Source organism: Salvia splendens, chromosome 6 (genome assembly GCF_004379255.2).
Source record: "Salvia splendens isolate huo1 chromosome 6, SspV2, whole genome shotgun sequence".
NCBI lineage: Eukaryota > Viridiplantae > Streptophyta > Magnoliopsida > Lamiales > Lamiaceae > Salvia > Salvia splendens.
In genome coordinates this window covers 35,373,386-35,433,438 of record NC_056037.1, presented here as the reverse complement: position 1 = coordinate 35,433,438, position 60,053 = coordinate 35,373,386, and the positions used below count along the sequence as shown (strand labels likewise).

At 37.1% G+C, this 60,053-nt stretch overlaps 7 protein-coding genes, 1 non-coding gene and 1 pseudogene across 10 annotated transcripts; 5 read left to right on the top strand and 4 right to left on the bottom strand.

Annotated features, from left to right (window-relative positions):
• The first annotated feature begins 1,002 nt into the window (after nucleotides 1-1,002).
• LOC121809193 (putative glycosyltransferase 7) lies at nucleotides 1,003-2,220 on the top strand. Its single transcript, XM_042209732.1, has one exon. The coding sequence runs from the start codon at nucleotides 1,003-1,005 to the stop codon at nucleotides 2,218-2,220; it is 1,218 nt and encodes a 405-aa protein (XP_042065666.1).
• A 4,673-nt stretch (nucleotides 2,221-6,893) lies between these two features.
• Nucleotides 6,894-6,967, top strand: TRNAT-AGU. Its single transcript has one exon. It is a non-coding gene; the product is annotated as a tRNA-Thr (tRNA).
• A 4,668-nt stretch (nucleotides 6,968-11,635) lies between these two features.
• On the bottom strand, nucleotides 11,636-12,923 carry LOC121809192 (annotated as a pseudogene).
• Nucleotides 12,924-14,558: 1,635 nt separating this feature from the next.
• LOC121809621 (heptahelical transmembrane protein 4-like) lies at nucleotides 14,559-18,385 on the bottom strand. Its single transcript, XM_042210343.1, has 4 exons — nucleotides 18,105-18,385; nucleotides 17,762-18,027; nucleotides 16,053-16,365; nucleotides 14,559-15,476 (listed from the first exon to the last, which is right to left on the bottom strand). Exons 2-4 carry the CDS (start codon nucleotides 18,022-18,024, stop codon nucleotides 14,823-14,825), a joined length of 1,230 nt encoding a protein of 409 aa, XP_042066277.1. The 5' UTR covers nucleotides 18,025-18,027; nucleotides 18,105-18,385; the 3' UTR covers nucleotides 14,559-14,822.
• A 4,643-nt stretch (nucleotides 18,386-23,028) lies between these two features.
• On the top strand, nucleotides 23,029-23,588 carry LOC121809387 (thionin-like protein 2). The gene is made up of 2 exons (XM_042209971.1): nucleotides 23,029-23,345; nucleotides 23,420-23,588. The coding sequence occupies exons 1-2, from the start codon at nucleotides 23,054-23,056 to the stop codon at nucleotides 23,488-23,490; spliced, it is 363 nt and encodes a 120-aa protein (XP_042065905.1). The 5' UTR covers nucleotides 23,029-23,053; the 3' UTR covers nucleotides 23,491-23,588.
• A 234-nt stretch (nucleotides 23,589-23,822) lies between these two features.
• On the bottom strand, nucleotides 23,823-27,421 carry LOC121809385 (nuclear pore complex protein NUP50A-like). Of its 3 annotated transcripts, XM_042209970.1 has the most exons (3): nucleotides 27,198-27,221; nucleotides 25,285-25,511; nucleotides 23,823-25,179 (listed from the first exon to the last, which is right to left on the bottom strand). In XM_042209970.1, exons 2-3 carry the CDS (start codon nucleotides 25,441-25,443, stop codon nucleotides 24,031-24,033), a joined length of 1,308 nt encoding a protein of 435 aa, XP_042065904.1. In that variant the 5' UTR covers nucleotides 25,444-25,511; nucleotides 27,198-27,221; the 3' UTR covers nucleotides 23,823-24,030. The 3 variants fall into 3 exon arrangements, with proteins under 3 accessions (XP_042065904.1, XP_042065903.1, XP_042065902.1); XM_042209969.1 differs by lacking the exon at nucleotides 27,198-27,221 and adding an exon at nucleotides 27,300-27,421 and having other exon boundaries at nucleotides 23,823-25,511; XM_042209968.1 differs by having other exon boundaries at nucleotides 23,823-25,511; nucleotides 27,198-27,220.
• Nucleotides 27,422-27,808: 387 nt separating this feature from the next.
• Nucleotides 27,809-36,234, bottom strand: LOC121809191 (coatomer subunit beta'-2-like). The gene is made up of 20 exons (XM_042209731.1): nucleotides 36,030-36,234; nucleotides 35,758-35,778; nucleotides 35,617-35,678; nucleotides 35,459-35,513; nucleotides 34,199-34,235; nucleotides 33,767-34,092; nucleotides 33,554-33,685; nucleotides 33,326-33,474; nucleotides 32,815-32,883; nucleotides 32,570-32,720; nucleotides 32,426-32,491; nucleotides 31,945-32,006; nucleotides 31,439-31,532; nucleotides 31,181-31,354; nucleotides 29,699-29,770; nucleotides 29,236-29,432; nucleotides 29,062-29,155; nucleotides 28,810-28,916; nucleotides 28,532-28,658; nucleotides 27,809-28,247 (listed from the first exon to the last, which is right to left on the bottom strand). Exons 1-20 carry the CDS (start codon nucleotides 36,030-36,032, stop codon nucleotides 28,062-28,064), a joined length of 2,184 nt encoding a protein of 727 aa, XP_042065665.1. The 5' UTR covers nucleotides 36,033-36,234; the 3' UTR covers nucleotides 27,809-28,061.
• A 16,132-nt stretch (nucleotides 36,235-52,366) lies between these two features.
• Nucleotides 52,367-55,424, top strand: LOC121809744 (probable sulfate transporter 3.4). Its single transcript, XM_042210518.1, has 11 exons — nucleotides 52,367-52,797; nucleotides 53,058-53,229; nucleotides 53,346-53,411; nucleotides 53,499-53,612; nucleotides 53,694-53,810; nucleotides 53,898-54,024; nucleotides 54,105-54,391; nucleotides 54,463-54,653; nucleotides 54,728-54,813; nucleotides 54,895-54,971; nucleotides 55,058-55,424. Exons 1-11 carry the CDS (start codon nucleotides 52,457-52,459, stop codon nucleotides 55,199-55,201), a joined length of 1,722 nt encoding a protein of 573 aa, XP_042066452.1. The 5' UTR covers nucleotides 52,367-52,456; the 3' UTR covers nucleotides 55,202-55,424.
• Nucleotides 55,425-55,956: 532 nt separating this feature from the next.
• LOC121810066 (protein SYS1 homolog) lies at nucleotides 55,957-59,009 on the top strand. The gene is made up of 3 exons (XM_042210964.1): nucleotides 55,957-56,547; nucleotides 57,161-57,387; nucleotides 58,623-59,009. The coding sequence occupies exons 1-3, from the start codon at nucleotides 56,324-56,326 to the stop codon at nucleotides 58,628-58,630; spliced, it is 459 nt and encodes a 152-aa protein (XP_042066898.1). The 5' UTR covers nucleotides 55,957-56,323; the 3' UTR covers nucleotides 58,631-59,009.
• The last annotated feature ends 1,044 nt before the right edge of the window (nucleotides 59,010-60,053 follow it).

The following is a 60,053-nucleotide window of genomic DNA, read 5'->3' as shown; positions in this document are numbered from 1 at the left end:
TGTTTTTTTGGGCTGGGCTGGGCTGGGGGATGGAGAACGGCCAATTTTGGGCCGTCCATTATGTATGTTTCTAATTTTGACATCTCTTGGTGTAGAGTAGGTATGTGATTTAATTAGAATGTTATTTGATTTTTTTTCTTAAGAATTTTATTATCAAATTACATAATTAAATTAGATTATAGTACATGAAATGTTAGACATAAAAATTAAATAGTATTCCGTCTGTCCCATAAAATATGTGCACTTTTCATTTTCTTTCACCCTACAAAAATATGTGTATCATTTTTGGGAAGTTATCCCAATTTATTACCCCTATACAATAACGTATTTACATCTTATACCACCATTAAACACCACTAATAGTATGGGTCTCACTATCAACTAACACTACTTTAACTGTCATTCTCCTCCTCTTTCTTATTTTACCAATTTTGTTTTAATTTCTGTGCCATGTCAATTGCCTGTATTTTTATGGGACGGAGGGATACTAATAGATGAGATCAACTCATAAGTCATGAGTAAAATTGCGGGTGTTAATTCTTACTAGTACAAAATAGAAGAGGTAAAAAGTGATAGTCTGAGTTATGACCTGACTAAGCGATTGTCTTGAATTAATTTGCATTTGGATAGAAGTGTATAATATCGTATTTACAGAATCCAAAATATAATGTATTGGTCAATTAAAGATAAGAATTGATTGAATGATTTTAGAATTGGAAATGTTCAAGAATCCGGAATGAATTATACATAAACATGCCATTCAATTGTATATGCCGTAACCAGATATGGTAGAATTACAATTACCAACATATCCCTTCTCGAAATTATCTATTGATTACTCGAATCCAATTCATAACTCTAAAATAGAAATATGCCTTGCCAATTAATTTGCGTAATTGACCGACCTTTGGTTTCTCTTTCTCATCACCACCATAAAACCACACCACCACTACTCTCGGTTACACTAATTCATCTCCAATTAAAATGGTATACCACACCGCAATGCCGAAGCGGAGCATAGCAGCGTCGCTCGGCTCCGCCCTGTTCCGCCTCGGCAGCGGCGCTCTTGTGGTGTTCACGTTTGTGTACACCTTCTGGTCAGCCTTCACCACACCCCCCACCCCCACTCTCGCCGCCTCCCTCCGCAACTTCTACGACGACCCGAACCTCAGCTACGCGCTCGGGTCGTCGCCTCCGATGAAGGGGTGGAACGAAAAGAGGCAAGAGTGGCTTAAGCAGCACCCCTCCTTCGCACCCGGAGCTCCGACCCGGATCGTGATGGTGACCGGGTCGCAGCCGGGGCCGTGCAAGAACCCAATCGGAGACCACCTCCCCCTGAAGCTGTTCAAGAACAAGGTGGACTACTGCCGGCGCCACGGCATCGACATCTTCTACAACAACGCCCTCCTCCACCCTCAAATGTTCTCCTTCTGGGCCAAGACGGCCGCCGTCCGCGCCGCCATGCTGGCCCACCCGGAGGCCGAGTGGATCTGGTGGGTCGACTCCGACGCCGCCTTTACCGACATGGACTTCCTCCCTCCCCTCCCCCGCTACCACCGCCACAACATGGTCGTCCACGGCTGGGCCCACCTCCTCAAAGAGAAACACACGTGGACAGGGATCAACGCAGGAGTATTCCTCCTGCGCAACTCCCAGTGGGCCCTGGACTTCCTCAAAGTGTGGGCCAGCATGGGCCCACAGTCTCCGGACTACGCGAAATGGGGCCAAACCCTAAGCTCGGTCTTCAAGGACAAGATCTTCCCGGAGTCTGATGATCAATCCGGCCTCATCTACTTGTACCTAAAGGAGAAGTGGGGTGAAAAAATCTACGTGGAGGATGAGTACTATTTCGAAGGGTATTGGCTTGATATTGTCCCGACTATCGAGAATGTAACGGCGAGGTACACAGAGATCGAGAGGAATGTGGCGGCGCTGAGGAGGAGGCATGCGGAGAAGGTGAGCGAGGGGTACGGTAGGGTGTGGGAGGAGCAGCTTAAGGGGAGGGGGGGCTTGCGGAGGCCGTTCGTCACGCACTTCACCGGATGCCAGCCCTGCAGTGGGGACCATAACCGGATGTATTCGGGCGAGAGCTGCTCTGATGCCATGACGAAGGCGCTGACATTTGCGGATAATCAAGTGCTTAGGAATTATGGGTTCATGCACACGGATCTAAAGGATCCCTCCACTGCTAATCCACTTCCATTTGATTTTCCTGCCTGATTATATAACTTTTTTCATTCATTTTTCTTTTTTAAACTTTTTCATCAATCGTTGTTAGATAATAGTATGTATTCTTTGCCTATCTTTTTTACTATCAAACTATGTCAATTTTGTCACATTGTTAGAGCTTTTATTTATAAATGTCCAAATGTTTAGATAATTCGTCAATTTATTCATGGATATAAAATGTCCCACAAAAAAATTTGACAATCAAAATATCGATGTGGCAGCTGAGAAAATATGTAATTTTAAACCAAATAAAATGTGTATTCTCTGCTAGCAAAGTAATATTCCCAATCACATAATTTTTTTAGGAAATTTTATTTTAAAATATAAAATGGCAAGGAGTATGGTGTTACAGACGTGCTCCGCAACGAACCGGTTATCAATCTTCTCGTGATGTAACAATGATCAATTCCTCGACAAGTTCGAAGTTTTGATCACGAATTTGCTGATCTGCGGACGTTTTCCTCTTGGCAGCAAAAGAGACGAAAAGAAGTTTGTTGCACAAGTTAGGTTTAGGGAAAATATTTCATTCATAATCCTCATTGGTCAATGAAATACCCTACTTAAGACTAAGGACCCTAGGGCAGTTCGACCTAACTTAGGCATTCGGGAAAGAACCGCAAAGAAAACCCGAACGGAGCTTATAATTAAGGCCCTACTCAACAATAATTTAAATAGAGTTCAACATAAACTAAAATATTCAAAAAAGGAGAAAAACCGACATAACTAAACCAAATAAAACTTTCGCTCCTCTACTTCTGGAATTTGCTCGGCGGCTTCAACTTGTCTCGCGGTTTCAATGTTCTCATCGGCGCTGATTCCCTCTTCTCACGGATGCTCGTCGCTGGAGTTGCCTCGGACTCTGTCTCCTGCTCCTGACTTGCGGTAGCCTCCAGCACCGGAGGTGTTATCGGGGGACCCGTATCATATGGCACCGCCAGAAAGATAGTTATTGCTCAATGCGTTTTGTTTCTGAGAAGTAATTTTACGCAAATGAGTGTAATAATCATGTTCATATGATTGATCCTGTGTAACATGTACAAATATCTGTATGCAAAGCAGGTTAGTTAGAGTTCATTATTCACCTATTTTTCTATTTCTTGGAGTACTATTTTGTAACACTTTCAATTTAAGTGATTTACGAACAAACAAAAATTACAGTCAATTGATCCTGTGATGTACGGGAAATCATGTGGTAAATCACTTGTGCAGTGCTAGTTATTATTTCTCGAGATCTGAATTACTATATGAAAATGTTTGAAATTGCATTATCTGTATGAAGTCAAAAGAAGTTAATTATGATCATATGAATTAATTGGTAACTACGTAGGTGGTATCATTAAATTAAAATGATTAGAAGTTAAAAACGCATTTGTTTGAAACCATATGAAAATATCGTTTGATAATGATTATAAATATCAAGGATTTTGATTTGGAAAAATATCAGTCAAGATTATTGAAATATGCACGTTATGAAATTTATGGTGAAAATGATACTTATGAGGAGTTATGAATTAGTAGTAGTTGCCTTATATAATATATTATGCAGAATTATTTACGATATTATAAAGTATGCTGTGATTTTTTTCATTCAAAATTTGTACATGATTCAAAAAAAGAGAACGCCAAATTAAAATTAGGTGGACAAGAGTTCTAAACTACACACTAAACACCTTATCAGTAACTTATGTAAGTATATAAATTAAATAAAAGAATTCAATTACCCGATTCCAATTATGCTTCCAATTCCAACAAAAGAATATTTGAATATGGTATATGTTAGGAACACCATATTTCATCCCAATGAAGCCTCCAATTTCAATTTCATAGCTCCAATTCTATGTTCCCAAACACACTCTAATAAAATTCAGTAAAATACTACGATGGATAAAAGGCTTGAGAAAAAAATGCCTAGTCAAGGAATACCAAGGTGACAATCCTATTTGATATGTCACATCCTTAAATTTTTGACAAATGGAAATATATATATAAACTCAATTCCATCTAGATATATAAAATATGAAAACACTCTAAATATAAATGTACACCATATATTATGGGGAAAATTTATGCATATTCTATATATAATAGACACACTATATATTAATACTAATATATATACCCATATAATATATAGTAGTAATTGAAATGACGAGCAATTTTTTTTGAATAATAGTTTTAGATTATAAAATTTTTATTTAATTGCTTTAGATTGCAACAATCATTTGTCTTATTTTTTAATGAATTTTTTTAATAATATATTGAAAATGATTAATGTAATTAAATTAGTTTTTATATCATCTTATAACTATTATTAATAATAAAATTACTTTTTCAGATTATCTTATTATTACTAACTATTTTTATAATTTAACATAATGTATAATATTCATACAGTTAATATATACACTATATAATTACCCATATAATTATTTAAATTATACACTACATAATCATTTGTATTTATTAATTTAATTTATATAGTATTTCATGCCATCAAATTTGAAGTTATAATTAAACTTTTTATCTCTCTATATTTTTTTATTTATAAAGAAGAAGAAAAGTAATCTCCTAAAAATCTTAAAATGAGTGATGTGATCATTTTTTTATATTAATTTACGTCTAAGATGTCTGAGTTATTAAATCATTTAATAATTTAAATTCATGAAATGATGAACCTATACGTATATATAAAATATAGTATGTGTGTATATATAGTGTAGTACTATTTATTATACATAGAATGTGCAATCTTTCCATATAATAAATGGTTTATATTTAGAGTGTTTCCATATTTTATATATCTAGTTGGAATTGAGGTTATATATATTTTCATTTGTAAAAAATTTAAGGATGTGACATATCAAATAGGATTGCCACCTTAGTATTTCTTGACTAGGGAATTTTTTCTCCTGAAACTTGGTGAAGGTTGGTGGTAATACCTATTAGAGTATGCAACTCCATGCACGTCGAAGATCAGCTCGCAAGTCGAAGATCAACTCGCAACAGCTCGAAGCTTCCAGATCCTAGCTCAACCATTGATGCAGCTCCAATGCAACTCCATGCACGTCACCTACATGCTAGCTCAGCCGATGGAACAAGAGAAGAAGACGGTTATTGTAGTTAGTTAATGCCAGCTGTACTAGCCGTTGAGTTAGTTAGTTAGGATTCTAGTTAGTTGATAGTTAGTTTAGTTGCTATATATAGGCTCTTCATGCTTCATTGTAAACAATCTTGGCACAATGTAGTCCATAAATGAAGTTTGGTGTTCTCTGATTCTCTCCATCAATACAGCAACGCAGCTTCTTCTTCTTCCTTTTCTCTCTTGTTCTTCATATGTTTTCATCTCTGATTTTCACCATGATCAAACTTTGACATGGTATCAGAGCAAATTCTTCCGCATATCACTCTGATTCTCGATCTATATCTTTTTTTCTTCAATTTGAATCGGTTCGATTCTCCGCCGCATCGACGGAGTTCTTCAGTTTTTTTTGTTTCTCTGACTTCATCGATTCTGTTCTCTCAATCTCAATCTGAATTCTGATTTCATCGGTTTTCTCTCTCAATCTCTCTGAAATATCAATTCTGTTCTCTCTGTTCTCTCTCAATTCTCTGATTTCATCTCAAAATTTCTTCTCTGATTTGTTTTTTTTTTCTATTCTCAAGGATTGAAATAGGATGCGATGAATCTGAAATATCAATTGAAATAGGATTCTATGAATCTGAAATATCAATTGAAATAGGATTCTACAAATCTGAAATATCAATTCTGTTTCTGTTTTTTATTCACCGAGTTTCGGTTGAATTCATCTCTGTTGATTGTGAATCTCTGTGTTCACTGATCAGTTTCTGTGTTCTCCTCCTTTTCTTCATACCTTCAAATCTTCAAACCTTCATATCTTCAAATCTTCATATTTGCTTGATCAGTTGGATCGAAGATCAGCTCGAAGATGGAGCTGTTACTCGCTTGATCGAAATCAAGGATTACTCAAGGAAGGTTCTGCTACATGAGGAAGGTTCTGCTACATGAAGCTTCTGCTCGTTTGATCACTTACAAGCTGCTACTTGCTTGATTAATTGCTGGACGGTGGAATTTGGTTTGATGTTTGTTGTCAAGATGGTAGCAATTGCTTCCATCTTGAGGGGGGCTATTAGAGTATGCAACTCCATGCACGTCGAAGATCAGCTCGCAAGTCGAAGATCAACTCGCAACAGCTCGAAGCTTCCAGATCCTAGCTCAACCATTGATGCAGCTCCAATGCAACTCCATGCACGTCACCTACATGCTAGCTCAGCCGATGGAACAAGAGAAGAAGACGGTTATTGTAGTTAGTTAATGCCAGCTGTACTAGCCGTTGAGTTAGTTAGTTAGGATTCTAGTTAGTTGATAGTTAGTTTAGTTGCTATATATAGGCTCTTCATGCTTCATTGTAAACAATCTTGGCACAATGTAGTCCATAAATGAAGTTTGGTGTTCTCTGATTCTCTCCATCAATACAGCAACGCAGCTTCTTCTTCTTCCTTTTCTCTCTTGTTCTTCATATGTTTTCATCTCTGATTTTCACCATGATCAAACTTTGACAATACCCGAAATGAGAATTGGATGTTTATGAATAGTGATTTATTGAATATTATAAATAGAAAACGCGAAATGTAAACTTCAAGAAGCTCTCGTAGCTCAGTTTGTTAGAGCACCCGTTTAGTAAGCGGGAGGTCTTGAGTTCGACTCTCAACGAGAGCACAACGTGCATATTTATATCTTTTTAAAATCTTGAATTACTATTTATTAACTCAACTCTCAACGAGAGCACAACGTGCATATTTATATCTTTTTAAAATCTTGAATTACTATTTATTAACTCAACTCTCAACGAGAGCACAACGCGCATATTTATATCTTTTTAAAATCTTGAATTACTATTTATTTAGGTTTTTCTGATTTCTTGTGTTGCATTTTTCTTCCCTTATAACCTTCATGACTTTTGTGATGTATTACAACAATCTAAATCATAATAATATGATTCCTCTTTGATTCACTCTCATTAAATTCAGTACAATCAAATACTCAGGCCCAAACTCTCAATGGGCTTAGGAACTCATTTAGGCCCAAGGAGAACTCGTTTGCTTTTTCTCAGACTTGAATGACAAAATATGCAATCTGTGTACTTCATTCTATTAAAAAATTAACTATATTCCAATTTCTATTGCAACGCCAAATTAGTAGTAGGATAGATTTTTCGTTAGAATAGGGTCTAATTTTCGAGCTTGGACGGGCCTTGAGATGTTTTAACAACTGTATTTTTTTTTTCTAGTTGATCTTTGTTATTACCTTGGTTTAATAACAAAAAGATCAACTAGGAAAAAAATATTGTATAGTTATGCATACGTTTATGCTCGTTTTTCTATTGATTTTAACAATTCACATTCACATTCACATTAATAAGTATATATCTACATCAATCCATAAAGTACTAGAATCCATATAAAATATTCAAAATTTAATTTAGTTCGGTTTTCTATCAAGCATTAATTACGCGTGATACCTCTATTTAGAAAATGTTCAAAATTTCAAATTGAAAATTGTCTTGAATATATGGGCAGAATGTTGCATTCAAAACGGAAAAATGGAAAAGTTAAATTTGACCGAGCACAAAATAAATGGAATGGACTATTTGGCTTTTCTGTTCTATTCCCTTGATTGATGGAATACTTTTGCTTTAATTTCCTTTTTATCGGATGCTAATCAATGCAAATAGTCACTAGGGGTGTGCATTCGGGTTTCGGTTCGTTTTTTTTTGCCAAAATCAAACCAAAACCGAAAAATCGAATTTAGTTCAAAATCCAAACCGAACTGAACCCTAAAAACCGAAACCGAAAAAACCGAAAACAGAACTTAAAAAACTGAAAAACCCAAACAAAACTGAAAAAAACCGAAAAAAATATAATATTAATATATATATGTAATTTATTTTATTTTATATATACTAATAGAATATTTATATATAATATAAAATTAATAGAATATATATATATATATATATATATATATTTCGGTTTTTTCGGTTTTTTGGTTTTTTTCTTCACCCGAACTGAACCGAACCGAAAAACCCGAACCGAATTTCAAAATTTCGGTTTGATTCAGTTCGGATATTCGGTTTCCGGTTTTTTTGCTCACCCCTAATAGTCACTCCTCCAAACTCGGATAACTGTCCACATATTTTCATTTACACACTACTCACCCCAAATAAGAGAATATATTAGTGGTAGTGATCTCACTTGTGTGATAATCTATCCATCATCATCATGTGGTCATAGAAAAGATGACAATTTTTATAAATGAAATTACAGCTATTTACAAATAATTATAAATAAGAGTGATAGTTATTATAAACATGTATAATAAGGGATATACTAATATGCTAACTAATCTTAAAGTGCTAACATACATTCAATCACGTGCTGCTATGTGGCACGAAAAATGCAATATACATTTGTAGAAGTGATAGATGAATTTTGGCAGATTGCATTTTAATTATAGGCAGATTGCATTTTAGTTATATGCAGATTGCATTTTTTATTGTTGAGTTTTGCATTTTAGATATTGACTGTTTAATTTGCATTTTATATATAGACGGATTGCATTTATATATAGTTTATTTTGCATGTAGACAATTTATGTTAAAATGTAATTTACAATATGCGGAAATCACAAATGTGTATTGCATTTTAATTTGTGTTTACTATATTGTATTTTTCATGCCACATGACAGCACGTGATTGGATGTACGTTAACACTCTAATTAAGTAGCATGCATAAATGGATCTAATTAATATAGTACTATGCTTTTGTATTCAGTTTAGCTCTTTTTTGTTTTTGGTTTTAAGCCTGTAAAGAACTGATTGGCTCTCCTTTAACAATAATATCTCTCCACTTTGAGCTTCAAAAAGGATTTTTATGAATTCTAATTTGTTCGTTTAATTACGCTTTTTTCTTAGAGGCCCACTTATGCAAAACCTGTTGTTGCTGTTTTTTTCCTTAACCATGCAAAACTTGTTGCTGTGTCTGCAGAAAAGAAATTAATAAAAAAATCGATTAATATTCACCAAATACAAATCAATAGTTATCAAGCTTTTTATTGATTTGATTTTGATATTGACATACTAAATTTTGGGTAGACATTAGATTTTTAGATGGACGAGTCACCGCCAATTTAGGTAACAGATTTTGATACGATTTTAGGTTTGTTTTATTGTTAGATTGATTTCATTATTTTAAAAATATTATTTTGTTTATGATTGAATTTGTAAATAGTTTTTGTATTGATAGCTTTTTTTTTATTTGAATGTTTTATATTGGAGAATCCGAATCAATTAAAAGCTAAATCAATATTTTATGATAGACAAAAATATAATTTAGCCAGAGAATAATAAACACGGACAGTTTTATGAAAAAAATTCTCAATTTATATAAAAGGTAGATAGAGGCATTTAATTTGTGCATTTTATTAAATAAGGTAAAGTGGCAGTCATAGTGGAAAATAAGGTGGAACCTAATTGATGTAATAAAATAATTATAGAGCCCTTGGGCATCTGCTTTTACTCTGCCGTTCCCTTTTTTTTTGTTATTCAAAACACACGACTTATATAATCCCACATGCAAAAATATCATACTCGTTTCGTATGTAACACAAGTTCAAAAGTGACTTTTTTTCGACAACAAAATAATAACATGATAATATAAGCCCATAAACGAGTACGTGTCAAGACCCCTACGTACAACTAGTGATTCAGATAGTATTATTATTTAATAACATTTAATTGATCATAATTACATAAATATTCTCTCACGTCCGTGTTTCTAATTTACTAAAATCATTATTCATTGGATATATCCAACAATTTGTTAATTTGTACTATTTCAAAATTGAAAGTCTTATCATAAAAACCGAAGGGATGATACTATTTTCACTTTGGCTTTTCCCCTTAATTTCAGTAAACTTCACAACTTTTCCTCCTTTAATCATATCCCCAAGTTAAACCTTCTGTTTTTCTAATTGCCACTTTTTTAGTAATGTATAATGAATCAGGACACATCATATTTAGTGAAACATGGATTTTTATATACTTGACTTTATATTAGATTTGTCCAATGGCATCATGCATGCCTCTCAATTTTCTGTTTCAGGACACTATTTCTTTACACTTATTTTGTCCAATAATTTACAAAATCCTATCCCTACAATTGTCTCCATTAACTAATATAAAAAAAATACAAATAAAGTGGGTCACTTCTCTGGTCACAAATTATCCAACTAATGACTCAAGCCTCAATTTATTATTTGAAGCATAATTATTGATAATTATTTTATCAATTGAATTGCGCTAAGTATGTTCTTTATATTATAACGAGAAGAAAGCCAATGCTGACACACTCAAGTATTGTTATTAATTTTAATTTTTTAAATAACATATCAACCATTTTACATTATTCAAATCCATGTGATTATCAACTAGTTTAAAGATGAAGAAGAAATCTTACAATATGTTGGCAATAATTTCAGCTTTAATTTAGCATGCATACTCAAAAGGTGACATATAGAGAAAAGTAAGTGGAACACTAGAAGTAAACCACATATATAAAGCCATACAGCAAACATTAATTCACGTGCTTTACATGATCGGAAAAAACAATAAATTTCATATAATTAGTAATTCCGAATTTCGTGAAAAAAAAATAGTCATGACTTATTCAAATGATGACTACCAGAAATATCTTTATTTTAGCATAAAGAAAAGGTCACAAATTTGTTGTAAAACGCAAAACCAGCAGTAAAGCATATTCCACGAGTTGGGGTGTATGTACAAGTGTAACCCGTGGCGTGGTCCACATTTACCAAACATAGATTAAATCAAACAGATGGGATGGGATGGGATGCCCCACAACCATATCACATGTAACTGTATGTCTATATCCTAATAAAAATGGACGACATAATTTAAATCATTTCCAATAATAATATAGGCCACTCTCCTCTATTTATTGTTCCACACCACTCAATCATATGAACATGAAAATTACATTCATATTAACTCAAAATATGCAAGTGAAATCAATTTCGTTGATATAATTAGTACTCCATCCTTGCACCGATAATAGTCACATTCGTAGTTGATATCAGTTTTAATACAAAATTGTTAAATTATGAGAAAAAAAACGGGTAAAGTGAGAAATAGAATAGAAAAAGTGAATAAATTAAGAGAAACTTTTCATATTGGTATAAAACTAATTTTGATGGATAGACTAAAATATAAGGATAAGGTTTTTTTTATAGAAGGGGTATATACTATTTAGGGATACAATTTACGCATAACATAAAGTGAAAAAATGTGAATGGAAAAAGGTATGCGATCAAGCAGGATAATCAAAGGGAAGTGGAATGACGGTGGAGGGATCGTGTAGATCCGGGTGCATGAACCCATAATTCTTGAGCACTTGATTATCCGCAAAGGCGAGCGCTTTTATCATGGCATCAGAGCAGCTATCACCTGAATACATCCGGTTGTGGTTCCCAGTGCAGGGCTGGCATCCAGTGAAATGCGTGATAAACGGCCTCCGCAAGTCCTCCTTCCCCTTAAGCTGCTCCTCCCACACCCTAGCGTACCCCTCGCTCACCTTCTCCGCGTGCCTCCGCCTCAACGTCCCCACATTCCTCTCGATCTCCATGTACCTCGCTGTTATATTCTCGAAAGTCGGGACAATTTCGAGCCAGTACCCTTCGAAATAGTATTCATCCTCCACGTAGATTTTTTCACCCCACTTCTCCTTTAGGTACAAGTAGATGAGGCCGGATTGATCATCAGACTCCGGGAAGATCTTGTCCTTGAAGACCGAGCTTAGGGTTTGACCCCATTTGGCGTAGTCCGGAGACTGTGGGCCCATGCTGGCCCACATGTCTAGGAAGTCCAGGGCCCATTGGGAGTTGCGCAGGAGGAACACTCCTGCGTTGATCCCTGTCCACGTGTGTTTTTGTTTGAGGAGGTGGGCCCAGCCGTGGACGACCATGTTGTGGCGGTGGTAGCGGGGGAGGGAGGAAGTCCATGTCGGTGAAGGCGGCGTCGGAGTCGACCCACCAGATCCACTCGGCCTCCGGGTGGGCCAGCATGGCGGCGCGGACGGCGGCCATCTTGGCCCAGAAGGAGAACATTTGAGGGTGGAGGAGGGCGTTGTTGTAGAAGATGTCGATGCCGTGGCTCCGGCAGTAGTCCACCTTGTTCTTGAACAGCTTCAGGAGGAGGTGGTCTCCGATTGGGTTCTTGCACGGCCCCGGCTGCGACCCGGTCACCATCACGATCCGGGTCGGAGCTCCGGGTGCCAAGGAGGGGTGCTGCTTAAGCCACTCTTGCCTCTTTTCGTTCCACCCCTTCATCGGAGGCGACGACCCGAGCGCGTAGCTGAGGTTCGGGTCGTCGTAGATGTTGCGCTCCGGGGAGTCGTGGCGGCCGAGGTTGGTGTGGGATGTTTCGGCAAGGGCGGAGAGAGTGCGGGTAATGGGGGTGGGGTTGAAGGAAGACCAGATGGTCCAGATGAACATGAACGCCACAAGAGCGCCGCCACCGAGACGGGACACGGCGGAAAGGAGCAACGCGGCGTTGCTCCTCTTGGGAATTGCGTAGTGAGAGTGGTCCGGAAAAACCATTTTTAGTTTGAGTGGAATAGCAAGCGGGAGTGGTGGTGGGGAGGGATTAAAGAGGAATTAATGATGAATATAAAAAGGTTAACGAAACAAATAGGCGGTTAATTGAAAAGACACTTCAATTCTAAACCTTTAACTTATACTCCCTCCGCCCCATAAAAATATGAACAATTGATATAGAACTAAAATTAAAATAAAATTGATAAAATTAAAGAGATGATGTGAATAGTAATTAAAGTAATTTAAGTCGAGAATAAGAACTTTCTTATTAGTAGTGTTTAATAGTAGTATAAGTTGTAAATAAATTGATGTATAACCATGATAATTGAGATAATTTTCAAAAATAGAATAATGCATATACTTTTGTGGAACGAAAGGAGTACTAAGTAGTATTCTCTTTACTAGATTGTTACTCCATCCGTCCCATAGTAGATGTCACACTTTCCTTTTTAGTTTGTCCCACAAAAGATGTCACATTTCCTCTTTTGGAAAAAGTTTCATCCCACATCAATTATAAAATTATATTTTCTCTCACCACTTAACACACAAAATAACATCTCATAAAATCTCGTGTCATCTCCCAAGTGTGCTATCTTCTTTGGGACGGAGGGAGTAATAAATAGCTAAAGTGGAGAGATGATAAAGTAAGAGAGAGAATAATGTAAATGAGAGTCTTGTCTACTTTATCTTCTCTCCACTTTAACTATTTATTATTATTTTTTATAACGAGTGCAGAAAATAAAATGTGATAAAATTTCAGGGACGGAGGGAGTAGTATTCTCTTTCATACTTTATCCATTCTCCTTTTTCTCTTACTTTACTGATTTTTTTACATATCTCTTTTACTTTACTGATCCTCAAAGCCATCGCTGACCATCGGCTCTGGATCTGACATGCTTACTTCGGTGTAGCGGGGTCGAACAACGACATCAACATCCTCAACTCATCTAACCTCTTCACCGAGCAATGCAATAGCAACGGCTCGGCCATTGAGTTCACTGCCAACGGACGCCCATATCATATGGGGTACTACTTGGCAGATGACATGTACCCAAGGTGACCTGTTTTTGTGAAGACGATCAGCTGCCCAATGAGTGACAAGAGAGTTTTATTTGCTCAAAAGCAGGAGGCTGTGCGGAAGGATGTGAAGCGGACATTTGGTGTGCTCCTAGCGCGGTGGGCAATAGTGAAAGGTCAGGCACATTTCCGGTACAAGGAAGTCATCGCCGATGTCATGCATGCGTGCATCATCTTGCATAACATGATAGTCGAACACAAAGGTGGAAGAGTCACCGATTGGGGCGATGATGAAGCTGGATCTAGCTCATGCACGGCGAACCGCCCCATGTTCGAGGATTATCGATGAGCTACAATGAGGTTCTATCTAGACAGGCCTCAATGCACAACCAACAAGACCATGCTCAGCTCATGAACGACATGATTGAAGAAGTTTAGGACCGTAACCGCCATTGAGAATTTGGAGTTTTTTTAGTTCGTACTGTAATGTTTGAACTTTCAATGAAATGAATTTTTTTTCCCAATTTTTTTAGTGTTTTAATATTTAAATAAATAAAATGCTTAGGGCAAACTATAGGGCGGCCTATACGGCATCCCACTGCAGGTGAATGGGTAGGAGGATAAAATGCTAATATGGCGGAGCATAGGGCGCCCCATTTTAGATGCCTAGAATTATTACAATTCACGTGCATATTTTAGTAGTATATGAAACCTACTCTAATTTATATGCATAATAATTCTAAGATAACATATTAGACTTAACTAAAACAACATTAACACGACATGGCGTTCAAGCATTTACTCCAATTATTTTCTTCACAACATCAGCTTTGCCACTGAATTGACATATTTACCACCTAAACTTCTTTAACAATTTGAGTTTCCTCAGCATCCTTGCAGGTCTCTCCACCTGAGATACACAAGTCCTGCGCGATAATGCGTATAAGCTCCGGCTACGACAAGAACATGGAAGAGCTGGTGGCTGTGGCCGGCAATGTCGAATTTCCCCGGCATCCATCTCTCGGGGATTCTCATTGCATATACCAGTGCTCCTATGCCGTAAAACAGCCCCATCAAAACTTCGTATCCTGTAGTGTGGAGAGCCTCCGGCTGGTGCCAGAACAAGATTAGCTTGTGTAAGATGGGGGCTGCACCAGAGAAACCCATCCCAAAGAAGAGGGATGCTCGGAAGGTGCGGTACTCGGGGCTTTGGAATACCGGAAGAAGAGATGCCAGGATTGTGCCAATTCCCAGTAGAGTAATGAATCCCAAGTAGAGATTGCAGAAGAAAGGATAGCACATGAAGGAGTAGTATACGGGCGGGTAGAAGGATGTTGAGATAAGAGCAGCAATCCCTGCATAGTCGAGCCGAAGCATGATGTATGCTACGCGCTCAGAGTGACAGGAGAGCAAGTGGCATGTGCTGCTGGCTAACAAGCAAAACATAGCCCCACCCAAGAAAGCAAAGAATGGCCAACGGGTGATTGGCCTCACCAACAAAGGAGCTATTATGTTCGCCACATCCTCTTTCATATGATGCTGAAAAAAAAAATTAAACAATGCAAATTATGTTAACGATGGAGAGGCCAAAACTAGTTTGTTAACAATGGCGAGGCCAAAACTAGTATATTAATGATGGTGAGGCCAAAACTAAGGTACTAAAGCAAAATTATTATTATTATAATGTTAAAGGGAAAGATTCCAACGAATAAATCTCAGTGCCACCCATTAAAATAGAAGTTATTATGTGCAAGGCTTAAGACAAAGGAACCTGCTTGCACATCGACGGTGCAATGACAGATAATAAATTAGTTATCAGTATACAATATGCTTAAACCTTAAGATGAGGTGAGCATTAAACACAACACTACACACTATATTAAAGCTAGTTGCTGACCAGACAAGGGTATCAAGATACAGTCTACTCGTCAATTTCTTTTAAATATAAACCACCCAATAATTGCATACAGCTGAGCATCTGGCGAAAAATTCACATTTGTAGGTTATAAAACAATAAAATGGATTCTCAATTAGTTAGGCCTATGAAGCCTCATCTATGCTGGTCAATGATAAGGTAAACACAAGAAACACCACCGTAAAGAGGAAGTAGAGTACCAGAACACAAGTATCAGTGTGGTTGCTGTGAGTCAGATTCTCTGGTAAACAGTTAGAGAGGAGTTCCACAATGTGCCAATTAGACAAGTATGGTGACAAGTTCATTGAAGGCAATGCAGTTTTCAACTCCTCGCGAAGCCTCTGAAGATCGGGCATATGTGGCAAGGATGGGAGACAAGTAATAAGTTCTGCATGCAACTTTTGAAAGTCCGCATTCCTGAGTGCACTTGGCAAATTCAGGTCGACAACATTTGGAACCTTCATTGCAGTGTAAATGGTTAGAGAGAGGAAAAGGAAGAATCCAATCAAATGCCTGCACAGAAGAGAGAAATTGAATGAATGATGGGGAATATTTCAAAAGATGTAACCATAATAAGAAAGTAAAAACGGCATCAACACCAAGTCCAAAGTAATGACAACAGTAAAAGAAGGGCAAGCGGAAAAAACATATGAGATATCCAGAAAATCAGTATAACTCTGTTTCCAGCACAAATCCAATGCCCCACACACCTATTTGTGGTAGAATCACTCTATCATGCTCTTTATTCTTAAAGCAGCATTTAATATGAAGCCACACATCTAAAATAAAAATTAGCACAACATCACAGCAACATCTTTTGTATTATTATACTATTAAATGCAAGGGCATCAAACAGTGAAACTTGGACACATCATATTGTTCCTTTCAAAATCCATTATGATTATCTTTCAATGCTTCCAGCTCCTCTCCAGCTGACTTTTCAGGATTACGCTGCATAAAGGGCATCCACACATTGCAATATATGGTAGTGGCCACATGGCCATAACAGGGATGTGTTTTGTAATTAGTCCTACTAACCACCAAAAGCAATTTAGATAGATGGTAGACGTACATTAAGGCTACCTTTCAGCAGGCTAAGCTTAATACATCAATTCCTTTACCAATTAGAGCAATTGTATTTTTATGTACTGGAATCAGCTTGAAGCATTAAGTTCATATTAAAACTGAATTACGATTGAGTGCGATGTGAAACAGTACGCAGCAAATCTTAAAGCTCGTTTCTTAGCTCTCAAGATACTACTAGATGACTTGTTACTTATGAGGAATTTTGGTTCCTTTTTAGAATGACTAGTATAAAACTTGATTTAATGACACTTAGTCCTATCGAATAATGAGGGAAAACTTGAAGTTTCCATCCATGAAACCATGAGCTCATTCACCAAATATCTTTTGAGGCAAGAGAACATGAGGTACATGACATAGAAATAATTGACTTCATTTAGGTAAAGAGTGCATGATCTTGTTGACAAACTAGGAGCACATATGGTAACAAACCGAATCGCCCAGAATATGATAATTAGAACTAAACCAAACACTAAAAGCCTATCCCCTGCCTAAGATCTCCAAAGTACAAACCTGAACTCAAGCTCTGGGCATAACAATTTTTTATCTAGCTACAGAGAACTCCACAATCGATGAGCCAATTTTGTAGAACACTACATAGCAACATCCACAATCCCAGGGAGATCACATGATCATGCAAGACACAGACACCTTAAAATATTCAGCTTGCACCAATTATCTGTTCAACTCCTTTTTCTTCATAACCGATTATCTTAAATGAAATGCATCACTATGATGATTCTTCTTATGCCGAATAAAAAATAAAACAACACCTTATCACGAACATCATACATATAAACATTACAGACATCAACAATACACTTACGTCCAAACGTTGAGGGTCTCATTGTGAATGGAGAAAACGCTGAGCAAGGTCTGCTTCAGAGGCCATTCAGCCCTGTAATGAGCAAGGATATACTCATTGTCCTTCAAATATCCAGGCAGAGCGTGGTACTCCACCAGCTGGTATTTCACCTTCTTCCACAATTTCTTCCCTTTCCCTTCTCCCGACGAAGAACGCGATACCAACTTCTCATCCGATCCATCGTACGATTTCACCGCACTTCGATTCGCCTCATTCTTACCCATTCTCTGCACAAAAATCACCAAATTTCAATCCAGCTTGATAGAAATTCGGCAAATTTGTTGACCAGCAACAAAAAGATTACCTAAGCTGCAAATTTGCGCGAGACGACAGGATTTGGTGTGCGTATGGGGCTGGATTGATCTTGTTTTTAAATCTGGGCGGATCTGACGAGAAATTTGCGAGCGGAGAAGGTTAGGAATCAAAGTAGTGGGCGAAGTAATCAATGATTTAACAGAAATCTGGTAATCAACAAATTCAATTGGGGATTTAGCATTTATGGATGCCGAATAATGAATAATGTTGTTTTCGAATCGAATGAAATAATGCGCAAATGCAATCCCTCCCTCTCACACAATTTGATTGATAATTTTCTCTAACTGCCACGAAATCCAATCCCTCTCACACAATCACAAGAAAGAGACAAATTTAAAAGTGTTTTTTTTAATTTCATAATTGAAATTTGCAATTAGTATATGAAATCGGTTAATGATATATATTCAATAAATAAAAAATGAAAGTGCAAGAAATAAAATAATGTCTTTACAAGTTACAATCTAACATCACATGCCATTATTAGACCATTTTCTTAGTTATATCTATCAATTATCAAAACTCAATGGTATGTTGTTGAGTATTGATTTGAGTTCAACAATAGATAGCAAGATTAGCGAAATCAAATGTAAAAGACTACATTGAGTTTATCGCTTCAGGGTGTTGGGATTTCGAACAATTTCTCCGACATTGTAAGAGGATGTTTTTACCATCAAAACACCTATCGTTGCACTCACACACACATTTTTTTGTAAGGATAATCACAGCCATAATCGCTACAACCACTAACATTCCTTTCACCTTCATTCTTCTCACTTAATTTTCTTCCACGGTATGCTCGTACCGTTTAATTTAGGTCACTATTTATAGTTTGTTTCTTATTTCATTTGATTTTGTAACACGTTTGCAATATTGGTATTTGAATGATTACTTATATCAATTTAATGCTACTTGATTTCGCCTCTTGTGCAAGGTAAGTAAATTCAAAATTTAATTAGCTATATATATAGCAATTGATGGCTAGGATCACGAACTAATGGTAGATCACTAATTTTTTTTGTTTTTTTATGGTATTTAGTACTCCATCCGTCCTAACTAAGTTTGAGTCATTTCTTTGTTATACTCGTTTTGAGAAAAAGGTAGTAATTAGTTAAAGTGGATATATAGTAAAGTAAAAACGATAATATTTATCTACTGCATTATTCTTGCTTTTTACTTGTTATATATCCACTTTAACTATTTATTATGATTTTTTCAAAAACGAGTGCAAAAAAATGACTCAACTTAGTTGGGACAAATAGAGCAGTACATTTATCCAAGCCTCCTAGCTCAACTGGTTGAGAAGGGAGGCAAGGATACCGCGTCATCCTAGAGGTCGCGTGTTCGACCCATGGGAGGCGCATCTTGGGGATTAATTTCCCTGAGGCCTAGCTAGAGATCGCGTGTTCGACCCCTGGGAGGCGCATCTTGGGGATTAATTTTCCTGGGGCCTAGTGGATTCACTGACCTGACTCCAGAGCTTCGGGAGGTGATTAAGCCTGTACCCGTGCCTGGACCCAGGAGCTGGGGGAGGTGAAAAATTCTGGACCCGTTCCAGCGGGGCTGGTGGACCCATTGGGTCCCACCTTGACAACGAAGCGCAGCTTGGTAAGACGCTTCACCTCTGATCGTTAGGCCGGGGGTCCGAGTAAAAAAAAAAGAGCAGTACATTTTCCTTTATTTGTAGTATATCTTATTCTATTTCATATATGCATCTCCTCTTTTGTTATTTATTTTATTTAATATTACTACACTCATACCAGATATTAAAATTGTACTCCCTCCGTCCCGCACTACTCGCACTTATTTCCTTTTTGGGCGTCCCAAGTTACTTGCACTCTTTCCATTTTTAGTAAAAAATTTCACCTACAGCCGTCATTTTTGACTTTCCTATACACTCATTCCTTAATCTCCGAGCCGAAAAGGAAATGAGCGAGTAGCCTGGGACAGAGGGAGTATATAATTGTCAGTTGAATATGAAATGTTTCATTTATAGTGGGTTGAGAGAAGTACAAATATCTTTTTGTTGTTGTTTATAATGTTGTTAATTGTTTGTAGTGCTTATTTTAATTAGTTTATATTCTTAGCTGTAAATATATTTTTATACTTTTCTACTCTATATTTCTTATTTTAATTTATTTAATTGTTAATATATCCTCATTATTAGAAAATCTTTTGTCACGGGTGATAACACTAGTGTATATAAACACCATGATAGGGAGTGACAAATTCATTCCTTCACAAATTAGTAAACTTGGACATAGAAAACAAAAATGAGTTCAAAATTTGTAGGGATTATGGTGATGGTGATTCTTATCATAGGGGTTGGTGCAGATTATTCTGAAAACAAGAGTAATTTATGTAAATGGAAATGCAACTTGAAATGTGCCTTTTTTAAAAGGCCTTCATGCATAAATAAATGCTTGAAAAAATGTCATTTAGTATCAAATCAAATGGAGGTGAATTTCCCATGCGCAGATGGATGTGTCAATTCTAAGTGCAAAATGTTTGCCTCAGGTAAAAAAATAATATCAAAATAATTTAAAAGTTTAATTTATTTTGTTGCTTTTACATGTGTTGTAAGTAACATATACTACTATTGTTTGACAGATGGTCCACATTTTGAAGACTGCGTGGATATGTGTTCAGACAATTGTAGCAGTGCAAAAAATAAAGCATAATTCAATATTCCATATGAATGGAAATGTAATTTCATCCTATAATTAATAATAGTAATATAAGTATTACTTATAATAAGCGCTGAAGAAACTGAGAACAAAGTTTAAGTGTTTAACAGTGCCAATGATTTAAGTTCAAAATATTTCTTCAATATTTCAAGTTATATATATCACAGATAATTAGTGAATCCTTGTTGATTCTCTTAAAAATAAGAAAAGAAAGAGAGAACTCTCTGATTAATGGTTGCTTGATCATAATTCATATATATCAAATTAGTGAATCCAGTTAGACAAATAAAAATCCACATTTGGCGAAATTAAGTTTTATGAATGACAAATAAAATATTTTAGACTATTCAAAATTCACACATATTTATCAAGAATATTCTCTTGTAAGGGTTTTTTTACGTGATCTTGATGGTGAGAAGTATATAGGCTCCCTATACAATAAAAAAAAATTCAAAAGTAAGAAAATGGTATAAATTAAAATACTACTCCAGTATAAATATTTATCGAATTTAACTATAAAAATGACAAAACGAAAATGGTAGTTATTAATAAAGTTAGTGTGGTAATGTTTTAAAACCTATTTGACTAAAGAAAAAATAACTGCTAATTTTATTAAACCAATACATTATGACAATTTAATTTGGGAAGTAAAGTAATGCATACGCATACAGAAGACGTCAATATAATTTTTTACCGGATTAAATTAATAGAAAAGGATCAAGATAATCCCAAATTCTATGAGATAATTAAGAGGGTAATAAAATGGAAAAAAATCATCTACATGATAGGTCAACTTTATTTAATTATAAGATAAGTAGCAGAGTTTCAGATGTCTATGAAATAATTTATATATAAATTTATTGGTGAGGAAGTTGTTTTTTTTTGGAGAGCACCACACAAGTGCAACTCAACAACCAACACTTTCTTTAATTGATTTTATTAACATCTTCTCTTTCTCTTTTTTTTTTTTAATTTTTTTTTACTTTTGGTTTTCCGCATGAATTCATCTTCTTTTCTGAAAGTAATGACATCCATTCCACTCACTCGTATTACTCTAGAAACTTTCTATCATAATAAATCAAAATATACAGCAACAGAAAATTGGTGAATTTATGTTGTTTGGCCATTTTGGACATGGTTAACTGTTGAATGCTATTGTGATTATTACTAATCGTCTCATTAACTTATAAATTTTGTAGTAGGTGAAGGGATAGTGACACAACTATAAATACTTTTTAGAAAGATAATGGTAGTAGAAACATAAATTAAATTATTTAGTGAAGAAAATCTAAGGTGTGGTCGAGTAATATGTGACTCGTCCATCCTTAATTAAATCTTCGTTACTTTATTAATTTTCATGTTTGTTTTAAAAAATTTCATTTTTAGGGAATAGAGAAAGTATAACCCAGACTTCGAATAATTCTAAGCTATGTGACTAATTTTTTTTTTTTTTTTTTGCTGCTATGTGACTAATCGTTATAAGTTCATACATGAGGCGTATCAAATATAGTATTAACAATTTTTGACACGACACAAACACGCACGAAATTAATAAATTTGGATCAAGTCTTATTAGATTTGTGTCCTTATCGGATCGACTTGATTAGGAATCCGATATTTTGGGTTGGATTTGGGTTGGGTTCCGATTAGGTTAAAAATAATACTCCTAATATAATTTTACTTTTTTTATTGATTTTAAAAAATATATACTTTAATTTTTAATATTCATATTCGTGGTAAATCATGTTTAAAAATTAGGTCTTAATCGTGTTGTTACCATGTCGAGTCCAATCGTGTCGTTAAACCGTGTGCAGGTCGTGTTTGAGTTTGAAGATAGCATGTCAGATTCGTATATAAGCTGAGAGCTTTCTTAACGAGTTAAGTTCGAGTTAAGCCTTATAAATTAGATCGTTAATAGAATAAACCAACAATGATCAAACTCACGCAATTTGTCAGTCTTAATCAAATGAACTTATATCATCTCCATTGTGTCTGCTCATATACTTGAATACGTAACATAAATATTTAAATGCAAGGGTGTATTTTAGCCACCATTTGAAAAGTGTCCAAATGTGAACAAGCTCAACTCAGACAGCTTAATTAGTGGGCATCCCAAAAATGGCTTAGTGGCCACTCACATGACAAACCTAAATGCATATAACTATTCATTTCTAAAATGTATGTATGTGTGTGTGTGTTGTGCTATATAAGCAGCTCATAGCTCAACATTTTCTTGAAAATAACAAGTTGGAAAATGGAGGTGAGGAAATTATTGAGAGCACTTGTCGTGCTAGTTTTATGTGTAGTAGGCATGCTAAGTGGAAAATCCACTGCAACTACTTTCAAAGACTGCTACACAAAATGCTTCATTTTCTGCATGATTGAACCTTCACAAACCCTCTGCTCCTGCACCACCCACTGCTTGAAGGATTGCATCTTCCAAGAAATCCAGAACGATGTTCATGAAGATTCCGACAACCTCGGCTTCTGCAAACTCGGCTGCGCCTTCTCCATGTGCTCGGCTTTCAGCTCCAAACACAAGCCCAGTAAGCCTTCTATCTCTCTCTCTCTCTTTTGAAGCGTTACGAGTGAATGAATGATTTTGGTGGTTGTTTTGCAGATGGTGAGAAGGTGGATGGCTGTGTGGGGTCATGTTCAAACAAGTGCACCAAGAGCTACACTTCACCTTAGAAGAATTGATTTATATGATGATTTGTACCTTCAAAACTAATTATCTTGTTATTTCACCCTCATTCACAAGGATTGTTGTCTTTCTCAATGTTTCCGAATTCTCTCCTTGTTTGTTGTCTTTAGTTTATATGTGATCCTTGTCACAAACAAAATCTTCAAATCTGTGATCTACTGTTGATTAACATTTTTTTGTACTATTGTAAATTGTAAAATGACCCGTGACATAGATGCAGTTTTCTGAGATGTGAGTACAGCTATAAATAATACTATACCATATGCTGGTCACAGGACTCGCATTTTAAATCAACTAGTGATATTTAGATGTAGAGGGATTATCAAAAGGTTATCTCATCATATAGAGGAGTTCAATAAAACTTACTATTAACCCCAAAACAAGACATTTCTCAAGAGACTAACGACGCATAAACTGACCCGAAAACTCTTGTTTTACATGTCTTCTACTGCAACTAAGACGCAAGACTGAAGGTGGTGGAGGAGCATTTCACATATTTTCGACAAGTACGGGAAAGGAAGCGCTCATCATTCATCAGCTTTGGGAGAATTTTCTGGGGTTCTCAGTGCTACTGGAGCAGTAGACTTGTGCTTGTTGACCTCTGCTCGAAAATCTTCAACTATAGAAGGATCCTTGAATTTCAGAGCAAATGTTGAAAGTGCGTCTTTCCCCTCACCACCGCTGTTCACGCAGGCAAAAGTGATGCCTTTCTTGTCCATATTCGTAAGCTTCATGTCTGGATAAAGGCTAGCATTCAGAATTAACCGATAATTTCCTCGAGCCCTCATAACAAGTCTGGCTTTTCCTGTACCTGTGGTTGATGTATTAACCTTCAGTTCCCCTTTCCCTCGCTCCTTCCAAGATCCACCGATATATTCAAAAAGAATAGAATCTGCAGTGAAAACAGCTTTCTCATCCTCTTCTCCAGTTTCCAGAGGAACCTCCTGCTTTGGAGGAAATTTGGTGCCCTCGCTCTTACTGATAGTACTTGCCCCAACACTACCAAAAATAGAGCTTCCATTAGAACCACCAAAACTGAAGGTAGTAGAGTCACTCTTCGGGGAAGTACCATCTGTAGTAATCGATCCGAATGAGAATGAGGTACCAGAAAACCCTGTTCCACTAAGACTGGTGAAAGCATTTTGGCTACTTGATAGTTGTTGAAATGAGCCAAATGGGACAGTTTCTTCATTCTTTTCTGCAGCTGCCTCATTGTCTTTCTCCTTTTCATCTCCACAATTTTTTACATCCTTCCCTGTTTGTGTGTCAGCAGTATCAGCTTCTGTAGACTTTGTCACCCCATCCCCAGAATTCCCACCTTCCGCAACTTCCTCTGCCACAGAGTTATCCTTCTCTTGGTCAACCACATTAGCATTTGTATCATTTGGTTGAGGTTTTGAGTCAACAACCTTGTTTTCAGATAGCTTAGAATTGTCATCGATGACAGCAATTTTTTCAACCTTAGTGGATTCATCTTTTGATGACTCGTCAACCACATTATCATTTGTATCATCTGGTTGAGGTTTTGAGTCATCAACCTTGTTTTCAGAATGCTTAGAATTGTCATCCTGGACATCAGTTTTTTCAGCCTTGGTGGATTCATCATTTGATGGTTCTTCAACCTTATTTTCGGATTTGCTCTCTGCTTCCTTACACTGACCATTGTGTGCCTCTACCTGCGAAGGAGCAGATGAAGTAGGAGGAACCAACCGGATGGCAGCAAAAGGATTAGAAGAAGATGGAGGTGGGCCAGATGGAGTTGAAATTTGCTGGCGACGTACTTTCACTATTTTTCTTTTGGCCAAAACATCATCACTTGCTTTCTTAAAGGTTCCTGTCTCTTGTTCCGGTGCATCGTCATCCAGGCCAGGGTTTTCACGAGATAGTTGGACTCCAGCAGCTCTCTTTTTAGATGGTTGGAGGTTTTCTGCATCCCCCATTGCTGGTAAAAAACAAAAAACTAGAGTGGAGTTTCGCTTTTATTCAGTCCACTGGAACACAGCAGTCCCTGCATTAAAGCGAACCAAAATATAAGCAAACAATACAAGCATATGCTTTAAAAAATCACATTTTTAATACATCCAAGTTCCAACTCTACCAACAACAAGAAGCCTAGATACACATATCTCCCTTTCATCTTAGAACTTAGAAGGATATCCAGATACTAAATAAATGTTGTGATCCAGTTAAATAAGAATTGTATGCTAGGTACCAAAGCTTAGCAACTGATAATTGCAAATTTAACAAGTAGACTAGCAAAATGAGAAAACCATGCATTACTACAATTCATAATTTATTCATTATCTGTCAAGTTATATGTATTAGATATTAATCTTCAACCAAAAGCATTGTAGATCAGACATTGCTATTGAGATGACTGCCAGAAACCATGTTGGATGTACCAGATGATGATAATAAATTTTCCATCAAGGCAGGTGAGGTGGCATTCTTTCTACATAATTTTGAAAATAAGCCAGTAAGTTTTCAAATGGATATAAGAGGTAAGAGATGCCCCAAACCGCCCCTTATGGATGATAACAGACCATCTTGCACTGTGCTGCATGTGTGTGGGTGTGTGCTGTGTGTGAAAGATAGACAGTGGAGAGAAAAGAAAAGAAGGCAACAGCACATAATTTAAGTTGTCCCAGCAAACTTGCAAAACAGGAATAAGAATCTAACCAACAACTGATGCCATATGCACATTTGAGAGAAATATCGTATCTTAAAATATAGACCACAAACAAACTGCACCTACCAAGAAACCAAGGAAAATAGAATAATAGATGCCAAATTATTGAGTACTGTAAGTTGTATGGAAATTAATTCAATAACCAAGGATAACAAGGATTTCTTTCAATAATTCCCAGTAGAACCACTTGATGTGTAACCATATCTGCTAATGTGTTATCCCCTTTACCCACGTGCTATCTTTCCAGATAGTATAAGAAGGTATGCTGCACAAAACGTTTTTCTCCACAAAAGAGGCTTTGGATGCAAGTCGGCATTTGACATTGCTTGTCATAAATGTAAAATGCATTATGCAAGCATAAACCATTAAGATAAAATGCTGCCAAACTCAATAAGGATACAAATCAGAAGAGATAACTAAACACATGTATGCAAAAATGTTGCAGACTATAAATTTTCAGATGTTCTTGCATACCTAGCTAGAATATTTGACTCAGACACTCGAGGAGGAAAATATGGGCAAAAACCAAAACATACCAACATGCTCATTGCTGCACACCCCAATTATTCCAAAATCCAAAGTACAGTCAATAGAATGCAAAAAAAGGATGCAGTAAAGGCAAAAAAGACCACAAACAATCTCCATAAATTTCTGACAATTGAAAAACAAAATCCCATCGGTTCATTTCAGCATCAAACAGAGATGTGAACGAAAAATTCACTCAAATCCAATTCGTTTTTTCCAGCTAAAGAAGATAATACTAATGTAACTCAGATATCTTTTCCATTCCGTTTCCCGAATATGAAACACTGAAGTAACTTGATATCTCAAATTCAAGATAATAGAAGAATAAAAAGAATTAAAGAAACACAGAGAGTTAGAACATCATTTTCAGCTTTCGTCCATCTTTGAGTTGAATAAAGGTGTCAGAAAACAGTCTCGCAGTTGAATACAAGATGAGAAAAACCTAACTTGGCAAACTAAAAAGTCATTTCTGCTCCAAACCTATATATAGAGAATTGGAAGAGGCAAGAGCTAATCGACAGATGAAAAATGAAATGGAACAGCAAGCCGCAAGCGGAAGCGCTGATAAATTGAAATACATACCTCGTAGTAGGGCTCGGCTATGCTGGATTCGGATTCAAACTCCAAGTTTTGGCTTTTGAATTTTGTTCGGATGTGCTTAAAGTCTTAAACCCTAGAACTTCGCGTGCGTGCGTGCGTGCAAGAGACAGAGGGATTAGAATTTAGAACATGTGCATCCCCTTTTATTCTTTTTTTTTATTCAATTTAATTACGACTCCATGTTCAAAAAAAATTACTAAAATTCAAAGAGATTGTCGATGTGATTTTTATTGAGTTATCCTATTTCCTATTTTTCTTTATACTTTCAAGTTTCAACAAATACTTTAACTAACTTTTATATTTTTAATCTTTGTGTTTTTTTTTGTAGTTACCAAAGCATGGACGAGATTCATATTGGTCGACCATATCCCTTAGGTTTATTTTTTGTATTTTTGTGCGACCACTGTCGACTCAACAAGAGATGGACATACTATTAAAACTTATACTCCATATATCATGATAAGTGGCCTTTAAAGTTCACACAAAATGCGTGATACAATTAAACTTATATATATCATCAGGAAAATAATTTTGTCACCATCTAATTACATGTCAAAATTTTTCCTAGAGCTCAATAGGTCCTACTAATTTAGCTGAACTCAATTTCTAGAGGTGGATGAAGTAGATGCAGCAAAGCACAGATGGAATAGAATGCAAAATTACAATAAAGCAAGGAGCTAAAAGAATGCCAATAATCCGCCAGAAACAAAACTACGTATTTCACATCAGTCCAACCAATGGCTCTTAGTTAGGCAGAGGGTTTTCTTCATTACTCGAACCCCCATCTTCCTCCACCTCATTTCCGTTCACAAGTACCGCACTGTCTGTACTGTCAGCATCAACCACACCAGCCTCTTCTTGACTCCCATCATGTCCCTCTAGTTGGGTGTCATCCGGCTCTTGTAACGAATCACCATTTGGTTCTCCATCCTAAACAAATTCGACAAAACACAAAATAATGAAACTTAGTACCAATGACCTTGCAAGAAAGATGTGCACACTACAAATTTTACAAGATAATGTCACTTTGGCGAGTTCAATCTTCAACGTTGGGCAGTAATTCACATATTACAGAATGTTTATGAGAAAATCTTCTCCAAGAGCTTATGCAGGTTTCATAGAAAAAGGTAGATTCCCGTTTCATATACAGTACAGATAAGAAATTTAACAGATAAAAAGGAAGATTCCAGCACAAAGGAGAGGTTAACCCTTACCTCATAATCCAAACCTCCATTTTCTAGGTGCTCATCTTCTATTTGCATGTTTCTGAAAATTTCTACAAGACTTGCTATAGATCTATCGGCATGTTGCATGTATTCTGCTGCTGGAGGAAACTTGCCCCTACAAATGCAAATGTAACATGTTTAACTAAAAACTAATAGTAAAACATGACTTTAGAAATTGAAGAAAGAAAAGACAGACCACATAACAGAAAGTAAAATCCTGAATCCAAGGCTAGCCCCTTGCAGGATATTACAAACTGAATAACTACCTTGTCTCGGCAGCTTTAGCTTCAACAGCAAGTGCGACTTGCCAATCCTCAAACATATTTGGGTATTCTTCAGGATCAGCAAATGATTCTGCAGCTTTCTGGTTAATCTGTGGATAATATATAAACCAAAAGCAAACCCATGTCAACAACCTCAAGATATTAGTTCATCCTTCAAATTCAGAAATACATCCATTGTTAATCTGAATCCAAAAAACTAGAACACAGAAATTCAAATACAGTAGGCACCATTACCTTGTTGAGGTCCTTTCTCCAAAGAGCAACAATTTCTGACACCTTACTTGGAAGGTAAGACCGAGCCATCAATGCAGCTTCAGGTATCCGATTGCTGCAAATATTTTTTTATTTACAATTGAACATAACTAAGTAAAGGCTCTTAACCAGAAAAAATTTAGTAAAGTGGCATACCTCTCTATCAACAGTTGTAGGCAATCCTCCAATTTACCCAACATAAACAGACAGAGAAATGCAACATTGTTTTTACCATTTTCTTTTGCAAGAGAGACAAGTTCACAAATTCCCTCAGCATTGCCTAAAGATGAATAGAGTAGCAATAAACCACTAAGGTCATTAGCTTGCTTCAAACACTCTTCTGCCATCCCCAACTGAAATGCGGAATAGACGCAGCATAAATTTTTACAAGAATGTCAATGTGATCAAAATGTAAGAGGAAATCAACAAACATTATTTTGAAAATATCAAAACCGTAATTCATTTAGCATGGTCAAAGAGCATGTTTAGAGAGAGGAACATGTAGTATATCTCTGTTTTGTGTAAGACAACCATGTCATAGTTTCAAAATCAGCTGATCAAAGTGTTTGAAAAGTATATTTAACCAGCATAAACTCAAAGCATGATACCAAGAGAATACCTTTCCAGTAGACATGGCCAATTCACCCAATTGTTTCCATTTAGACTCACTCTGTGCTTCAGTTGCTATTTCCTGTAAAGAACAACAGGAAAATGGTAGGAGGCAACTTCAGTACCAAAAAAAATGAGAGAGATGAGAACTGTATAACAATAAAATAAAGACACAGGTAGAACAGTATAGAGACATATTAGAGAAAAGTAGTACAGTTCTTGATTATCACTATCAAAAGCACCTATATACATTACAAGGTACTAAGCACCTATATTTATTAAAATAAAGACAGATGTAGAAAAGTATAGCGATATTACAGAAGAGTAGTAGTTCTATTTTTACAAAACACTATATATATTACTCCTACAAGATACTAAGCCTGACTAGGATACATAAAGACGTGGGATACTTATTCTACAACAATCCCCCTCAAGTTGGAGTATATACATCGACCATGTCCAGCTTGGTACAATGTTCTGAGAAATGTTTTCCCCCAACAGATTAGTGAAGGCATCAGCAACAGTAGTAGTAGTTGCAGTAGCAGCAGCATGAGCAGTAATCAAGTTGGAAATATTCGATATGGTAGTGATCTAAATCAGGTTTGGAATCAAATTCGACATTATAGACAGATTTGAAGAAACCAAAAACCTAATAAGAAGTTGTAATAGAAACCAAGCAAAGTCGGTGAAGTAGTTGGTAGCAAAGGCAGTAGGACAAGATTGTGACGACAGAGGCAGCCAGAACCAGACAAAGTCGGCAGAGCAATTGGGGAAGTCCAAAAAGTGGATTTATAATCTCTATTCAACAATAAAGCAAGAATTCAGAGCAGTGTCATAAACCATGCAGAGTCTGCTATTAACAGTGCATCAGCGGCAGAACAGAATAGGACAGAACGGAAATAATTCGAGGCTATTGAGAAACCTGGACCAAGTCATGAAGGAACAATCATCCACAGACCAAGCCTCGCAGATTGCATCCGTAGCAGGAATTTCGATAGAAGATTTATTATAACCAGACATGATAATAAACAATAGGGCAGAGAACAAACTCTAAGCAGATAATCCGGAGTCATAGAATGGGCAGAGTGGAGCAGCAGAACAGGATGGGCATAGTAGAGCAACAGAGACACTAATTTTGTTTTTTTTTCAAACAAAATTAGAGACGGATTCAAATCCACTCTAATACCATGTATAACAATAAAATAAAGCCACGTGTAGGAAACTATAGAGACATGGTAGAGAAAAGTAGTACTCCTTATTATCACTTTACAAAACACCTATATATATATATTACAAGATACTAAGTCTGACTATGATACATAATTGATGTGGGAAAACTTATTCTATAATAAGAACCTTACAAGGGATACATAATTGACGTGGGACACTCATTCTATAGCAAGAACCTTACAAGAAACACCAGATACAAAGATATTCTCTACACATATATTTAATTTTTAATAGACTTTCCAAACAAGTCGCCGCCATTTACCTTTGCAATCTCGAGCTTGCCAAGTTGTATGGCTAACTCAAATCTGTAGTCCGCATCCGTAGCAACTTCAAGGGCATCTTCTATCATCCCTCGTGATTCCAAGAAATGGGCCACACTGTTGACAAAATTAAATAATATTAAAACATGAAGTAGATGATTCATAGTTCTAGGAAATTATGCCCTTGTATCAAATAAGATTAGGTATAAGATTAGGTAAATGAGAACAATGACGCAGCTTGTTCATAATTTTTATCGCACTATATTCAGATTCTCACTAGTCCGATCCATAGAATAAGGAATAGTAGTACAGCATTCTTGACCAACAGATGAAACCCATAATATCGAAGAAGTCCTAGATATATTGAGCAAAATAAGTTAAAATCAGAAAATCTGCTGATGCTAGAACTCTTGAATCTTACTCTGGTCTGTTATTAATAAAGTGATAGTACATGCTTACAGCATTCTCGTCTATAGAAAAACAGAAGAGATGATAGATAATAAATTAAATAGAATGTTTTAACTAGCTGGTTAATTCTCTCAAATGAATCAGTGGTGGTGTTAAGAATATTAGTATCCCACATCGGTGATAGTCTAGCTTAGTCTCTTGTACTATATATATTATTAGTGTTAAGAATACTAATATTCTTAACACTAATAATATTCTTAACAGGTGGAAACTGCATATCTTTATAACTTAAACATGATGCTTTATGACAATTATGCATGATGGTAGTGGGAAGTAATTAAATCATGACAGTTTTCATATGATGTACTCACCATCCCCGCATACAACAACAAACCTACCATTAGGGTTGTGTTTCAAACTCTGTAAAAATCATATGGATAATAAGATTAATACAAAAATAGCATAGCCAAACAGTAATGAAAAATATGAAAAACAAATTCTTCAAGAGAAGACCATCAAAATGATAAAAGAGACATCTCTTTCCTTTCAATTATCAAGCAAGAGTGATACATGATAATGGATATGATCTTTAGAGAATTTTTAAATTAGAAGTTTGACACGGTCCAGGCACTCCATGAATAGTAACCCCAGCTTAGAGATAGTCTCACTACAATATCAAGATGATCATCTCGATAACAAAGACATGTCTATGACATAGCATTTGTGCCAAAAATAAGTAACAGCATTGCTCAAAAATAAATGAAATGGAAGACAGCAGAATACTCCATATATATAAAAGTAAGAGACATGAATTTGCTTGTAGATTAGGGGACAATAACCTGTGGATAAAGGTCACAGGTTCCCAATTCCTTCACAGCTAAAGGCAATCTCTCTCCATCAGCAACCTGAGACAAAAAAATATAAGGTCATTTCAGATAATAAACTGGCTCCAGAACTATATAACTAGCCAAGAAGTGTCATACATCATAATCGGCCCCAATGCTCTTAATGTTGACTGTCTGGATCTCATTATGCTTAGACCATATAATTTTCCCACTATTGTCCATGCTTGCAACAGGTACTTCTCGACCAAGCTTTACCATTATGGTTCCTTCATCATAGCCAATTACAACCCTGCAAATTTAAAACCATCAAATTCAGGTGCCCCCTTTAAATGAAAGGTAAATGCATGCATCACTTACTCAAGTAACTGTGGAAATAAACTTACCGTCTTGATCCTCTCATGTAACTAACTGCCCAAACTCTTTCAAAACCGTAATTCAATGTGTTTTCAAGTCTGCAAAATAGTGAAATGACTTTTGAGACATCAATCAATGTGCATCCACTTTATGTAGAAACAAGAAAGCCCTATAAACATAAACAATTATAGATAAATCCATAGATATACATGCACATACACACACCTCATTTCAGAGGAGTAGTCATAGAAAGGAAATGCAACAAATGAATATACAATATTACCAAGAAAAAGTCTGATTTGAGGCACAGAATGTTTAAAACAGCATGCCGAGAGATTTACACTTAACAATCAAGCCTACTAACTGACAATCAATAGATGAAGCAAACAATTTAATGAAAAAGACTAAAATCTAGTACAAGAAAATTAAGAGAAAATAGTTCATAATATGGTTTTTGCAGTAATGAATGTAATTGGCCACTTGAGAAAGAAGGGTTTGGAAAAACTCAATTAGTGTAGAGCTTACAAATATAAATCTCACCTATATGTGGTGGAATGCCATATGCGAACTGCACCATCCTCAGAACCTGTTATTATAATGGGGAGTTCAGGGTGGAAACAAACTGCAGAAACATTATGTGTGTGTCCTTCTAGTGTCTGGACACAGCTCTTTGTCTGATAATCCCAAACCTGTTACAAGTTCTCCAGATAATTTAGATTATGCACATACAATCTCATGACACATGCAGAAAGGCAAACAAAGTAGAACCTTAGCAGTGTGATCATCAGAGCCAGTGATTAAATAAGGTTTATCACCACCCGTAAAATAATCAACACAGTTGACTCCTTTCAGGTGAGCATCAAGAGTAAAATTTGGATCAGGGGAGCCAAGGTTCCAAATCTACATTAAAAAACAGCCTGGTTGAATCACATGAAGTTAATAGCTAACTTTGGAAAAAAAATTTAAACAGCCATTTCATACCTTAATGGTGCGATCAAGAGATGCACTGGCAAAAGTATTGGTATCTTTAGGATTAAAAGTCACTTGCATCACGTAGTGGGAGTGACCCTCAAATATTTGAGTGCATAACCACCCCCTTTCCCAGTCCCAGAGTTTTATGAGCATATCATCTGAGGATGACAACACATAAGGGAGAGTGGGATGAACTGCCACACACCTGATATAGTCTGTGTGGGCCTCAAATACTTTAACCTTATCCATCGTATTGTAATTGTAGACATGTATGTGCATGTCATCAGAGCCAGCAACCACCCACTGTTTTCGTGCTATAAACTTAGCAGATCTAACTGCAGCATTTTTTTAAGAATTAGTATTAGAAGGATTCTTACCAATATAAAAGTCATTTAAACACTTCTTTATCAGAAAGAATCACAAAATATTCAAATTATGCACCTGGTTGTTCAGTAACCTCAAAAGATTTAACCATTGTCTGCAGCAATAGAAGTCAAGCTTTAGAATGAAATTCAAGACTAAAAATGTCAGACAGAGAGGGTAACTTGAGATAACATGACATCAGATAGCTTATAAGATGTCAAATCTTTATTCAAATGAACACAAACATTATATTATGCACATGCCATCATTTAGCAGAGTAAGAGCAAGTAACAAAAAAACATCCTTCAAGGAAGATCATTATATCAGAAAAGGTAAGACATATAGTTCCCCTCACTCTTCTATTTCTTGGTACCTGCACTCGTTTCTGACCATAAAGACTTTGAAGTGCAAAAATTGCTCTCCTTGACAAGGAAATTACAAGAAAGTTCCACTCATAGATTAGAGCACCAGGAATATGTTACAAGGTTATTCAAGGATCTGTCTGGAAAGTCCTCATACAAAACCTTTTCAACTCAATCTCACCCCAATCAAAAATCTAAAAGAGATTCCTGTGACTAGAAATGTCCAGGTCTTCTTATATTTATTAGTCTTGGCCCTTGGGAAAGTTAGTTACATATTAGGGTTACAAAACGTATCTTAAATATTCTTATTTCACCAAAGTGATCGGTCTGAAGACCTAAATCATGTCTTTCTACATAGATTTTTTCTCCCTTACACTATGGCATAGACTGTTTTATTGCCAGATTCACTCAAACTGTCAAAGATTTTTTTTTCTACTCAAGCATTATGGGTTTATTCTTCCAGACCAATTGATCATCATGGCTGGAAATGAGTAGGCAGATCTTTGAGGATCAAGAAGAATTTATCGAGGAGATATGGGAAAGAATGAAGTTTGGACTTGCTTGGTTTGGTGGCTCTCAGCACATAAGAATTCAAGGGTTATTTTGTTTCAGATGCTTACATATTTTCCAGTTTTATGTTTGGCTAGGGTGACATCGTGTTTCAGGGAACTACTGGTCCCTTTGTGAAAAGGATCTTTTTCCTAAAACAAGAATTCTAGTTTCTTATCATAATAAGACTTTAAAACCTAAGAACAAATCCAATACAAAGGACTTTTATTTTCTGATATAAAAGATTAGAGGAAATTTCATCACAGCATTACAGCACAAGATGACAGTACCATAATCTAGCTAATCCTTCTACCATTTCAACATAAAAAAGATAAAGCACACAGAATTGCACAAGCATCTAATAAATGTCCTTGTGATCAAAATGATAAAAATCTTCCATAGGATAGAAATTGCACATGTAGCATACCTGGGTCTGATAATCCCAGATGCAAAGAGTCCCAGAATACAGGCTCGCCAATATCCTGATGACGCACCACAAATCATAGAAGCAATGAGAAACTAATAATAAATAAAACAAAACGGCCAAAATTTTATTTGAAACTTGGTTGTGAGGGCTCAGCATACCATGGCTCTGTTGGATGTAGATCCACAGACTTTACTCTTTCTGATCTTTGTGCAAGTTTCCTCTGATAGAATCCACCAAATTATCAGCATTGACACAAGTCACAGAACTAAAAATGAAATCAGCAATGTAAACTTGAATACCTTGATTTCTAGTCTGAGCGGCTGCAGCACACGACCACACAATTTAACACCAAAACAAGCAAAAAAAAACTCGAGTTAGCTAACAATAGCAACAGCTCCAGATCTCAAACAAGCCGCAACCAATCCAAACAAATCATAAAATTCAAAGCAATGCAAATGCCGAATCTCTCTTGCGTGTCAGAAACACGAAATTGACCCAAACAATGAATAAATTCCAGATCTGATAACCAGCCGCGTGCGTAAAATTAATCAACAGAAGCAAAATCACTCACCATTTTCTACAATGAGTTCGGCAGCTGGTAAACCGTATCGATCAAGATCAACCGAGCAATGCGCACTCGAATGCTGCGATCAAGATACGAAAAGTGCTCGCACAGGTATGCAAAATGTAGAGAGAGAATGGGGGGTTTTGCACTCCAATAACAGAGCAAAAGAGTGTTAAAAATTTCTATCGAAAAGATGCAGGTGAATTTTGCGTTTATTTTACTTAAATTTTTTAATTAAAATGAATATCAGAATATGGCTATTTATATGAAAAAATTAAGGCATACGACGTCGTTGCCTTAACATGATTTAAGTCAATGCTGAGTAATCGAATGTAATAGTGGCCGTTGATATATGTGACCAATTAGGATGAACGGTTCGGATCTGCTTGTTTGCATCATCTATCGACACTTAAAGGTCTTGAAAAGTCAGTGTCGAAGAATAACTGTTGATAGCATTTCGTGACTTTATCATTGTTTGAATAGTAGTATTACTTACTATATTTTTCCTTTATTTCGATAACCCAAGATTGAGTATTATATGTAAGATTTGAATAATCGCATGAGAGCAAAATGAAGGAATATACAAAAAATAGAGTAGTATATTAAAATTCCCAATAAACCCATCCAAACCCATGCAAGAATCCAAATAAAAATTATGTGTATCGGCTCAACTAAACATGAAAAATGAAATTATGTTACTTATATATGAATAGAACTTAGTTTACTACTAAAACGCTAGGCCTGGGGTTCGTATTCAAGAGGGCTTATTACAACATTAGACGACACTAATGTCCAATGATGCCACATTATGCTGTATCTTGCCCAATCCGACATCTCAATTCTCACCCCACCAAACCTGCCTAAATAATTAAATCTACACGCAACTTTGTATACAAATGAATGAATGTACAATATAAATAAATACTCCCTCCGTCCCATGCTACTCGCACTTTTCATTTTAGGCCGTAAATTTGGGATTGATTTTTTTGTGTAATTAAAAAAGAATTTTAGGTGTAATGAGACATCACTTAATAAAAGAGCTCTTAACTTAAACTAACATATTAATTAAATGCATTAATTCTAACTTAAATTATAAATAGTGTAAGGACTTTGTGACGAGCCGAAAAGCAAACGTGCGAGTAGCACGGGACGGAGGGAGTACTATATCCTATCCATTTTCCAAACTAGGCAGAGCAGAAGGGGATATGCGGTGGAGGGAAAAGCCGAGTGGCGCACCCGGATTTGGATCCCCTGCGGTGCACAGCACTGCTGTGCACCTCACAAAACAATAAAAAAAATATTTTTTATTATTAAAAAATTATTTTGTGAGGTGCACAGTAGTGCTGTGCACCGCAGGGGATCCAAATCCGGCGCACCCTGTGGATAATTCACGTTACCCCCACTCATTGTGTGTGCTAATAAGATTTCAATTATTATTATTTTTAAATTGTGGATATTGATTTTTTCCCCTTATTCTGTTGCCAACACTCATAACATTATTTTAAATGTTTTAACTAATTTATATGAGCACTCGACCCGTAAAGAATACTTCCAGCAACTGTCTGAAAGACTCGGGTGACAAGGCATTTCAACATTTGTCGAATTTTTGATGTGTTCAACGAGTACTTTCTCATCGCCAAAACCACGGGGTGCGGGAATGCTTGAAAAGACGTGCAAGTTCATTCAGAACTGTTGGGAAATAAACACAGGCAATCACGAATATGAAAGAGAATGAACATAAGAAATTGTTGACCCAGTTCGATACAATGTGTATCTACGTCTGGGGGCAATGCCAAGCCAGGAATTTCACTATATAATTTCAGAATAAGCATGATTTAACAATGAGGGAGCACCTCTATATATAAGCAACTAGAGAGCCCTAATTCTAGTTAAACTAGGAAACATATATCACAAGGAAAAAATACTTCAAGGAAACAAATCCTAAACATGGTAGGAGATAAATTAGGCTCCATAATTAACAATCTCCCACTTGGAGACTAACAACTCCTAAACAACCATTTCCTCGTGATCTCATCCCTTCATCCGCTTAGCATCGCCTAACCTTCTCTTCAAGTTCCAAGGCCAATTGAAGCTATGCATAGCTTCAATTTCTCTAAGGTCACCACCTTAGTAAACATGTCTGCAGGATTCTCACTTCCAAGTATCTTCACAAGTTGCAGGATTTTCATCTCCACTAGGTGTCGGATGTAATGATACTTCAACTCCACACGCTTTGTCCTAGAATGAAACGCTGGATTCTTCGCCAAGAAAATAGCACTCTGACTATCACTGTAGAGTATGCTACTCTTGTTCTCCTTCTCAAGTTCATCTAAGAAACTCTGCAACCACACCATCTCCTTGTTTGCCTCTGTCGCAGCTACATATTCAGCCTTCGTAGTAGACAAAGCAACGGTCTTCTGCAACTTAGAAGTCCATGAAATAGCAGTACCACCATAAGTAAATACATACCCGGTTGTGCTTCTTCTCCCATCAAGATCATTGGACGTCAAGTCTGCATCCACATAACCTGCCAGCTCGACATTCTTGCCATTGAAACATAAGACACTTTCTGTAGTACCTCTCAAGTATCGAAGGATCCATTTAACTGCTTCCCAATGTTGCTTGCCCGGATCACCCATGAACCGGCTCACTACTCCTACTGCTTATGCAATATCAGGCCTCGTACACACCATTGCATACATAATACTGCCAATTGCTGAAGCATAAGGAATTTTCTTCATTTCAGCACGTTCTTCTTTTGTACTCGACGACTCCTTCTTTGACAGCTTAAAGTGACTGCCTAAAGGCACACTTACTGGCTTCGAATTATCCATGTTGAATCTTTCCAAAACCTTACCAATGTAAGCAGCTTGCGAAAGATACAATTTTCCTGCTGCCTTGTCACGCTCGATTCTCATGCCCAAAATTTGATTAGCCTCTCCAAGATCTTTCATGGAGAATCGTTCAGACAATTGCCTTTTCAACTTATCCATCTCCTTTTGATCACCTCCTGCGATCAACATATCATCAACATATAATAACAGGATAAGATAGCTCTTGTCAAACCTCTTGTAGTAACAACAATGGTCAGCGTAGCATCTTTTATAGCCAATCTCCATCATGAATCCATCAAACTTCTTGTACCACTGCTTTGGAGCTTGCTTTAAACCATACAAGCTCTTCTTCAACTTGCACACAAGATTTTCCATTCCTTTTACTACGAATCCTTCAGGCTGTGTCATGTACAACTCATCCCCCAAATCACCATGAAGGAATGCCGTCTTTACATCCATCTGATGTAACAATAGATTTTCTGCAACTACCATACTCAACACTAAACGAATAGTAGTTAGTTTCACAACAGGAGTGAACACATCTGTATAATCAATACCGTATCGTTGCTCAAATCCCTTGACAACCAGCCTAGCCTTGTAGCGCTTGCTACCATCAGCTTCACATTTGATTCGATAGACCCACTTGCAATGCAATGCCTTTTTTTCTTTAGGAAGTTCCACAAACTCATCATCCATGGCAATTTTCCACCTTCGTTTATCAGGGCCTTCTCCTGCCTCTGCATAACACTCGGGCTCACCACCATCAGTAAGTAACAAATAGAAATTAGAGGGCGAGTACCTATCAGGTGCACGTCGCTCTCTAGTCGATTTAGGCAGCGGAATAGTCGGTGGTGGAGTGCTTGGTTCTTCTTCAAGCACCTCTTCAGCATTCTGACTCTCTTTGCTCCCACTCGAGTTTGAGATGTCTAGCTCGACCACTTGTGGCTCAGAACTGCTGGGACTCGACGCCTCCAATCTATCCTTGTACAATACTTGTTCATTGAAAATGACATCTCTACTGCGAATAACCTTACGGTTCTGCTCATCCCAGAGTCTATAACCGAACTCATCGCCTCCATAACCAATAAACGTACACTTAATAGATTTAGCATTCAACTTACTTCTCTCAACGGAACTAACATGAGTATAAGCAACACAACCAAAGATGCGTAGGAAAGATAGATTTACCTCTTTTCCTGTCCAAACCTCATCGGGTATCCGAAACTCCAAGGGAACTGATGGACCTCTATTAATTAGGAATGCAGCTGTGTTGACTGCATCTGCCCAAAAACTCTTTGGCAATCCACTTTTCAATCTCATGCATCTTGCTCGCTCGTTCAACGTTCTGTTCATGCGCTCTGCGATTCCATTCTGCTGTGGAGTTCCTTTCACAGTTTTCTCCATGCGGATTCCATTCTCGGCCCAGAACTCCTTAAACTTTGCAAGTTCATATTCTCTTCCATTATCGGATCTTTGACACTTCACCTTCAGTCCGGTTTCAGTTTCAACAAGGGCTTTCCACTTCCTAAAAGCGTCAAACGCATCGGATTTACTCTTCAGAAAATAAACCCATAGCTTTCGAGTAGAGTCGTCGATGAAAGTCATATAATATTCAGAGCCTCCTAGGGACTTCACAGGTGCTGGTCCCCATAGATCCGTGTGGACCATCTCCAACTTCTGTGTCTTCAATTTTCTGCCTCCTCTTGAGAAACTCACCCTTTTATGTTTCCCAAACACGCAATCCTCGCACAGGCCAACTTCAACAGTTTTCAGGCCAGGCAGTAAACCTCTTGAGCACATTATCTCCATCCCTTTCTCGCTCATGTGGCCAAGACGACAGCGCCACAAATCTGCATTATTTGTCTCACTTGCAATATCAATGCAATATTTGGAGTTAGTTGTGGTATACAACGTACCCTCCTTCTTACCTCGAGCTACTATCATAGCTCCCTTGGTAATCTTCCAATTGTTGCAGCCAAACGTCACGGTGTACCCTTCTGCATCAAGCTGCCCAATCGAAATCAAACTTCTCTGCAATCCAGGAATGTGTCGGACTCCATTCAGTTTTATCACGGATCCATTGGACGTCACTACCTTCACGTTTCCCTTTCCCACGATATCTAAGGGCTCGTCATCAGCCAGATGTACCTTCCCAAAATCGCCAAAAACGTAGTCTTCCATTATCTCCACATTGCTGCAGGAGTGGAACGACGCTCCAGAATCCAATACCCACGATTCCATCGGACTACTGACACTCAAGACCAACGTCTCGCCATCGTCATCAGACATGGTAGCGTTTGCTGTCTTCTTGTTCTTCTGATCCTTATTCTTATACTTCTTCGGTGCCTCACACTGATTTCTAAAATGCTCAAACTCATCACAATTCCAGCATTTAACTTTATCCAAATCCTTCTTGGATTTGCTCCTTCCTCTGGAATTTGATCTTCCACGATTTTGCTTTCCCTTCGATCTGCCTCTTTGTTCTGTATTCAGTGCTGATCCCGAAGTAGAAGATCCTGAGTCTCTCCGGCGAACTTCCTCACCAATCATCAGATCTCTTACTCTGTCAACTGTTAGGTTTGTCTCTGCAGCAGTAACTGCTGTCACTGTGCCAGCCCAACTCTCAGGCAGAGATGATAGCAAAATCAGGGCACGAATTTCATCATCGAATTTTATATCAACTGAGTTCAGTTACGAAGTAATCATGTTGAACTCGTTGAGATGTTGTTGCACCAGCTTTCCCTCTTGCATTCTAAAATTAAACAATCGTCTAATCAGATGTACTTTGTTTGTCGTTGATGGTTTATGATACATGTCCTCCAAGATCTTCATCATCTCCTTTGTCGACTTTGCTGCAGTCGTGTGATAAGCCACATCCTTGGACAACGATAGCCTAATCGCGCTCATCGTTTTTCTGTCCAGCAGCTCTCACTCCTCCTGTTCCATCTTTTCGGGTTTGGTTTTTAAAGGCTTCCAGAGATCTTTACCGTACAGATAATCCTCAATCTGCATCTTCCAAAATCCGAAATCAGATCCGTCGAACTTCTCTACAGCAATTTTCTCGTCGATCAACATCGTGATTCTGCCTCTTAAACCCTAGGCTCTTGATACCAGTTGTTGGGAAATAAACACAAGCAATCACGAATATGAAAGAGAATGAACACAAGAAATTGTTGACCCAGTTCGATACAATGTGTATCTACGTCTGGGGGCTATGCCAAGCCAGGGATTTCACTATATAATTTCAGAATAAGCATGATTTAACAATGAGGGAGCACCTCTATTTATAAGCAACTAGAGAGCCCTAATTCTAGTCAAACTAGGAAACATATATCACAAGGAAAAAATACTTTAAGGAAACAAATCCTAAACATGATAGGAGATAAATTAGGCTCCATAATTGCTAGACGCATGGCACCCACTACTGAGATTGCCAGCAACGGTTCCATTTGCACCACCCACAGCATGGCCAAAAACACAACATAAACATCATCAACCATTCGTACGTCTTTTACGACATGTTGCACGGAAGTCCGCTGACAAACACGGATTTTGCATATTTTTTTGAACTAGATTTGACTTGTTTTAAATGTCAATCATGCAAATTATGTTCTTAAATTGCATATATAATACATTTGGTATTTTTGACGTGATTGTTGATAAATGATAGAAAAAAATATAAAAAAGTGTAAAAAGGCCACGGTGCAGCAGCCTCAGTTCAAGCCTATTTTACCGGCAGTGTTGGAATCCAATCAGTGATTATTTCATACCATTCATTTCCTCTTCGAAAGAGCTTCGTGTGGATACCTTGAACGTCTCAATCGGAGTTCTGTGGAGAAAGTTATGACCATTCTACGAATATTGTGCAGTGCAGTCAAAGCTGACGAAAATTTAGGCGAAAATTCAAGGAATAAAATAAATTGTTGCCCAAATCTCTCTCATTTCTTGTAGGGCACGAAAAACATTAAAAATAAACATTACTCCGGCCTATAAATACCCAAACCTAATTCATTATCTTTATCTCAGAGCCTTCAATCCTTCTCCATCTCTATCTCTACACCTTATTCCATCCCTCCATCTCAAAGCCTCCAATCCTTCTTCATTCTCCATCCCCAATCCTTCTTCATCTCAGAGCCTCCAATCATTCCCCTCTCTACACATCCTTCCATCCCATCTTCCACACTTAAATTCATCCACCTTCCATTGGAGCGGAGCTCTGCAGATCCAGACAAGAGAAAACTAAAGATCGAAGATTCAACCTTGGGTTTTATCAATTTCTTTCTTGTCTCGTACTTTTATTGTTTTTACTACTTGTCTATGAGTAGCTAAACATCTTTTGTAGATTTTAGGGTGAAGATTATTGTGAGCATGTTTTGATTTATTGAATTGAACATTTTCCTAGCTCTTGTGATTGTTTTGTTTGTTCTTATACTTTTATTGTTCTTTTGTCTGGCCAACTTTAGAACTTTTTCCGTTTAACTAGATTAATCGAGAGATAGCTAGTTTAACGTGGTAAAAGGAACGGGTACAACACATAGGTTTATTTGCACTCGAGAGAGGGGACCCTTTGTGAGGACTTAAGTCTTAGGAACTTGGAGTTTGAATCTAATCTACTAGATAGGTGCACTCGAGAGAGGGCTTATCCTAGAATCGCGACTTTCCTAATAATCCTAGAGACACATAAAGGTAAAAGTTAGGTGAGATTAATTATCATTAGGTTATAGTAGTTGGATCCTAAAACTCTACATTATTTAGCCTGCTTTGTATTATTTTGTTTTTATACTTGTTTATTTATTTTTTGTCTAGTTTATAAATCTAAAACCAAAAACTCCGTGTCTCTAAATAGTATATGATGCTTAGTATATGATAGTCAGTTGTAATCTTATTCTCTGTGTTCGATATCCTGGTACTGACATTTAGCTATACTAGATCTACCATGTAAACTTGCAGGTGTTTTTAGTGCTAATAAATAGTGCATCATCCGCATGTTATAAGCTCCATTGCCAACAGTTGTCGCCACGAAAATGAGCTGCTATCTCGCTGACAATATCTATCAATCAAGTTTTTCTAGTGCTCAGCTGACCCCAAAAGAACTCATTTCCCGCAGAAAATGGGAGCCTGAAAGAAACACCGTCAAAGTGCATTCGGCATGCTCCAAGCGCGGTCCACAATAGTTAAAGGTCCAAGGCGTTTTAGGTAATACATGTGCATGTGCATTATCTTGCCTAGGGGATGAAGTGGTGAATGCCCTAATTGGGCAGACAAGGACACGACAAGCTCCTCGACAGCAAGAGATGCCCCAAATAAAGGTTTGTTGAAAGCATTTTAAGAATACCTAAGGTCATCCACTACGCTGTCTGTATACCGTCCCTTAACTACTATTTGACCACTATTTGATGGCCCCACTGTCCTTTTTTCCTCCATCCCTTAACTAAGGGACGGAACCTGCAACGCTCCGTCCCTTAACCGCCCCTTATTCTGTCCCTTAATTACTATTCATTCAATTTCATTTTTTATTTTTTTTCCCAACCCAATTCAATTAAAACAAACACACTTTATTAAAAAACACACTTTATTAAAAAACACGCAACATAAAAAAAAACACACAACATAATTTAAAATACAAATTTAAAGAAAAATAAAAAAACTACTCCGCCGGCTAATCATCCTCCGGAGGCGGTCGAGGTTGAGGGGGAGTCGGAAGGCCAAGTTGTGCCGCCATATGCACAATTCCGTTCCACCAGGCCGTGAATTGGGCGTACGAGAAGCGGGAAGTGTCCGCCATTGTGGCGGTCATGTACGCCACCATAAGTGTGTCCGAGCCTCCCTGCGAGCCCGATCCCGAGGCCGGCTGGCTTGATTCGCCTCGGTCCTTCCTTGCTCTAGCCGCTTTCGCCGCCTTCGTCCCTTGCGGCCGACGGCGCCCACTTGCGGATCCTCCAGCATCGCCCACCGTACCCGCAAACTCCTGGGATTCAGCCTCAGGTTGGCTGATGTCCTCAGCGGTGTCACCACCAGACGAGTATTGGCCACTCGCCGTATGTTTCGTGCGCTTCGAGGTTGAGCCCGAGCTAGAGCGGAAACCGCCGGCCCACCGTTCCTCGTCCTTGACGGCCTGCCAAACATCAACAAATCTGAATTGATGACATTCGTCCTGGTAGTAGGCGCGCAAAGCGGACGTCAAAATGTCGGTTGTCGTGGCGCCGCTTTGGTAGCGCGCCTCTTCGGCCGAGTAGATGCCGCCGAATTTTTTTACATGTCGGTCCATTCGGTCAAAGTGAGAGCGGAGCATTTTAAATTTGAGCTTGCGGGAGCCTTTCGGCTTTATCTGGTGGTAGACCTCGCAGACCTTTTCCCAGAAACACTTCCGGGATTGTTGATTCCCGACTATGGGATCGTACGAGACGGTGATCCAGGCGTTGTACACCGCCACCGTTTCGAGGTTGTTGTACGGATGTCGGCCTAGATCCTCTTCTTCCTCGTCCTCGCCCGCCTGGGGTTGTACACCGCCTCGGCCACCTCCACCGCCTCGGCCTACTCCCGGCGTGGGATCAACGGGAAAATCCTTCCGGATCTGGGATAATCCCTGCGAATACCGCGGGGCGGAGGGACGGACATATGCATCAAGGTCAAAATTGGGTGGTTGGTACCCCCCCGGCGTCGCCGAACCCTGGGTCCCCGGCGTTGACGAACGGAAACCGCCCAATGTGTTGATCATGGTCTCCCAATCGCCGAACGCGTTGAGATCCCACCCGCCGGAGCCGGAACCGCCGTAGTTGTCGTCGCCGTCGCCGGACATCTTGAGTTGTTATATGAAAATTTGAGAGAAAATTTGAGAGAAAATTTAGATGATAGGAAGAATAGATGTGTAGTTGTGTGTGAAATGAGGATGAGTTTATGAGTATTTATAGAGTAAAAAAATAATTAAAAATCAAAAAAATTAAAAAAAAACAAAAAAATGGTATTATTACCGTTAGAAAAAAAATTTCTTTATTTTTTTTAAAAATTCGATTTTTTAAAAAAAATATTTATTGCGTCAGCACGTGACGACGCCCACTCGCGGGCCGGCGAGTGGGCGTCACGCACGACGCAGGGTCGCGCCACGTCGCCTAGGCGCGTGGCGAGACAGCCCGTCTCTTGGCTCGACGGGACGCGGGACGGGACGACGAGCTGCAACGCGTCGCGCCGGGGTCCCGTCTCTCCGGGACGGGACGCGAGACGCCGGCGAGACCCGTAGTGGATGGTCTAAAGCGTCATAATTTATGACATGATAAAGAGACCTATCTAAAGGACATTTAACACATGACGGAAAAAAAACTAAAGGACATTTAAAAAACAGTAAATAGTGGATGACCTCACATATTGTCTTTGTTCACAAAGAATCTCATTTTATCATTTTGAGATGTCCAAGAAATAATAGTCACATTTCTAATAAATGGAAAATTTCTCTCTCTCACATACTTTACCCATTTTTTTTTCTCATCTCTCATACTTAACCCATTTTTTTTCTCCTCTCTCGTACTTTACCTATTTTTTCTATCTATCTATCCTACTTTATCTACATTTTTCCTTTTCTTACTTTATCAATTTCTCAGTAAATCCATATCATACAAAAATAAATCCATATCATACAAAAATGAAACTATTTTTTATAGATGGTGAGAGTATTTGACAAGCTAAAGTAAAAAAAAAAACATCATATTGAAAAACCAAAATACTTATATCATTTCCTTCATTTTATCACTCTATTTAAGATAAGCAATTAATGAAAAAAATAAGTGAGCACTTTTCCATACAAAAATAAGAGGTGGGGTTTCGGGGACCTTCATAACTATCTACATCATCCACCCTACTCACCCAAACAAATAAAAGTAAGCACAAAGTGCACCAAAATTAATCTTTATCACTAACCATAGCTCCATCATCTCCATGAATAGACCTCCACCCATATCAACTATTCATCAATAATACACCCTACTTAATTAGTGTGTGTGTTTTATGTTTAATCAATAGGTCGGTTCATCACTCCCACGTTTTACACATGATCACAAGTACCAACTTACTAATTAGTTCAATAAAAAAGGGTGCACTTGCCCTAGTGCATTGGTCTTCATTAATTCTTTAGTTGTTTAGTATGTTGCAATAGCCAATAGGTATATTATGCTTTCTGATGTAGTAATATATAAAAATTAAGGTTTGTTACATATCAATTTCTGCGGCGCTTTTGCTATTCATTATTGTTGATTAAATTACAGCAACTAGGCCATGATCATCCATTTTTGTATAGGCACATGATCTCCTACAACATATCTTTATATTTTTTTAAATTCAAATAATTGATTACTCAAACAAAGTAACAATGTTTCAAAGTTTGAGGGCCTTAGAGTGTGGGAACTCATTAAAAGGTAGCAGCTGCAATCTGTGTAGTGGAGAGAAATTGTCTAATGTGTTCCTAGATATAGCAAGAAATAGCTTTAATTAATGGTGTTCAAGGAGCAAGATTAATTTGTGTCCAGCCCTAGATATAAACAGGGCCCGCTCTGTTGAGGTAAGGAATGTGCACAAATTAATTCTTGCTATTTTGGTGGTATTTGTTTCTGCCTGGATATTCGGACCCAGAAATTTACGCCTATACCCCTCCAAAATTCACATCGTTCACGCAAACTTCCCCAATCCTCTCTTCTTCTCTCTACCCCCACTCACTGGTAAATAGAGTCCACCATAGCTCCTCTCAGTGAATTTCATAAATTTTCCGTCTTCATTGAAGGTCAATTACAGACGGGTCGACCCGGATTTCTGGAGATAGTGGGAATAGTAGTGGTAGGGTTCTTGAGGCAGAAGGTCTTTGTCTTGTTTTCACTTCGGGGGTGAAGCAGAGGGAGAGGGCGAAGATAGTGGTGTGCTTGGAGAGCTGGTCGTTGAGCTCCATCTCTGCTGCCACCACCACCGCCAACGGCAATGGCTTGAGCTCAGCGAGGTCGCTCATTTCCACAACTCCATCTCCATGCTCACGAGCTTTTTAGTAATGGAACTTCTTCTTCTTGATGGAGGGGTGAACAAGTTCTTTTGTCCGATTTGCACAAGAAAAAGTGGTGGTGTGGTGTGTGTCCGATTTACAAAAAGATTGAAAATTTGATATTGTATGAAGGTGTTTTTTGTCATTTTAGGTTCCATGGCAGAAATAAAACTTTGAAGGTGAACACAATAATTAATTTTTAATTCTGTGGGTCTCACCACAACAAATCTGTCCAGATTCATATCTCGAGAATTCTTAAATGATAAAGTGAACACGTCCTACCGAACTACATCATAGTATTAAGATTGATATAATCAATAAGGATGGTCAACTTTTACCATCATTGATTATTTGCAATCAAAGAAGCAACACAACTCATGAATAGGACGGAATATTCTTTGGAATAAACTAGTCCACTAAGTAAATCTAAAGAAAAATGGGCTCCATTCATATATTCTAATTTTTTTATTGCTTTATGGAACTGTATTATGGTCTATATAGTCTATTTCCAGTCTGCCTTGCCATAACAATCAAGTTTTGCATTTTAAACCAACCCCACATTATGAATCTTTTCATTTAGTCTTGTTCTTTTTTTGCAAAACAGGTGCATACCTTCTCAATTGTTGGTCTCTGAAGATAAGATTGCAATAACCTTCTCAATGGTAGGTCTCAATATAAGATTGCAATACAAATTACAAAACTTTAGATACACATCTGATAGGGATATTGCTCAAACTCAACTTATTTAGCACCTCGTGACATTACAACAACGATGAACCTAGGTGGGGTAAAGTGGGGTTGATCGATCTCACCGTCAGTCATGGGCGGACCTACATGTAAAGGGAAATTGGCTTTAGCCTCTAATGAATCCAATTTTTACTTTGTTCTATTGAAAAGTTTTAAAATAATCTCATTGTGGATGACACAAATTTTAACGATAGATTAGTAAAGCAAGAAAGAGAATGATAAAAAATAGATAAAGTAAGAGGGATAGAAAGAAAAAAGTGGGTAAAATATGAGAGAAATGAATAAAAGTGGGCAAAATATGAGAAAGAAACTTTCCTTTTTTAGAAATAAGATTATTTTTTGTAGATATCCAAAAATGGCAAAACGAGACTACTTTTGGTGGACAGATGAATTACATATTACTCCCTTTGTCCCAACTAAGTTGGTACAAAACTTTTGGACACGGAGGTTAAGAAAATTGTGTTGAATAAGTTCAATTAAAGTAAAATAAAATAGGAAAGAGAAAAAAGTAGGAGAGATAAAGAGAGAGTGTGAAATAGATGATAAAATAAAATAAGAGTGATTTGATGTTTTGTTTTTAGTCGAAAATGGAAATGACTCAACTTTGTTGGGACGTTCCAAAAAGGAATACGACTCAACTTAGTTGGAAAATGAAGAGTATTATATAAAAGTCCCTTTTAATAACATAAATTAGTTGAAAATTTATTTTTAAATAAAATTTAGAAAATTTAGAAATAGAACGCATCAAGTAATAGCATAGCAAATTGAGAATTAGAAATATAAATCGAAGGTTGGTGTCTAGAATTTTTTTTATAGGTCTCGATAAATGGATGATAATTTGTTTAAGATGAGAAAACTGTCACGAAGGAATCGCAAAACCTATGCTATGGTCGACAACTGATGACAAGATGACTTCATTACAAAAAAAAAGCTCTAGATAGTGACGGAAATTAGTGACGGCGGCTGCTAGCTCAACAACAAGTGATGGAAAAATGACTGAAAAGCGTCGGTCACTAAATAGTGACATAATATTTCGTCACTAAAGCGAAGCAGTTGCATATGTTTTCCGTCATTGGGTGGATTTATAGCTTTCAGGATGGACAAATCGTCACTAATATTTTTTATTGACAAGTTTTTTAATGACGGATCTGCCGAAACTTACTATGTCACTAACATATTGAGTTTTTTTGTAGTGCTTATTGCTGTGGCTTTCTTATTTTGGTGAGCCACGTCAGACTCTCCTTTACTTTAAGAAGTTTTTGCTTTATTTTCTTGTCGATGTCTAGTTCGTTCCTTCTCTAGTGAATTAGGGTTTTCTTTTTGATTTGTTACTCATGCCTTCGTTTATTTCTGATCATTTTTGTCTGGTAAATTATTGCTGACTGATTGTCTTAGTTTTTGGATTTTGTTATAATTTTAATTAAATTTTCTTTGTGCAAAATTTAGTATCGTGATTATGATGAGTTTTTAAAATTTTCTTTAAAGGGAAATGAGGTCGTTTAGCGAGTGAGCTTGAAAAAGTTCAGTTCAGTTAAACTATAATCCACCTAAAAATCCGGCAAGCTGGCCATCGTTCTGTCGCCGGATAATTAATGTCGATGGAGGATCGGTTTTCCATTGATCTTTCCTGTGTTTTGTGTGCCCTACCATGATTTGGTGTCGTTCTTCTTACACGTTTTTATTATGTATACCAATCTAGACTTAGACTATGATAGTGTTCGTGCCACTCAACTCAGGTCAACTATATCATTGAAAACAAATTGAGAAAAAAAATCTGTCAAACGATGCCGCGGTTGAAATGTCAATATTTGGCTACATTAGGATCAAAATTAGTTGATAAGACTAACACCCACCATTCTCCAAAAATATGCACTTAGGGTTCGACACGAGTTTTAATATAAAAGTAATAAAGTATGAGAAAAGTAGAGAGAGAAAGTAATTAAAGTATTGTCAGTGGAGAATGAGTCTCACTTCATTATAAAGAAAAGACTATATAATATTAGAAAGTGCATATTCTTGTGGAACAGATTAAAAAGGAAAGAGTGCATATTCTTGTGTAACGAATGAAGTATGTTGGAGGTTTGGGTAATCTCAACTTGTGTGTGTATGTTTGAGCCTACTAAAAAATTAAATAAACTGGTACGTAATTTTTCAGACAAAAAATAATTTCAGTGATTAAATGAGATTTGTAGCGTGGCAATTCTTGTGTGGATTGTGTAGTAAACGGTAATGATGGTTAGCTAGGTAAATTATCTTTCAACGTCGTCAATGAATCTGCAAGTATATAGTTGGTTTGAAATTCAAAAAGTAGTTGGTTTGAAGTTCAAAAAGCGGATTCGGTACACTTGTCGTTAAACCAAAAAAATTACTACTAATTTTATCACCATACCTTTAATTATAAGGGGAAATTGCATATCCATATAAAATGTTTCATTATTATTTTAAATTAATATAAAAAGTTTCAAGTTAATATCTATCATTAATAATGTGTATTTTAAACTAATACATTTTCCTAATTAATTGATTAACTAGATGAAATGAGTCTTTGTTGTTTGATTCATCATTTCTTTTATTCGGTAGATTAGTATTTTACTCTCTTCGTTCCTAAAGAATATGCACTTTGAGTTCAGCACGAGTTTTAATACAAAATTGAAAAAGTAAGAGAGCGATAGAGAGAAAAAGTAATTAAAGTATTGTTAGTAGAGAATGAGTCTCACTTATTAGAGTGAAAGGAGTTTCCAAAATTGAAAAGTGCATATTCTTGTGAGACGGACTAAAAAAGAAGAGAGTGCATATCTTATGGGACGGAGGGAGTATGTTTTATGGATATTGTTAATGTGAGACTTTCAACTTATTTCTTAATTTCTTTATCTTTTGAATTTCAAGTGAACGAGTGTTGTTGAAAATAATGGTAACAAGTCAAATTGTCAAGTTTTATGTGAAGTCAAAAGTGCATGTACTTTACGACGTGGGTTGTGGAGTATGAGTATCAGTCTCATAAGTTCATCTCATAATTCTGCAGTCCATAATATTTACCAATTTTAAAGTTGATGTACCTTGTTTTATCGTAGTAAGGATCTAATTGTAATCATACGAATTTTACTTCTCTATATTTCTTCTTTTGGGTTTCAATTGTTGAATTGATTTGTTTATTTTCATGTTTAATTTTGAAGACTTCGTATGACCAGTGATGATAAATGATTGACACCGGTAAAATTTAGGAGATGAGGGCAAGAGCATGCTATTACAGATTGTCGCGATTTTGCGACTGATGTGATCAAATTTCAATTCAGAACAACAAGAAGATAAAATCGACCGATTTAGGAAAACGTTTTGTGAAGTTTGACACTCCATTCGTCTCAGAAAGTTTGTCACATTTTTCAATTTCTGTTTGTTCCTCAAACTTTTCACATTTCACATTTTATTATTTTTGATAATGAATCACATATTCACTAACTTATTCTTATTCACATTTTATTATAAACTAATATATAAAAATACGACTCACGTCTATTAACTTTTTCAACTCACTTTGCATTACATTTCTTAAAACGCGTGACCCATCAAAATATAACAATATTTATAGGACAGAATACGGTAAAATTAAATCAAATAAAAAAGTAGTACTACTATTAAAGAGTTTTATAAACAAAAATAGAAACTAGTCCAATAGTAAACCATGCAGAATCTTGCTCCTATAAAAAGGGCATCCTTCCCTCACAAACTATCTCACTCTCACCACCTTCACTACCACTCTCCAACCGCAACTTCAACTGATCCCAACCACCGCCGCCTCCTCCCCAATCCCCTGCGGCGGCTCCCTCATATACGACAAAATGGGCTTAAACTCCAACAGAGTCGAAAATTGCTCAGACCAAGAAGCTCCGCCGCCGCCAATCGAAGCCACAAGCGTAATCCAAATGCCGCCGACGGAGGTCCACAGAGTCTGCCTCCCGCCTCTCAAAACCACGGCGCAGAAGCTCCGCCACCGCCTCTCCGAGATCTTCTTCCCCGACGACCCCCTCCACAAGTTCAAGGATCAATCTTGGCTTCACAAGCTCGTTTTAGGGCTGCAGTTCTTCTTCCCTATTTTCCACTGGGCCCCCAATTACACCCTCGCCCTCTTCAAATCCGATGTCGTTTCCGGCGTCACCATCGCCAGCCTCGCCTTTTTGAGGTGAGTGAAAATCTCTAAAAAGTTATGTTTACTTTGCAAAATGAGGAGCATCTTTTGGATAAAGTGTTGTGCAAGAATCAATCCACTATAAGCACAATGAAGGGCCAGGATTAGTAAAGATGATTATGCTTTGTAAAGTAGTCTAACTATGAATGATTGAAGAGATTCTGTGGCTGTGAAGATGGTTTTGCCATTTTGAATATAGTATAAGCAGTTGTCAAAAGTTGTGTGTTGACTTGAAGAATGGTGTGTATTTGCAGATTGGGATTTGTTATCGATTTTCTGTCAAAGGCGACTCTTGTTGGCTTCATGGCTGGCGCTGCAGTGATCGTCTCGCTGCAACAGTTGAAAGGGCTGCTTGGGATAGTCCATTTCACTACCAAAATGCAACTGGTTCCCGTGTTGTCTTCTGCCTTCCATCAAATAGATGAGGTAGAATCTCTAGCTAAACATGACCTTGGCCTTTTCTTGAATGATTATCATATCTAGCTAAACAACATAACTGTAGCTAGGCAATATCTGATCGATAAGCTATTTCGTGCCTGTAGTGGTCTTGGCAAACCATTGTGATGGGAGTCGGTTTTCTGGCATTGTTGCTGATAACTAGGCAAATTGTAAGTGGCTGTGATCATCTTACATGGTTGGTTTCTTGTTTTTTCCTGAATCGTTTGTGACGGTCTGAGTTTCGATTGTGAATACAGAGCATGAGAAAGCCTAAGCTCTTTTGGGTTTCAGCAGCTGCTCCGTTAGCATCAGTTATTCTATCAACCATTCTAGTTGTCTGTTTCAAATCCAAGCTGCAAGGGATCAAGACCGTAAGCACTCTTCAGTTTTCTCCTCGTATTCGGATCAAATTCATGAGAAAAAATCTTGATTTGAATCTCTTGTTTATGCAGATAGGAAATTTGCCCAAGGGTCTAAATCCACCTTCTTCGAACATGCTGTATTTCAGTGGCCCTCATCTTGCACTAGCAATCAAAACTGGAATCATAACCGGAATACTTTCACTCACAGTATGCTCTCAAAGATCAATGCCTAAAAAAGAACAAAAATTCGAAGTCAGAATCATATAGTAACATTTTGCATTTGGGAATTTTTAGGAAGGGATTGCAGTTGGAAGGACATTTGCTAGTCTGAAAAACTACCAAGTTGACGGGAACAAAGAAATGATGGCCATTGGCCTAATGAACATGGCAGGCTCTTGCTCGTCTTGCTATGTTACCACCGGTATATATTTCTAGATTCCTTCATCTTCAGTTATGCTTCTGTGTGACATAGTGTGCTGATGATTATTTGCCTGTTTCTAGGGTCATTTTCGCGTTCTGCTGTGAACTACAACGCTGGTGCAAAGACTGTCGTCTCAAACATAGTAATGGCTGCAGCAGTGCTCGTGACGCTGCTGTTCCTCATGCCGTTGTTCTACTACACTCCCAATCTCATCTTGGCAGCCATCATCATCACTGCTGTGGTTGGCCTAATCGACTACCAAGCAGCGTACAAGCTGTGGAAAGTCGACAAACTTGATTTCTTGGCTTGCTTGTGTTCCTTCTTCGGCGTTCTGTTCATCTCCGTGCCTCTTGGTCTTGCAATCGCAGTAAGTTTTGTTCACACCTCAACTTGTAAGAATTTCCTTAAATGATGCTGACTTTTAGCAACCAATTTCAGGTTGGAGTTTCGGTTTTCAAGATCTTGCTACACGTGACAAGGCCAAACACGGTTGTGCTCGGAAACATTCCAAGAACTCAGATATATCAGAACCTCACTCAATACAGAGAAGCTGTTAGAGTTCCTTCATTCTTGATCATGGCAGTTGAGGCACCTATCTATTTTGCAAATTCCACTTACTTACAAGAGAGGTAAGAAATAAAGCCGTGTTCCTACATCACACGCTGTCAAGAACGACGCGTCTAATCTCAACCGTGCAATGCAGGATACTGCGATGGATCAGAGAGGAGGAAGAGTGGCTGTCATCAAACAACAGAAGCAACTTGAAATGTGTAGTACTAGATATGACTGGTTAGCATTTATATATTAATCACTCACATAAATTTCTTTACATAATAGATTCTAACAAAAACAATTTTTATTGTTGATCAGCTGTGACAGCAATAGACACAAGTGGGATTGACACAATCAGTGAACTAAGGAAGATGCTGGAGAAAAGATCGCTCAAGGTAAGCAGCATTTCTTGCTGTTGTCCACGCATTTTCGTCTTGTATTCCACGTCGTATTGAATCTATAATTGTGCATCATAATGCAGCTTGTGTTGGTGAATCCTGTTGGAAGTGTGATGGAGAAACTGCATGAATCCCACATCTTGGAATCCTTTGGGTTGGAAGGGCCGTATCTGAGTGTAGGGGAAGCCGTTGCTGACATTTCGTCTGCGTGGAAATCTCAGCCTTGAACATCAACAATGGCTTCCACAGACACACATACACACACACACACACAAAAATATGAGTAGGATGAAGGAGTTCTTGCTTTGTTAAAGAAGAGTTGAAGCAATATTTATCAAATAGTTTAAATGTACACAAAGGCAACTCAAAATGTACTTAGATAGCCTTGAGAAGTTTTGTAGTTTAATTATTTTCTCTTATAATTAATTTATTACCTTTGCTTTGATCCAAGAATTTGATACTTCAAGCCAAACATAAACTCAATTTTAAGAGGGCTTTTGATTTATATAACTTATATTGGCAGAATGAATTGGATCTTACGAAATTCAGATGCACAAGTAAAAATTCAAATGTGTGAATTGTGATAAAATTAATTTAGATTAAGAGTGCTCGGGTCTTCTACTGGAAATGTTGCTTCAATGCATGTATTAAATTCCAGAAGATGAATATGAATATTGGTCAGGTGGAAATAATAATTGAAAGTTACTCAACTAACACTAAAGTGGATGAGTTTCTCTTTTTCATCTTTTTATAATGTCAGAGTAAGGTGCCCAAAAAATAAATCGATAAAGTAAATTATACCAGTTCTCATAATTCTAGAAAAATGCAATGTTTATTTAAAATGTTATCAATAATAATTTCAGTCTAATATAGTTGCACTGATAAAATTGGTTAATGGGATTGGAATCATTTTACCTAATCTATTATACATGATTATTTTAATTTAAGTCTTCAAACGATTATGCAAAAACAACTTCTTCAATCCGCAATAACCAAACAGACCTCTCTCCTTCACAGCTCGGATTCCTAAATTCTTGATAATTCCTCAATCTGATCCCAAATCTGCATCCCCACTTACAAATTACGCACATCCAATTACTTCGATTTCTATCTAAATCCTACAAAATTCCTTCTTAGCCGAGTTAATCTTCAAATTTTAGGTTATCCTGTTCAAACTCACACGAATGAACGTATTGCAAATTCCCCAAAATTGCATCACGGTTCAGTCCAATTGCTGAATTGAAACCTAGCTTCTGATTTTTCACTCAACTTCCGAGTGAAAATCGGAAAAAAGTTTGAATTTCTGGGAAATTGAGGTAGAAGGGGAGGAAAAAAAGAAGAATTGAGTCATGTTCTATGGTTCAGTGGTATGGGATCCATGGCTGATAGTGGCGCAAATCGCGTGCCTCCAATGCCTGTACTACCTGGCTCTGGGAGTATTCTTGTCGATTCTGGTTGGCACTCGAGTTTCGAAGATGAGCCTTGTGTATTTCTTTGATTATGCCACGGTTGATGCCTCTACAGTTATTGGTTGGGGTGTCATGTCTTCCATTTTTTTCAGCTCTATTGCTGGGTAAGTTTGATTCTGATGCAATTTGTTGATTTTATTTTTGTTATGCAGCAGCTTTAAAGTTCACCTTGATCTGTAATTAGGTTATCATGCTTACATTAAGTGCAGGAGATTAGTATCTATATGGTATTGTTAGTTCTTCAGATGGAATTTTTAAGATTCTGCCATTTTGTTGTGTGTGAAAAAGGTAATTTAAGGCGTGATAGCACGAGGTTAATTTGGGTGACATTGCTTAGATCCATACATTTGAAGAAAAAGGAAGAATCTATGATAAATTTGGGCGTGTTTGCTGATTTTGGACTATGTACTCTATCTTCTTCGGTTACTTAAATACTTCCTTCCACTGGGAAGAAAAAATGATGATCCTAGAGAATAATCCTGATAAGTAACAGAAGGGTGTTTAGTTTTAAATATAATAAAAATCGAAGGTTCTGTGTTTCTTACATTAGCATAGTTGCCTAACTTCATTATTGAATATGATTCTGTATTTCTGTTTATATGTGGACAATTGTCACCAGAAGCATGCTGGAATGGTCTTTGATTTGAATTAGTGGGGGATTCATGCAGTAAATCTAAAGGTTTGTTCTTGACAGTTTATTCCGTTTGCTTGATACAGAGCTGGTTTTCTAGTCTATTTAGTTGAAAGGGCGAAGAAGTGCTTGGATTTTTGTGCCACCCTTTATATCGTTCACCTCTTCATTTGCACTATATATGGAGGTTGGCCAGCATCAATAACATGGTGGGTTGTTAATCTTACTGGTCTTGCAGCAATGGCGTTATTAGGTGAATATCTGTGCATGAGACGTGAAATGCGAGAAATTCCTATATCAAGACTTCGGTCAAGTAAGCCATTTCTCTGCCCTCATCTATTACACTGTGACAACAGATGAAATATTCTTCTACTTGATTGCTACTCGATTGCTGTTTAAACTCACATCTCTGATTGCTTTATTTTAGTTACTTTCACCTCAAGCATTATTGGCTTTTATTGTCAGCTTATGAATTGTGATTACATGTCCTCCCTTCAGTTGTTTAATATGCTCTCGACTTGATGTTTTGCCTTTCAGGTTACCAGGCTAGCATAGCTTAAATTAGATTTGTAAAAAGCTATAATTAAAAATTTTGTTCAAAATCACTTGATAGTATTAACTACACTCACTAGATCTGTATGGTAATATCTCATTCGAGATACTTTAGTAATTCAGTGGTGTATACACCCACCACACGGCTTACACAAAATAGAAGAGTACTAATTACCTAATCAGAATATAAATATATATATCTATGTTCATGAATATGCATGTTTCAGAGAATCGAGATAAAAAAAATTAATCTAGCTGTTGGCAGTTGGCAGTCAGATTACCTAATTGAGGTCCTCATACGTACATTAATCCTGAAAGATTTCAAACATTTTTTGTGATTTTCGAATCAAGATACCTGCGTGGTCCTTGGAGTCATATTTAGGAACTCATCCTGAAGTCATGTGAAGTTTTCCCTTCTACCAAAAATCAGAAAACAAAAGACAAAAGAAGAGAAGGGAAGAGTGGCATAAACAGGGCACAAGATGATAGGATCACAAGGCTAGGATATAGGCTGTGATTTCCATTGTAATGAGTAATAGATTTTATTTAAGCTTGACAAAGTGGAGATGTCCAAAACATCATTGAGCAAAGATAACTAAAATTATTAGTAATTAAAGAACATGGGAGAAAGTTAAACAAAAAATAAAGCAAAAAATAAGGGAAAACCCTCTTACCTACAAGTAAGCCTCTGCTGATGCCATTCACAGCTACAATGATAGACAATTGATATTATCTCTAACTTCTAGAGACAATTATATAGTTAGTTTTTACAGGGAATCACAAAAGTCTCTTGTTCATAGAAACAATAAAGATAGTGATAATGGTTGCATAGAAACACCCCTCCACCTTCATATAACTGCCATCTACTAATGATAATAACAATGATTGCATTGAAGACTCACCACTCCCCCACCCTTTTAGTTGCTTTTGCAATACACCAATGTTGGGTGCGTATCAGAAAGATACAATCATAATGAACTTATCGAACTTGTGCAGGTGCTTGATGAACGAGAGGCACGAGTCTTGTGAAGCTGCTGCTCATGAGAAGGCAATTAAAGTTCGTATGGATGGGACATATTCATTAAGAGCAACTTTTTCCGGCGGAAGTTATGAAGGTTAATGCATGTTATAGTGAGGCCTAGTGCATCTGGGCCAGAGGTATACTGAAACGGCTGAAGTATGTAATAAATTTGGATTCCCAACACTTCTGCATAGTGTAGTCATATCTTCATTTCATGTAACCTGTTAAATTTCAGAGCTGTTACTGGTGCAGAGTTGGTCTTGACTCTTGGGGCGGGTCGAGGACGGCCTTCCCTGGCTATTTGAGATGTAGGTTCGTGTTTGGTTCGGTTCTATATCTGATTAACCTGTGTGTTTTCTTCATGTTCCACCTCCATTTATTGTTGAATTTGCTGTTAGATTTCAATATTCCCACCAACTGAAATAGCCAAATAGGTACTTACAACTTTGGTTGACAGTAGTGTGTGTATGAAAAAATCTGCCTACCTCTAACAGTACTATAATACACTGTTAGAGTTTGAGTTTGAGTGTTTTGAGTTTGAGTTTGATTATATGAATTTTTTGTCTAACTTTTAAATTTGTCTCAAAAGTGTTGCACTCAAAAGTTGATGAAATAAATGCTAGTAATTTGAATATGTGAATTGTGATGTGGTTGTCTGTATCATATTAAAATGCATATACTATCCAATCCACAACTAACACCAATCCTACTCCATTATATTTTAAAATGAGTGGATGAAATCTCACGTATTTCAATAAATAGGACACCTTCCGTCCCATTTAAGATGATATGTTTTCTTTTTTAGTTTGTCCCAACTGAGATGACGCATTTCCTTTTTTAGAAACTTTCTCTCTCTAATTAATACACTCAACCACTTTTTTTTACTCCTATTAAAATATTCATCTCTCTTTCTTTCTCTATTTTAATACTCACACCCATCTTTTCTCTCTCAAAGTAAACACATTAATCAATAACTCCTAAAATCCGTATCAGTCAAAGAATGTGCCATCTTAGCCGGGACGGAGGGAGTAGATAAAATATCAATAAAAGGGTAAAATAGTAAATCTGTTATAACATAATAATTTTTATGATTTTTTAAATTTAAATCTCACGTATTACCTTTAATTTGATATATTTTTTACGAAAAAATAATTTAAATCGAGATAGTTACGTAAATTTCAAAATTTGAAATGATTCTGAGGAGAGAGAAAGTGGTTAGTTTTAACTACCATATATAAGAATTGAACTATATACCCCTTTAAGCTATTTAATAATTTTTTAAATTTTAAATATAATCCACGTGTCATTATTTCAACCACTAGATCTCCTAATCTAATGGCTAAGATTTAGTCTTAATTTGAGATTCCTAATTAGTTAGCAATTGATTACGTCCCGTGATTGTCTAA

Coding starts and splice junctions, on each gene's coding strand:
- LOC121809193 (XM_042209732.1), top strand. CDS start 1,003: ATGCCGAAGCGGAGCATAGCAGCGTCGCTCGGCTCCGCCCTGTTCCGC.
- LOC121809621 (XM_042210343.1), bottom strand. CDS start 18,024: ATGGGTAAGAATGAGGCGAATCGAAGTGCGGTGAAATCGTACGATGGA. Junction 16,366..17,761: donor GAGACCCTCAACGTTTGGAC/GTAAGTGTATTG, acceptor TCTTCTGTGCAG/GCATTTGATTGGATTCTTCC. Junction 15,477..16,052: donor ACACTGATACTTGTGTTCTG/GTACTCTACTTC, acceptor TTTTTTTTTCAG/CATCATATGAAAGAGGATGT.
- LOC121809387 (XM_042209971.1), top strand. CDS start 23,054: ATGGAGGTGAGGAAATTATTGAGAGCACTTGTCGTGCTAGTTTTATGT. Junction 23,346..23,419: donor CAGCTCCAAACACAAGCCCA/GTAAGCCTTCTA, acceptor GTTGTTTTGCAG/ATGGTGAGAAGGTGGATGGC.
- LOC121809385 (XM_042209969.1), bottom strand. CDS start 25,443: ATGGGGGATGCAGAAAACCTCCAACCATCTAAAAAGAGAGCTGCTGGA.
- LOC121809191 (XM_042209731.1), bottom strand. Junction 32,884..33,325: donor TGGCATTCCACCACATATAG/GTGAGATTTATA, acceptor ACTATTTTGCAG/ACTTGAAAACACATTGAATT. Junction 29,156..29,235: donor CTACAACTGTTGATAGAGAG/GTATGCCACTTT, acceptor AAATATTTGCAG/CAATCGGATACCTGAAGCTG.
- LOC121809744 (XM_042210518.1), top strand. CDS start 52,457: ATGGGCTTAAACTCCAACAGAGTCGAAAATTGCTCAGACCAAGAAGCT. Junction 53,412..53,498: donor TGCTGATAACTAGGCAAATT/GTAAGTGGCTGT, acceptor TTGTGAATACAG/AGCATGAGAAAGCCTAAGCT. Junction 54,972..55,057: donor TGGAGAAAAGATCGCTCAAG/GTAAGCAGCATT, acceptor ATCATAATGCAG/CTTGTGTTGGTGAATCCTGT.
- LOC121810066 (XM_042210964.1), top strand. CDS start 56,324: ATGTTCTATGGTTCAGTGGTATGGGATCCATGGCTGATAGTGGCGCAA. Junction 56,548..57,160: donor TTTTTCAGCTCTATTGCTGG/GTAAGTTTGATT, acceptor TGCTTGATACAG/AGCTGGTTTTCTAGTCTATT.